The following is a 60,537-nucleotide window of genomic DNA, read 5'->3' as shown; positions in this document are numbered from 1 at the left end:
TAACCTCCTGCCATGTTTAGAAAAAAATAATGTTTGTCTGCGGGTAACCTCAGTAAATTCTTCTGCAGACTTGGGTTGGAATAGGCCTATTAAATGGAAGGTAACAAAAGCTGACATAAATCTCTCTTTTGCACTGCATCATAGAACCCATAACAAGCAAAGGCAGAATAGCCAAGTAAACAAATAATGTGTCTCTTTAGTTCTGAGTTTAGCCCTTTACTCAATATTTTTGGCCAATTCATTTTCTTTTGTGTGTGAGAATGTGTACTTTTGCACTGTTTCAAGGTACAAATTTACAATTAGGAAAGTAACTCCATTTTATGTTCCCTTTTGAAGATGCTTGGCCACTCCAGTCCTGTGGAAATAGATCTCAAATGGCATAATAATCACCAACCTGGCTGCCAAGCGCAACAAACAAATAAAAAAACACAACCTTTTGTCCATATTGTTAATATTTAATGATCGGGTTTCAGAAACATTACAGCAATCAAGAGTATGAAGATTTTTTTCCCAACTGAGAAAAGGCAATATTTCAAGTCCAATAACATTTTGATTCTTCAATTCCAAAGCCTGGGGCCAGCCCTATCACCTTCAGAGAATGTTCCCATCGTACTAGCCGTGCCCTTACAGTACCTACAGAAAGTTCCCCAAAGACCAAATATTCACCAATTGTGTCCTGTAAATATAGTAAAGGACTGGAGGCTATGGATTCTTGTTGAATTTGAGATACTGACGTTTGGAAGACTCAATACATAGATAGATTCTGTATATTTGGGTTGGAGATAGCAAACAGATCCAGATGATGGATGGTTTTCTTGTTTATATACTTCATACCAGATTATACCAGATTTCAGACCATGTCACTGATGCCCATGCCCTCTTGACATAGCAAAGAATGTATTGCAACAGTGAATTTCCTCTCTGTAACTTAAAATGAGTCTCAATATTTTGTCATTTATATGAAACTGATCCTTGTAGCCTTACAGACAACCACTAAAGTATGCCCATGGAGTTCATTACAGCTAGAGTACTGTGACTTGAATGACTGGCGTATAGCTGATGTTTCTGCACACAGACTGAGAGTTGAATTGTTAAGATACAGTTTTAAACACAGATCCATACGCTGTGAAACCCCAACTCGAGCCTGGACCAAATCCTGCAGACTGCTTTTATTTGTATCCATCTGTATGCTACTTGTGGGATAAACATGTACCTCAATCCCTTTATGCTAAAGGGCTCCCTTCTTTGTTCTAACTGAATACTTTAGTTTGCAATCAAAGTCATACAAAAGAATTGCCAATAAATTAAACGAGTTTCAATAGAGGCTAAATATCGATCATCCTGGTACTCATGTGTTCCTCCCGGTGGAGCCAAACCAAGTTCTGTCCACAGCTCTGGCACACAAGGTTGTCATGTTTTGTCATATTTGTCATAATTGGACCACTTTATTTCATTTTAAAACATCAACATTGTCCATGTAGGAGGTAGTCTACAGGTAACAGGATCGTACCATAACCGCATAACCTCTGTCTCGTCTGTCAGGGGGCATATTAGATGTTTATTATGATGCTTTGGATTGTTTATTGAGACAGCTAGTCATTGATTTGGTGTTAACTATAAACTGAAAAAAAAAAAAATCACATGTCCAGTGGAGCGTTAGTACGAAGTCTAAGCTTCAAACTGGCTGCTTCTTCTTCTTTCCTTACAATGTACCTCCACAGTTTTCAAAACAATCAGTTCGGCCTCCTTTCCCCTTTCATCAGTGTTGTTCCTGAGGAAAAAAACAGTGTTGTTGTTCATCACATTCAGTGCGGATGTACACCAGGTCTGGAAAACTGCACAAGAAGAAGAGATTCTGATCCAAGACATTAAGAATTTCCTTAAATTATGAACATGTTCGGAATTTATGATCCACATTGTACCAATCTGTGACTGAGTGACATCAGATTGGTGGTACCTTTTGTATTACCTCTTGTATGAGACATGTGTCTGGTTGATGAATACCATTGGCTGAATTTGCACCACCATGGGCCTATAGGAAATGAACACACAAAAAAGATCATTTAACTTTTACTATATCTCCATATATTGTATAACAATATACAGATACTTAACAGCATACAAAAATATTTAAACAATATATTACATCTATGTTTTGTATTGTATCGTGATATTTCTGTGTAGATGTACCTGGCCCTTGTCTGGCCGTATGCACATGGCCTCCACCAGCTGGTCCACCTCCTGGTTGTGTTCCAGGGCGTTCCTCAGGATCTCCTCTGTGCTCAGTAGCCTCTGGCGCAGCCGGCTCACCTCTGTCTCCGACGCAGACGGGTCCATCATGGAGTACCTGCGGTGGTCTGGGGACGACTTCTCCCGACCCTGAGAACCGGGATAGGCAAGCGTATTCAAGTTCACATACAACGGGACGTGTGTTAGAACTCATACATCCCCCAATAGATTTTTTTCGACATCCCCCAACATGTACATCATACACTGTACATATATACAGTATATACGTATTTGTCAATTCACAGAAATGTTAACATTAACCTATTCACTTTATTCCTACAACTGTTGTGTGGGAACACAGGCAATCCATCTCACCAGCATCAGCAGTTTTTCCCGCAGGGTTTTGATGTCTTCCTGCAGCTTCTGCTCCTTCACCCTCCACTCAGCTTTGTGCACTTCCCTGCTTAGATCACGGTCCAATCCGGGCGAGTGGCGGGGGGACTCCAGCAATAACACTCGAAGTTCATTCAGGCTCCTGATGCAAAAGGGCAAATGTGAGTAGACTAGCAAAAGTCCCACAGGCCCAGTAATTATTATCTATTTTATTTATTATTTATTTATTTATTTATTTATTACAAGGATAGCCCCTTGAGATGAGTCATCTCGTTTTCGAGGGGGTCCTAATGCAGTATAGTACAGTAACAGAAAATACAAAATAAAATAAAAACAGAAATTGAGTACAAACCGTAGACACACACACATACACACTCACTCACTCACTCACTCACTCACTCACTCGCCGACATTGCTCTCCAAACTACCCCACCACCCACCACCCAGCATTTGCAACAAGACAACAAAAAACCCAAAAGAAAAGAAAGAAAAAAACAGACCAAGTCTTGAAAAACTGGAAACAACAAAAACAAACAAACAAAAACAAAACCCAACAACTAAGGCCGTTCAGAAGCAAGAGCAGGATGTTTCAAGTAAGTGATTAATGATGATCTAAAAATATGAAGGGAGGTAATGGACCTAAGTGATGAGGGAAGACTGTTCCAGACTGATGGAGCATTGAATTTAAAAGCACGGAGACCAATTTCTTTACCAATTCTGGGTGTAACTAAAAACAAATAATCAATGTTCCGTAGGCTGTAGTGTGAGCTTAAAGGGGTTAATATCTCGTTCAGGTAAGGAGGGGACTGAAAATGAATACATTTAAAAATAAGAATTGACCAGTGGAACTGTCTTCTGGTCTTGGGTGCCGGCCAGTTCAGAGTTTCATACATTGTACAGTGATGTGTCCTATAAGGACACCTAAGTACAAATCTACAGAGACTGTTGTATAGTACGTTGAGAGGACAAAGATGTGTTTCAGGAATGTTGCCATAGACAACATCTGCATAGTCAAATATTGGAAGAATTAACTGCGTTACAATTCTTTTGCGGACTTCCTGTGAAAAGCAATCCACTGAACGATAAAGAGATTTTAAACAACCAGTTATTTTCTTGGAAATTGCATTAATATGAGGCTTAAAAGGAGAGCTGAGAGTCCAGCCAGACACCTAAGTATTTAAACTCCTCCACTCTCAGGCAATATTACATTTTACTAAAGACTTCAAATTTCTATTTAGGGCCTAGAAGTGGCAGAGTCTGTGATTCTAATCGAAGCCAGCGCGTGTGCGCTCAACAAGACTCTGGTGTTCATACACAGTCCCGGCTCAATAAATGGGAAACAAATAAAGTGGCTCGGACCGAGCCATACACTATTCCAGCCAATCAACACATTGCTTCAGGAACAAGGAAGGGAGGGATCAGGGATGTAATTTGATTGGCTGTAGAGCTCAAATATTGACAACCTTTCCTCGGAATCATGGACTGTACCTTTAATTATGTATACTCACAAATGGGATACCACAACAAATAAAGTAAACCTAAAAAAATCTACTTAATTTCAGTAGTTCATCTCACCCACAAATGGTGTTCTGAATATTCCATACTGCCATAGAGCTATGGTGGAGTTTTACGTTTAACCAGAGGCGGATGGCCAGGCACATTACAAGAAAGAGGCCATCTCAGCTAAGACACTGTACTGGCTTGAGTGGTTAAACAGCTTTCAGAGTCACTTTTAATCAGCCTAATTGCTCTCATTACCTTAATCTGCTTTAAGACAAAGTGGATTGAAACTGATCAAATGAATGGACCAGTGTGAGCATATGTTATTAGGCCAAGCTCTCTATCAATGTTGCTGAGGTTGCATATTGTGAACATGGGCAGTGAACATGTTCCAAAGAGAGAGATGGCGAGGGTGGCCAACAGTTTTTTTTTTTTGTCCTCTACCTCTCTTTCTTCAGGAGTTCCTGGCTAATGATGACAAGCTGTCCTGAAGCATCATGGGATTTCTTGGTCATCGACTCCAGCTCAGCCTCCACACGCATCTTGTCTTTGAGAAGTGCATCGGCCTTCTTATCCCCTAAACGAACTTTGCTTTCCAAGGCTGTTCCAAAATGAAGTCATTCCAGAGGTGAGAAAGCGTTTTGGTTATACTTTGCATAATCACGGACAGTTTAGTCACTTTCACATTTCTTAACCAAACATGAAAAAACAGTTACCAGTAATTTCTGACTGAAGAGCATCCACTTGTGTCGAAAGAGTAGAGACTTCTTTTTCTCTTTTTGAAAGTTTCTCAAAGGTTTCTGTGAGAAGTGGTTAAAAACAAACATAACACTTGATTTGCACTTTTTTTAAACAAAGCCATTAGACATTCCTTCCATCCCCAGTAGATCAGGAGTGATAAGGATATGAACATAAATCTCGGATGTCTCTTTTAATCCTCACACCCATAAATCACTGTCTCTGAATACATGATCTGCAGGTTTAAGAGGACTGCAGTAATGCATGCATTAACTGGCTGTGTTACCTTCCATAGTCTGCTTTAATTGAATCTTCTCTTCCAAGTTATCAGTGTCCTCTATCACCTGGGAAGAGACAAGGGACCAAAATTGAACATCAGTTTTCATAATTACTATTTCCAGTTGAAAGACAAGCAGTGTGAGTATGTGGATGAGGTGTCCATACCACACGCTGAACACTCAGGTGCACAGCAGGGGGTATGTTGTGCTTCAAGGGTATGTTACTCACATTAGCGTCTTGGGTGGTGCGGTCAGCCTCCATAGCCTGCAGCCTGTTCTCACTGACTCTCAGCTTTTCCTCCAGCGTGAGCAGCTCTGCCCGACTCTTGGCCTCTGCTTTCTGCAGGGTCTCGTAGTCCACCATCTTCTTCTCAGCCAGCTCCAGCCTCTCCCTCTGGAGTTGGCCAGTGCGGCCCTGCTCCTCGTGGGCTTTCTCCAGCTCTCCTAGCCTCTGTTCGGCTTTCTGGAGCCTATCGGCAGCCTCCTTGAGCTCCAACGCATGCTGGCCGCTCTTGACCTCTGCCTGGATCCTCCAGTTCCCGTCGCTTTCCTCCAGCTGGTCGCGGAGCTCCTGGAGCCGCGTGCGGTAGTCCTCGCGCTCCTTGGACATCACGGCCACCTCGATCTCATGCTTGGCCTTCTGGTTCTCCAGCTCCAGGTGCTGCTCTATGCGCAGGCTCTCCATTGCTGCCCTCACCTCGGGCGGTGCGGTGGTGTTACCCTCCTCACCCTCGCCCTCCCCATTGCGCCGCTCGCCCGTCAGCGAGGCCTTCAGCTCCTCCAGGGCGCGATGGTGGTCGCCCGACAGGGAGTCCAGCTTAGTCTTCCAGCCGTCCATCATGTCCATGTTCTCGCGCGTGGACTGCTGAAGTCGCTGGCGCAGGTCGGCGATCTCCTGGGCCTGCCGCTCCACGGTGGACTTCAGGTGCTCGGCCTCGCGCTGGCTCCCGCTCAGCGCCGCCTCATACTTCTCCCGCAGCTGGCTGCTTTCCTCGCGGTGCTCACGGCCCGCCGACAGCAGCTGTTCGCGTATGAGCTCGGTGCTCAGACCAATCTCTGCGTCTGAGACGCTGGCGGCGATACCAGCGGACCCAGATGCATCCCCGGGGCCCCCCGTGCTCCTCTGCAGACGTGCCTTCATGTCCTCCACCTCTGCCTCCAGCTGCACCACCCGGGTCTTCTCCTCCACCGTGGTTTGCTGCAAAGGACAGAGATGTCATCCATACTCCCAAAAAACAAATGTCAGTGCCTCGCGTGCACAAAGTGCAGGACCAAATTCCTGGCTGAGGGGGGCTACTTGCTATTATCCTCTTTGGAGAAGTATAACTGTCCTGGTTAATTTATAAGTGATTAACCAGGCAGGATAATAGCACCCCCAGAGCTAGGAAGAGTTTACTCCCAAAATAGAAAAAGAGTCTGGAAGAGATATTCTTAAGATCAGAGAAAACACATTCCTTCAGTCAGCAGACACAAAGCACCTATGAGAGACAGCAGATGAGAAACAAGGAAGCCATTCAACTACAGTCCGTTTCTCTACAAGCAGCCAGGCAATATGAGATGTCACAGCTCTCAGGAAGTCTAGAGGACATGTGACGCACACAACCACTATAAGCATACCGAAGCCATGAGGAGTAATAATTACACACCACTTGAAGAAATGTGATGCCATTCTTGTCAGAGAAGATCGAAGACATACTTGTATACTTGTTAGTTAGAAAGATACCATTGAGCATGTGTGCTCTCTGGATTGTAGGCCGTATTTTACAGTTCTGTAAAGCATACCAAATCAGAAGATACTCAAACAGCATTCAGAGACTATACTACTTTAGATAGAGGGGGTTAAAGGCACTTTGCCAAAAGTGACCCAGTGCCCACCAAGAAAGCATAGAACACACTGAAGATTTGAGAAGATTAGCAAGTGATTCTCATTTCACCTGGATTCGCTTACCCAACCTCAAGGGTGCTGGGAGTCTGCGTCTGTCCTGTTGACAAATGGCACACCTTCAAGAGCTGCTTCTCTACACCTTATGCCTTACACTGCAAAACTCACCTCACAGGCCTTCTACATGGTCCTTTGGATCTTGACATTTAGTTTCTCTTATTGGAACCCATTAGAGCACATACTTATGTCTTTGTGTTGGTGTGCTTTGGTCTGATTTAGCACACGGCTAATCAGCTAATGTGGCGACAAATCTACTCTTTGAAGGCTTCTTTTGTGCCCAAAACGCTGCGGTATGGAGCCAAATTGAGGATAACTCAAGCTGACACAGAGGCTCCGTGGGGGAGGGTCTGCTGGGTGACACTGGACAGAGGGGAAGGAGGGGGTGAGGACACGGTAGCTGCACACGGGCAAACAGCTCAAGTGGTCGACATCGATTGATGGTTGAGGTTCAACTTTAGTGGGGGAAAAAAGGAGCGAAAAAATGGGTCTGAGTGCAACTCAACCCCAGTGGACGGCGGCATTCTAAGTGAGAGCACGGCTGAAAGAGGTCTCCAATACTCCAGTTTGTTTATATATATGACTCAGCAGCATCAGTATCCTTTATAATTTTACCACCATTCATTTCTTTACCATACAGATAGATATTTTATGGTTTGAACATACAGGGTGCACTTCACTTTTTCTTTGCAGTGCTTCTGAAGTGCACTTCAATTCACATACAGAATGCTGACTGAAAAACATCAAATCACAGGATTTGCAAAGAGAACATCAGATTTGACATCTTTGAGGTGCTCTGAATATGTCATTCCTAGTAATGGTTAGGGTGAAAGATTGATGCTGAAGTATGGAGACCTCAAACTCGGTGCCAGTCAGGTGCAAGCATGACTAGTGCATATTTTGGGGGCGGTAATGACGAGGAGAGGCCAGAGTTAAATGAGGGGGAGGTGGAGGGGTGATGACCACAGGCAGGGGGGACTCGCGCGTGGCTTTCCATGTTACCATTTTCTCCTCTAATTCTTTTTTCAGCTTCTCTGCTTTTGACTTTTCGACCAGCAGACTGTGCTCGAGCTGCCTTATGCGGGCATGCTCCAGCTTCGTCTGTGTCTGAGAAACGAGAGAGACAGGGGCAGGGGGAGAGGAGGACAGAAAAGATAGAGAAAGACACACACACACACACACACACACAGACACAGACACAGAAGTGGAAACGTAGAAATGTTGTGAAAACTTCAGAGATTCTCTGTAGTGTCTGAACAGCATTCGGCAGAGAGTTCAAGAGAGGCAGATTTGAAAGAGAGAGATGAAGAGATATTGAAAAGATGTGAAAAACCTCAACCCTGTTGCCTGCCTTTCATGTGGCCAGATCGTTTTCTGAATACCTGTTGAATTAAGTTCCTGGAAAGATGCCTCTTTCATCAAACAGCGTAAAGCACTGAAGGAATTCATATTAAATGAACCGCACTAAATGCACAAGAGGACTTTCACTAACGTAAACTCATGTCAATGTTTCTGTTTTAAATACATTATCCTCTTTATAGGCGTGGCTGCACCATGTCAAGATATCGTTCTCTGTGTATGTATCGGAAAAAATACATTAATTTAAATTAGTATGTCATAAAATACCTCTAGGTCTCCTTTGGTGATGGATTCCTCTTCCACTCTGAACTGAAGATCTTCAACTCTCCTGTAGTAAGATAAACACACCACTAGGTGCCAGGAAAACACCTCCAAATCCAACCACACTGTAACAATAATTGTATGGCTGACTAACACTGTCAGGCATTTTTAGAGTTACAACTTCTGGTAGAACAGTAACTTCTTAGGTACAATTGTATGACAATTTTGTTAATAATTACAGCTCCAAATGACACATGAATACATTGAGGATAGAGACATCTCTTGACATTCAAATCTATTACTTGTTTTTTCCAAAATGCACTGCAATACACATGCCCAACATTACTGTTCCACAAACATGCAATTCAAATGCTAGTGCCAGTGCTATTTTGCAAAGCACACTTCTTGATGGCTTTCCAAGTGCTTTACAAACTGACCACTGAAGTCCAACATAGCCCATAAATATTTTGGCCTGTGTTAACCACCCCCCGAGCTATGCTTCTGAAAAAAAATGTATACTTCCTGTAGTAGCAGAAGCCTATACCAACAAATGCACCTATTATAGACAAAATAAATTATAACCGGATTATTCTTAATGTGAATGTATGCACGAGTATTTAGACATAATATAATGTATAGTTTGAGATGTATTGCAATTCCGGAATTGACCGAACAAAAGCGGTACCTTTTTTCTTCCTCAAGCTGATTGGCCAGTTCCAATTTGTCCTTTTGTGTGGCGACCAGTAATGTTTTTACTTGCTGCAGGTTGCTCTCCGTCTCTGCAGCATACTGTCAATACAAAACACAAAGACTTTATAAAATCTGACTTCTTTGAAAATTCCTTCTACACAAAACCCAGATAAAAACAATAGTGACGATGGTGACACTTGCAATTTGGCTTTTACCCCCCTGTCCCTATTCCTCATGCTCAGCTTGTTATAAAAAAAACTGTGAGAGATGGACTGATGATGTAAACAGCTTGTGACACACCTGCAGGTGCTGGGCCTTGAGCACGCCCAGCTCTTTCTCCACCTCACAGATGTGGCTGGTTGCCTTGGCGACCTCGGCCCGCTCCAGGTCCCTCTCGGCCAGGAGCTGCTCGATGTGCTGCTGCTTCTCCTTCAACGCCTCCTGGAGCGCTGTGGTGCCCGAGATCTTGCGGGCGTACCGCGACGACGTCTCCGTCAGCTGAGGACACACTTTGCATCAGCACTGTGATATTTCCCTCATGGCTCACGGAATAGCGTGCTACAAGTTGCATTCCTCCTGAACGATCTCTGTATAGCATCAACACCCAATCAAGCACTATTATGTACAATTGAGCTTTCCCTCAATTGTATTTGCAGTACATGTTAGTTTCACCACATCTCACTGATGATCCAAAAGTATGCAAACAGACCCTGGCAACAGTGAGAATAAAGTATCCAATGTCATACATTATGGCTCAATCCGACATAAGGGAAAACTGAGTTGACTAAGGTGGAATTCCTGTACTCAGACAGGTCCTTAAAGAGAAGAGCTGGAAAACATTAAGACACAACATCTAATCACCACTTCAAGAACAGCTCCAGCTTTAGTACAGCCGAATGACCCCAGCTCCTGCCCCACCCCCCCTCCCCTCCCCCATGTCTGGGCCGAATGGTCGCCACTGGTCTCGTAAGGGAGCTCAGCGAGCGAGCGCACGTCTCTCTCACCAGGCCGGTGCGACTGGGCCTGCCCACGGAGGAGGCCACCGAGCTGACGGAGCTGATGGACGAGCTGCTGGGGCTGTGTGCCAGCGACGACACGCCCATGGCCATGCGCTTGGTCTTCTTGGCCTTGGCCGGGCTGGTGGAGGGGAAGCCGATGCGGATCACCTTGTGGATGGGAGCAAAGAGCCCAAACTTGGCCTGGCACTGGAAATACCTGAGTCAGATGGGGGAGATGGGGGAGAGAAAATAGTGTGTCACACAAAAAAAAACATCACTGTAGTCATTACGGTCACTGGGAAGGCTGTGGAGCTCTTGCTTCAGGTGATTCAACATGGATGACCCGGAGTACTAAATGATGCTGCTTTTACTCCAACAAAATGTTGGCTCGTCAGTAATTGACTCTTTCACTTTAAGATAATATTAAAGCCTTCAAAAACTAAACTGAATTAAAATCAATTCAAATATGAAATGTGAAAAGAAGTAGCCATCATATTTTTGTCAAATTTGAACAACCTACAACATGATCTTTAAAGTAGTTTCTAAAAAGTATTCAGTGTCTGTTTTGATGATGACACACATGTAGGAGATTCACTGCAGTCATTTGTGCCGTGGCGAGCAGAAAGTAGCTGCCTACCTGGTCCCTGCTACAGCTCCATCGTTCTTCCCCAGTGGCTCATCCAGCTCCACACCGCACCATTCGCCCTTGGCAAAGTCAGTCTCCCCCACATAGCGCACTACTCCGGTTTTAGTGCCTCCAACCTAGAGTGAGGAGAGGGGGACAGAAGGGAGCGTCTGAGTTATCTGTGCAATTACCTCCAAATCAGCCAATCTGACAGCTTCACATCGCTAATCCAAAGACCTATACAGACTGTATGGGATATTGAATCCGCTAATGCCAATGCTAATTTTGTAACAAGATGTGGTTTGCATGACTAGCACACAAATGCACACGGCGAGCTGAAAACTGCTGATTATTGCTAAGACGACGAGTGAAAGAGTGATGAGAGAGGAGATGCCCAGGATGAGCCTGAGGGTAACCACCCTCTGCTCACCACTGTGGGACTGAAACCCACCCAGTTGTCACCCTGGACTGGCTGCGATCTAATTGTGCGTGACTGCAACGGCAGACATGTCTGCCCTACATTCCTAGAGAATAGAGGGCATTGCCAGTTACACTGGTGAGATCAGACAGATTGGAAGCAGGTTTGAGGGCACAAGTACACAAAGACCACCTTGAAGCAGTTAGGGTCAGGGTTTTTATTTTTTTAGCGCAAAAGCACGTGGTTCCAAGGAGATCACATGAATGACTGCACTACTAAATAATGCATCGCAATCAAACCAGAGAATGCTAACTCGATCCAAACATAGGCCGTATGGAATGAAACTCCATAGTCCACTCTGATCTCTGAGGGGAAGAATAACCTCTGTGGTCCCGATCAAGCTAATCTTTTGCTGGCTGAAACAGCTCTACTGTATATGCCATGCTATGTGGTTTGTAGAAGTTGCAAAATAATAAGTCATGCAACACTACTGTGACGTGAGAGACAGAAGCAGAAATGGCAGTATTGGTGGAATTCAAAACATTTGTGTATTAAAAGTGTGAGCTCCATATTACAATAACTACATTTCCACAGGCAAAGGGAGCAACTGAATGTGACACTTCAAACAAAATACAAATACACCAGGGGAAATAACGTGCCTTTGATATGCCTTTAAGCAACATCATAAAGGGCCAAGTACAATATCAACAGTGACACTCTAATATGATTACAAATGCAGATGTGTACTCATCTAACCATCAGATGGGACTTTGATGTCCACATACAGTTATGTGTGCAAGTGTGAAAACAATGTTTTTCACAGGTCATATGGCACAAAACTACAAAAGACAGGAGAACAATGAAAAAAAAAAAAGCCTTGTCCCCTGGGCATATTCTGAACCTGACCGTATTCATCAGAAGCCGTCATCATTCATCCAAGAGCTGAATAGGGATCACTGGGAAACCCATTACCTAGAGAATCTATCCTTGTCACTTCGTTTTTTATCCGCGAAACAAATGCCATTCTGTCCACTTCTCTCATTACATGAGGCTCACGGTTGCCGTCACACAGTGCCCGGTGTCATATCCTCTGGACGGGGCCCCTAGACAGAGGTGCTTTTGTGTGGGGGCCCGGGACCTTACCCATTAGCCCCTACAGCGACTGCACTGGGCACATCTGAGACGGCTCTGTGTGTGTCGAGGAATCCACACAGATGCGCTTTTCATGGGTGATCCGCAGGCCAAGCGCGGGAGAACTGTGCCCTTCAACGTCTTGCTCATTCGCTCCATCGGCCTTCGGCGGAAAAAAAGCCCACTTCCCTTCCTTCCACAACCGAGGCAGTTTGCTGTTGTGGAAAGGCTGTTAAAGTCTGCGCAACGAAGGCGTGTTCCGATCCGCGCCATGCCACTCTCTGGCCTGGAGTCGACAGACACGCGTGTGCTTCTGCTACGTCTGCCTGTCTGCGACTGAGAGCGTGGGATGCATCCGATGTGGCAGACGCTTCTCCTGCGCAAGCCAACTCGCGAGAGCGGAAAACGAAAACAGACGTGAGGAGGAAGCTTGGTCTTCATGCCTCACAGTGCCGACCTCACTTTGCCTGTCGCCACTTAACACTACACAGACAGACAGTCTTTTCGCAAACAGAAAGAAAAGAAAAGCCAGGACGTCAAGGAAGTGAAGAAAGTGAATCTTGCAGTTCCAACCTGATAGCTCTGCTGACTGACTGACATTTATCTTCATCCAACCATGTCTTCACAAACACCCCCCCTCAACACACACACACACACACAGACAGACAGACACACACACACACACACACACACACACACACACACACACACACACCGCCTCACCTCCCAGTGGGAGTATAGCCTCTGAGCGAGCAGGCCAGCTCCTGTGGGCGAGACGGGCTGAGTCAGGCGCCTCATCTCACATGCCTGCCACACAGGGATTTGCAGACCAGAGGCTCTGTGCAGGCCCTCATTTGGCTCCTACTCAATCTGGCTGACTGGATCCAGTCTACATGACTGAAGGGTGGCTGAGGGAAATCCAGAGGCCTCAGCAGGCCAAGGCAGGGCTCAATACCATTTACAGACTTCAGTGCCCGGTGGCGATACATAAATAACCCAGGTTGAAAATGTGGAGCATCAGCTGGCTGTCTTACTGGGGTAGCCTACACTGTAACCTGTTTAAGAGCTTCATCGTGCAGATGTGCAATGGCGACGGGCTAGGAGTATACGGATTCATCCACTGATTGAAACTTTGTTTAGTAAACTCGGCTGAGACGTTTAGTCTGTAAAGGAGGTTAACACAGCCCGTGTGAGAAAGCATCTTTAAAATGCCAGTGAAATTGATGAGTCGCTCGGTCGGCACGACTGCAGTGCTTCACAGAGGTATTCTTTTGCTGGGGCTGCAATAGCTCGCTCTCCAGGCGAGATTATGTTGTTTGGTGAGCAGATGGAAAAAGCAATACTCTGGATTTTGACTGCATGGAGCTTAGTGACATTGAGGAGTCCTTCATATCCAACAGCATACTCATGGTAATACGATACTGGTATAAGGGAGAAGCAATGGGGAATTAGCCAAGGGAAAAAAAATCCCCCTAATGGGGGTGAACAGCATGTTGTCCTCCATCCCTCTCACTTCCAGTACTGCATCTATATTTCACATGTCAGTCCCAATGGCAGCACAAAACACAGAGAGTAAAACACGAAAGAAACACTATGCATCAATTTGCCACTTTCTGAGGTATGTTCTCATAGGCAACTGGTTTTGGTATCAACTTCAAATACATGTTGATTGTATGAAGCCATGTGAAGGATAGAACCAAGCTGTCTCTCCCACTCATCATCTAGGATATGCAACATTTAGTTCTGTGTTCTGTTAAAAGCCAACACGTGGCTGGATCACAAAACTACAAAGTGAATAGCCTGAGCTAGTGGAAACAACAGGTTTGTTTGTATCTTCTTTTACATGCCATATACCATTCAAATTCATTTGTTAGTTTTCCAGCAAAAACATACCTCAAAAACCTATAAAAAAACCCTACCTAGTGTGCCTTTTTAAACTAAACCTATATTTTGGACTACTGTAAAATTCATCAGCCTTCAAACACAAAACAGTTGGACGATAGAAAACCAACACTACAGCCTTGAGAGCTAACTGTATGCTGATGCATTCTGATGATCACTAAAGGGCACTGCAAGTACTTGGACAGGAGGATGAGCCTTGGACACTGCTCTTCCATGGACTGACATTGGTTGGAGGTCCCTGACGGTAATCCACTTTGATTTACAATATTGACTGCTTGGAAAGCTTTTAGTCAGTGCTGTGCTAAATGGAAAGCAATTTGACCCAGGGCCAATCAGGGTATATGGTCGAGCAGACAGCTACATACTTAATGAAATTCTTTTGCCAGAGCGAGAAACCCAGGACCTAGTCAGAGCGACAGTGTCTTCACTAACATTAATCATGTCAGCGGCACTGTAAATATTGACTATATAACAGAGACGATCTCTGTAAATCAGTTTTAGTAATTAATCCTTTAATACTCACGGTGCACAAAGGCTAGGACTTACCAGCACACGATCTCCCACTCTGAGATCCTTGTCACCCCCTTTCTTCACCGAGCCGCTGTCAGACATGTTGGAGCCAGACTCGTTGCCTGTCTTCACGGCGCTGTTGAGCATACCCTCTCTTAGGGGCATGACCGCCCGGTGGGTGCCATTTCCCGCACCCCCATGGAGACTCTGAAGGTTCTGGACCGTGAGGGCATCCCCGGTGTGGCCGTCGCCTCCGTCGCCCACCGGCTGCCGGTTCAGCTTGGAGGGACGGGTGAAGATGCCCTGATGGGGCTGGCACTCGAAGTAGCGCACGCCCCCAACCGAGCCGTCATTCTTGCCAACCAGATCGTTCAGGACCACCCCGGCCCACTGACCCGGTGCAAACTGTGTCTCGCCGAGGTAAGCGACGCAGCCAGGCTTGACGCCATTGACCCACACCCGTTCACCAACCACAAAGTCCCCCACGACGTCATCTCCGACCTCGGAGGTTTTAGAGCTGGACTTGTCTGAGGCGTTGCTGGGAGTCGGTGTGGTGGGCTTGTGAGGGGAGTCTGCGGAGAGAGGGCCAGGTGTCAGAGAAACGGGCACAGACAGATGATGTGGAACAGCAAAGAATTTTTAAAACTTGTAATGGTTACATTTTAGCCCTATAATGAGGTTCACCTAGTTTCCCATTCTACATTAAAAATGGAACACCACCCATGCTTATCTACAGATGGAGGATATTATGCCCACAGCATAATGTAACAAATTTGCCAGGAAAAAAAATCTAAGATCTAAAAATGATTTTCCGATTTACCCTTACAATAAAAATGTGTGTTAACAATGTAAACAATTCAAATCCTCCATCAAAACTGAAATTTTGCAAAAATACTGACATCTATGAAAAAAAGCCCAATGATATTGTTGGGTTCATATCCTAATCTTTCTGATTGTAGATCAGATAAATTTGCATGTGAAACATCGATTACACAGCTTAACGCTTTGCGTGTGACACACTATTTAACGGTGACTGCTTTTTAAGACATCCCCGCAAACTGAGAGAAACACTGCTGAATTAGCATGTGGTCTGCTGCCCCTTACAGCTCAGTGTGTGCGATGATGTAGTTGGTGCCAGGACTGGCCTGGACTGGGGGAGGGGCACTAATGGCAGCTTTTGTGCCCCAATTGCTCCCATATGTTCTGCGACCGATAGACAGCATTGTAGATGCAAACAAAAACACGGACAAAAGAGTCCAGGTTTTGCCCTGCTTGATGACTGCAACTCAGAACACATGAAGCTTGTTAACGTTCCGAGAGGGGTGCTCACGAGGGTCAAAAACCTTTCAGGTAGAATCTGTCTGATGTAGGTCATAATTGCGAGTGTACAAATGGATGATAAACAGTAGTTTAGGCACATACATGATAGAAACACGACATCCACAAGATCACTTAAAGGCTCTGTGTCATGTTTCATCAATTTAAACAAGGACTCATTTAAATGTTCCAACAAGCTGTACGCTGATAGACATCCTATACATATATATATGTACATATGCTAACTTTAGAGGACATAAAATACTGTTTCCCTTTTATAATCTGCCACACCCCCCAAAAAAGGGCAACCAGATTGCCAGTCATATAAGTATGTTTACAACTACAGTGGTGCTTTGCATTCCTATGGCACATGTGCGAGCTGGGGTCATTCTGGTCCAGATCCACGTCAGTGAGCTACTACAAGACAAGCCCCATTCGAGAGGTCCCGACCCAGTGACGAGCGTGAACTGAAGGCCCGCCGTGTTGCTTGCCCAAGTGGCCATGTTGCCAGGGCAACAGCAGATCTGGGTAAAGCGAGTGAGGCAGGAGGAAAGAGAAGAACACAGGCCTCATTTCACAATTGTGCCTCATCGCCACCTCCCACCAATCTGAATTCCACTATTCACCAGCACAATGACACCACCACAGCTCTTCATGCCCCCCCCCCCCCCCCCCCCTTCTCCAAACGGACACTCACACAAACACACATACACTTCCTTTCCACCCTCTCTCTCTTCCTTGCAGTGTTACTCAATGACCCCCGAGTCTTTTTTTCTCTCATCTGCTCTTACAATGTGTTAAAATGCAACTTCAGTAACATAGTTAAACTAGTTGCTTTCAGCAGTAGTTCACCATCTTCCAAATAAACTGAATTAGATAGTAGCCTAATTATTCCTTAACAATCGTATCAGTAGAACAGTCATCTTTTGACATAGTGACTGCTTCCATAGCATTACAATGCATATGGCTCTATTTTGGTTCTAAAGGACAATTCATTAAGCCAAACATTAAGATTCTTGTGAAAATGCCTTTTCCTGCACTGCAATATCTAGAAAAATACATATACTAACCACATGCCTGTATCAAGTACTAAGCTTCTCACTAACTACATACATTCTGTAGATTGTTATCATGTTAATTATATCAACAACAAGGGTTCTGCTCATTTGCCTGGCTATGTACAGCTCTGAGCATTCTTGCACTTCTTGATTTTCACTTACCATGACTTCATTTCCTGTGTTCCTTCCCCCCCCCCCCCCCTTCCCAGTGCATTCCAAAGACAGCTTGAACCATAACACCCCTCTGGTTGACACATAAACTAATGCAAATAACAAACTACAGTCTGACTCCGACTGGCGCCGGCTGTGAGAGGAGCACTGCAGGCCCAGCGGAGATTACCCTGTCGTCGTTTATGTAACACGTGTCTGTGTCCTGAGGTCAGAAATGTCATATGATCTAAGACTAGTTCATTGAGCGAACTCCTGTGCACATAGGTTCCAATTCTGCCTGTTTAGGACTGGGGAACATTTAATTATTTAAAGGCTTTCAAAGGGTAGATTAACCTAACTAACGAACTAACCATTAGCCTGAAAGATCAAAGTTCACCCAAAAAACTGGCTACTGGCTTTTCCTAAGGGGCACTCAGAAATGACAGTAATGTGATAATCCTCAAAGGTCCTCTCATCTACAGTGAAACATTGTTTTTTTTGTGGAATTAAGAGTCCTAATCTCTTGATGCATCCAACGACAAACAAGAAGAAACGCAGACACGAAGCCAGCTGTCTGCTTCTACTTGAATATTTGACGTGTGTATTGTTCTTGAACGCCGGTTTTAAACACCATGCAATGGAAAAATGCAGTGGCACTGCTGGATTAGCTGATTCACGGTGACTAATGACGAAAAAGAATCCTTCATAGGCGCCTGTGGGAGGAAAAACAGACTTACTGTCTTTTTGTGCAGCAGGACCGGAAGAGGACCCAGCAGTGGTTCGTCCTACAGGGCTGGAGTTCTTTGGACCCCTGCCAGGAATCTTCAGTCCACTTGACTTCAACATGTTCATGGCGTTCGGCTGATAGGCAGCAAATTCCCAATAACCAAAGGCTTTTGCTGAGGCACTAGATGTGGGAGTAGCGATGGAGGGTGCCCATTGTACCTGCAGGACTGAGAGTGCGATTTCTTTTTTAGAACATTCAGGAAGTTTAGTTTACAGTTTTTCTCAATTGCTTTAGAACATTTTCCAATCATCCTTCATATTTTCAAAACAGTAAATGAATGTCTCAATTCGTACAAACAGACACACTGAATCACGGGTAAATGCCCCTTACTTAAAATCCTTAGTTTATGTCTCAAAAGTAAATATTTATGTCAGTGCCATCAGAATGAAGAGTCCTTGTGTCACTGTTTACAAACAAGACAGTCAAAATGCTTAGTCATGTTGTCAGTGTGACAGCAAACCCTGGAAGTGTTCCCAATGTTCATTTGATTGTTTATCTCTTGACTGACCATTATAACTTCTGTCGCACTAACTGAATACTATTGTGTTTAAGTTGAACGTTGTCAACTGCTTGTACACCAAACAAATTTAGAAAAACACCTGAAAGAAACTGTACAGGAGCCTCATTTACAACCTGCAAAGACACAATAGAAAAATCCTCTTGCATGTCACAAACCCCTACTTTGTGAACCAAGTAACTTTAGAGAATACAATCACAAGACTGATGATCATAGTGGTTTCACCTTCATTCAACAAAAAGTACCTCTGTATTGTCTAATGCAATGACAAAAAGAGTAGATTACAGTGACAGTAATTAACGTTTTTGAAACCGTAAAACTATTCCCTGATGGTGTCTGTGTGGCAAAAGTTTTCATTGACCCAAATAACTACATACAGTAATTTTGCACGCTGTTCCTTACATTACCTCTCACACTCTGAGGGATGAGATCACTAGAAGACTCCCAGGAGGGTTAGTATTGTATGGTGTGAAACCCAATGGTGAAAATATGACTGGTGGCACACACTGTTATTGTATATTCATGCTCAAACAATGGTTTAATGTTTAACCATTTTGCATATCATGTCTTACACAATGAATAGAAGCTTAGATATTTTAGGGGATATGACTATTCAACAGAGAAGCTGTATAATAGATTTTGATCAACATGAAACATGTAATTGACTATACAGCTAATTGCAGACAAGAGTACAAACTCAATTGGATGACTCAACCAAAACATTTCCCTTTTTTTTTTTTAATAATGAGAAATTGCAGTCGTCATGTGCACAAGGGACTAGATGATGTGGAAGGGTTAAACTAGTAGTTTTGAGGATTTAAATTCTGATCTGAGAAATGTACCAAAGTGACTGAGAAAAACTGTGAGATGGTGGTTGGGAATTATGTTAAACTAAGGCATTTAGGCAACATAACCAATATCCTCTAATATGCCACTATATTTGGGTATGGCAGACCACTGATTATGGACTTGAATAAGTAAATCATCAACATTAATACTCGTTTTCTAACACTCCTAAATTCTTTTATAGTCCTGGGTTTGAGCAAAATGCATATCAAGACAAGGGAAGGCCTCTTTGGACCTCCAAAAGCTCACTGCACAACACAGGGGCACTAAAACCCCCACTAGAGGATAACACCAGCAGTAATTGTGGTGAAGCATCAGGAGACAAAACAAACTAGAGGAGCCACAGACGTGAATAAATGACTCACACTCATCAGATCATACGGTATAGATAAATAAAAGCGTTAAAGCCTTTTCATCTAATATTGGAAAATGATTTTTCACATAGGCTTTCATTTAAGACAATCTCTAGCTAGACTCCCGGATACCCTGTCTCTTTAGGCCATGGCCGTCTGTCATCTTTATAGCCAACATCAAAACACTAGCCTAAACTAATGTTTGAATCATTGTTAGAGGGGTTAATGGGAATGCTTTAGATGTATCTTATGTCGTGAAACTTGTTCAGTGTGCATTAAGGTTGGAGACGTTCCTGTTGTGTCGCGCTGTTTGGCTAATGTTACTTGCTTTCAGACCTCAAAACGACCCTTTCAAGAATCCGAGACTCAAATTCGATAAAATATTACTAGATTAGTTTAACAAAAATCATCAAGTCTCTCCAGGATACAGTTACGAACAGAAGTAAACCTTCACACATCGCAAATCTTGTTCTATTGTTTTAGCTATGTACTGCAGCGTGGTCTGCGTTTTTACTTGGTTCTGACAGATGTCTCAAATAGCTTGCGATGGAGATACAACAAAAGCATTCTTACCTTACAAAGTCCACATTAAGGTTTTGTGCAGGGTAGTCGCCAACTAACTTTATTTAAGCTTAAATAAAATAGCTCCCTATGTCCCCGGGCTGGAGATATATCGGTGGTCTGCCACTCCCTACACTCACACACAGGGATGCAAAAAATATGGATGCTGAGCTAGAATTGAGAGGAGGAGTGTGGCAGGATGCGAGCCGCAGTAGAAAGGCGACTGAGATGCCGGGTCATTTTAGGAACGCGGTCTAGATAAATGTCGTCAAGGGGTCTGGTCTAGATACGATTGTACTAAACTGATGTCTCCATCCCTATGGCCACGTCCTCTGTTTTCTTGGGCGTGCTGGTTCCGTTACAGCATTTCAGCAGCATAGGACCGTGTTACCTTGGATCTACGGCGCTTTCACTACCGCTAGCATGTGGTTTATTGAATAGAGGGGGAGGAGGTACCCTATTTTAGCCGAAAGCGCAACGATACTCGGCCTCTTTCCCAGGGCTCAGCATATCCAGACAATAGACAGTGCAACGAGGACTGCGGGGGAGCGGCAGAGGAAATCATTGGCAACTTTCCGATGCTTTGGGGGAAGACTTCCTGTATCGCTCCCTTCAAAATATGTAGGCTATCGCTGCATACTGACGCCTATGCCAGAGTTTTAAGTTTAATTTCTGATGCTTAAATAGTGTTAAGTGGCTAAATGACAACGACATGTTTGCTCTATTGTCAAATTTGAGACTAGCCCTATCCGTTTACGGATTTTGATTAAATGCTTTCAGAATTCAGTGGTTAGGATCCCTAATATGAATGGTGCTAGCCAAATAGGATTATAATGGCATGACCAGAATCCACTTAATTAATTACTCTGGGAATACGTGGTATGCACACTGTGTCCACAACTGTATCAGTACTCTACATTGGTTTTACATATACAGGGTGGAGAGCTTCTTATAGGGAAAGTCTGAGGCGTTCTGTACTGTTTTATACTCCACACTTGATCTCCTCAAGCAGGCATGTTCAGAAGATTTGAAAGGGTGTGTGTGTGTGTGTGTGTGTGTGTGTGTCAAAGTAATGTCATAATACCTTCAGGGTGCAAATTATAACAGGAGACTTGTGGTTGTGTTCATTTATCTCCGAGGAGGTCAGATTCCTAGTCCCTTGATAATTGTTTGCTGGTTAACCCAGTTTAAAACAGCAATATGGAGTTCTGTTCCAAAACTAGTAAGCTAACTACCTAAAAGGCATGCAAAAACCTTGCAATCACCAACAACACCCCAGCTGTCACCAATATAAGCTTGCCAACACACTAACTGGTGTCTTTTGGTAGTATGACCATATGCTATCAAAATGAATTCGAGGATGGTACCAAAACTAGTTGCCTGTAAAACCATATCTCAAAAAGTGTAAAATTGTTGAATAGTGTTACTTTAAAGAGGTGAGTGTGGATAAGGGTTGCCAAGCTGTGGGTATCAGCAAAGCACCCTGAAAAAGGTGATACTGATAAAAACTGACTATTATAATCACAGCCAGTCACTGGAGATGAGTGCCTCATTAATCCTTAACACAACTACTAGTTACTATTTTGTATTGTCATACCTGAAAAGAAGATGTTAAAAATCAGTGTTCAGTTAATTGTGTGTTTGTGCACATTTACATGTGAGTTCAAAGATTATGTATTGTTTTTACTCCGAGTTTGTCATAGCCACTTGTATAGAGGATACCACTACTATGCTGTTCTGGGAAGGGGGGGGGGGAAATTTGGTTTGTCATGAGACAGAAGATTTATTTTACCTCTAGAATGTGGACAAACAGAACTGGACGGAAACTTGGAAAGGCTTTTGGGAATGTGTGGGCTTCTCATATTTCAGAGAGGGTTTAAAACAAAACAGGAAGCACATCTGCCCGGATGCCAAAAAGGCAGCAAGACATTTGGACCACAAATTCAACAAATCTTCATTACAATTTTGTGTTTAAAAACATTTATCAGATTTTTGGCTATACGCTTCCATAATACCAATGGTATGGAGTTAATTTCCTAAAGATGACATGCTGTCAAGGAAAATTGTTCTTGGTCATTATTCCATCTGTAGCTTAAATCAAATTACACTTTAAAAATGCTGTCATATCTGACTTAGAACTTTCCAGTCCTTTACTATTTCAGCCATTGTATAGTGCAGTGTGAACCCAACACTGATCCACCAATTTACACTGTTAAAAATACAGACTAAATCCAAAGCATAGAAGGGATTCAGAGACAAGACTAAATGAGGGCAGTGAGCATAACCATGTGTGATCAACTGTGGGTGGTCTCTGTTTACTTGGTGTGGAACCAAAATCCTAGTAATCCATTTAATCATTCCAAACTTCCTCGCTCCTGTTACAGATTTCCCCCAACAAAAACATGCTGCAGAGACCCCTAGTGGTGCAAGGATGATGTGCTCTCTCAATAAATGCACCAAACTACTTTTTTTTAATTGTTTTCTGCATTATACAGCCATATTTTCAAATGATAGAAAATGTTCACACTGTTCACAAGTAAGAAGTTCACCATAACATTTTGCTACACATAGTATTTGGACATAAAAAATAACAGAAAACAGAGTTGACACTGAGAACAACAAAAATAATGGGCTGAGTACATTTATAAAATGTTAAATGTCTCTGGTCAGTCCGAAAAAATCTTGAAGATGTTTTCAGTATCATCAATACTATAGTATGATAATACTTAAGATGCATACATAATCTACCGAGAAAAACACAACAAAACAACGGTGATCCATTGCTTTCACAATTTGTAAACATCAGTGTTTAATGGCAAACATGTTGTGTATCAAAGAATCAAATGCTTACTTGGTCAAGTTGTTAGCATTATAAATATAAAAATATCAAATGATAAAATTGAACTGAAGCACAAAACCTAAACACAATGACTTGTGACGTCAACAAAAAACTACCTGTGAATACACATTTATACACAAGTAAAAATGATAACATCTACATCTTCCATAGAAAGAATTAGCTTTGTATGATAATGGAATAAAAATCAAAATAAGAGCTGCCCTCAGTTTATGTAACTATAAAAATAAACGTTTCTCTAGTTGGCAATTTAAACTGGTGATTGCACTGGATACTATTAATGTGCTGTACACCTTAGTCTTCATACTTCAGACATCAGACTTTACTGCTTTATGCATCAGATACCGACACTGCCACTTCCATTAAAGGGATCCTGCATATAGTATTACAAATACTCTTTTGGTGATCATATGGAGACAATGAAGCATAACAGATGAAAACTGGCCAGAACAAGAGCCCACTTCCTGCAAACAAACCACAACAGTGATGACAATCATGTCGTAATGGCCTTTTAAAAATGGAGCAACATGCCTCCGTTAGAAGCCATGCCAAGATGAAGGGAGATCTGCCCTCTGTTGTAAATGCATCCCTGTAGTACAGGGTCCTTCTTATGTCTGTAACTCTAAAAGGAAATTATTCTTATTCTTCGAGCGCTCCTCTTCCTCCACTGCCAAATGTGAATCATGGAGGTCCTGGAGAACGCTGAAGAATCGCATGACTCCATCTATTTTCTTCTGGCCTGAAACAGAAAACACGATAATCGTATCTATTGCAACCACTCATTAAATGACTTACATTAACAAATGTGTAGAGATCACTATACACATGGAAGGGCCATGGTATGCAAAGTGGTAGACTTTTATGGTGTTTACCTTTTTCAGGTTCTCCTTCTTCATTTTCATGTAGCTTTTTAAGCTCTAAATATTTTTCTCTAAAAGACATAAACAAAGGCAAAAACATTTAACAGTCGTTAATTGTGTAATGGATATGACTTTAAAATGACTATTTGTATTTTCATGAGGAAAAAAAACTCATGCTGTACTTCATGACTTGTTGAACCCCAAGCAGATGTCTGTATATGAGCTGAGACTCCAAATCAGGATCCAGAGGATCATACCACTCCTGCAGCGTGACTCCGTCTTTTGTTTTGTCACATCCTGGGTCTGTAAAGATATTTATTAAAAGAAAAAAATCAACTCTCTGATAACTGTCATTTTATTTACACTCATGGACCTGTTAGCCATTTTTCTCTTATGCACATTGAACACACAACAGTGCAGCAAAGAGAATGGAGAATTGAAAGACAATACTGAGAAAGTCATAATAGCAGTGTATTATCCCACTTGTAATACCAGCTTTATCCTTTTGGTGGCAGCAGCTCCATCTGTCTGCCTTATAGACCCCCGGGTGGTAAGAGCTCATAGTGTCTGTGTTGTGACTGCAGGCTTTCCTCAAGGCAGAGAGCCAGTGATTCAGTTCATTCACACTCTAGAAGGAGAGAGGGAGACGCACAGTACACCTTTACAGCAGGCTGCATAATTAAGCAATATAGCACGAGTGGGAGTGGGGTAGGTAAGGGATAATCCCACGGGTGGTGTTCGGCCGTAGCCATCGAGGCCGAAGGCCGAGTGGCGTAGGCAACAATTCTACTGTCAACAAATTAACATTTCAACACAAAGTTATTGATTAAAAATGGTTTATTTCGCCATTGTTTCTCCGCAACAAAAAATAGTTCCATTGTCAACGTCTTGGTTTGGAATTTTAATAACTTTGAATTAACGGTTATCATCAATGCGAATGTTTCATCGCGGAGTGATTTATTTTTAGCTGTGAAAAGTCCCGTAACTGTAGATATGTTGACGAATAACCTATAGCATGGAACGTCTCTCGTCCAATCAGAAACAGCTAAATTACGCGCTAGAACCCAATTGTTTTATAACAGTATTTATTTTTTAAGTTTCCTGATTGGTGGAGGTGCGTCTGACCTTGCAGTCCAAGTAGAGAGTCTCCAGCTGGCCCCCGGCGTCACAGGAGATGATCTGCATGACGTTGGCGCTGCCAAAGCTTTTCTCCTCCACTTTCTCCACAGCCTTTATCTTGGGCACAGAGATGAAGGAGCTCTTCTGCAGGACCCCAAGAGTGTAGAGGGAATGGGTCTTTACTGACAAACTATGCTTTGAAGTTTGGGTGATGAGATATTATGGTTGCAGCATTGTAATAATAAAAAAAACTTACACATGTCCAGTACTTACCCACAAACACATGTGCACAACATTTTGAGAATTTCACACTCTTTTAGGCGAAGATATGTATAATAACATAAACATGAATGGAGATGCCTGATATTTTGTATGTAAGATCAACTTGTAAATTCATGCGTGAAACCGTAAAAACTGAAAATGACAAAGCTCAGTTCCCAAACCAAAGTCCCTTACCTTAATGTGTGAGCTAGGCGTGTTAGTCAGTATTTTCAAAGTTATGTGGACGAAAGACAAAGGGGACACCAGCCCACCTTCAGGGTCATTGGACGAACAGTCCAAACACTCAGTCCAAGAACTCAAGCCTCCCAGCAAAACAGACCCGATCCAGGGAAAGGGAATTCACACAATGGTCCAAACAAGGAGAGTGCACAAGCACGATGCACCATAAGCCAACTGACCTAAGGCCACACTGGCCTTATATACCTCGCCCAACAGGTTACCTAAAAGCAAGCTGGTGACCCCTTGGGGAAGTGGTGTTGTTCGTGAAAGTGGGTCGTTTAACTACAGTGCAAGTTTCTCTAAGGCAACACGCCCCCTAACACTACGAAGTCATCGTCAGTGAGTTTGTGGATGTACCTTGGACTGCTGGGTTCTCGCGTAAGACAAAGTGTCCCTGCTGAGCGTGACAAAGTATTTTTTAAATGGCGACGTCATGGGCATGCACTTGTCTTTCGTCCTGTGCAGCAGCAGGTAGCCCTCCTTCTCCATTGTGCCGCACTGGAGGCTCATTCGAGCCTGGAGACCAAGGTCTGAAACACAAGGCAAACAACCAAAACATCAGCAGGTGTGAGCAAGTCCCCCTCCCCCCGTCCCTCGCTGTGTCTTCACTATAAGGTCACGGAGCTAAAGTTAATATTTACTGAGCAGAGGAGGTGTGTCAGACATTTAGGCATGATGCAGATCCTAAGATGGTGAGGTTGACAGCGCCCACACCACATCAGCCAATCAGAGAACCTGACTGATTTTATAAAGCAGAGCATGGAGCCTGTGACTCACCCTCTGCCTCGTCACAGCTGACCAGCCTTGTGATGAAGTCTTTCAGCTGGGCAATGCCCTGCTGGATCGTGGGCTGCAGGGGGTTCATCCACGGCTCTTTGGAACAGCAGGCCAGAGTGTCCAGGTTCGCAATCATCTGAATGGCCTGTACGGCAGGGAAATGAAAAGAAGAGAAGTAGGGTTTTTTTTATGGGACCAGTTCTGAGTGCTTGTCTGTTCTGAGGGGGAAGAGAAAGTAACGGAGTGTTCATGTGTTTCAGCTAGTAGAGCAGGGAACTAACAACAGCAAGGTCCCTGATAATATATATAAGTATATAATACAGTGACTTATTCTGCTAAATGACTAACTGTAATATGAACATAAATGTGGGAGGAGTGCCTACTTTGGCCAGAAGGAGGAGGGTGCGGCTGGTGCGTGCATCGGCGTGTTTCTCCCGGAGATGGAAGAGCTTCGGGGACATGATGGCCGGCGAGATGAAGCGCAGACACAGGAAGCTGGTCACGGCTATGAACTTCACCTTCTGCAAACGTAGCAACAACCAGAGCTCAGGACAGGAAATTCATAAAAAAGGAATGTCAGAGGATGTTAGTGTTAACATGCCCCCTCGTTCTGGTGGCAGGGACAAAAAATACCCAGTGGGTTTACACAAAACCTTCACTTGAAACGTATTATAATTAGACACAATACAGAGCATGTGGTCTTCCATTTCAGTTCAAAATGAAATATCTAATGCGTCATGTGAAGAGCCCCTCACCCTGTACTCAGGGTCGGAGAAGCGAGCCTGCACGCGCTGGTAAAGTTGCTGGAAAACCTGGCAGAGGACCAGGGGGCAGTAGGTGGCTGACTGTAGGATGGCGTTTAGAAGCTCCGAGAGGTAGAGCTGCAGATGAACGGTGCTCTGCTGGATAACTTCAGCCTCAGTCTGCGTTCTGTGAAGTCCTGTACACCTATAATAATCATACATATAGATGGAAGACACAGACAGGCACACACACACATGACAAACAGACACCCACACACACACACACATACACACACACATTAGTCAAATTACATTTCAGAGGTATACCTAAGGACTAAGGATCTCTAAGAACTTTGATTTTAGCCCCATTTAATCACACCGCATTAAATCACAAGGTCAGTGCTTTCAATCGATACAGTAACCCCATCATCTATATTCATTTATGGTTCAATGGAGCGGAGAACTTCAATGATGAGAAACTTAACACACATCAACTGATTCTTAATGAAACTAAATGATGTTCAATGACAACCATTTAACAACCCCCCCCCCCCCCCTTATCCTGGTCCCAAAAAACTCCCCATTCAAAATAAGCACTGCAAACAGAGCAGCTGAGTAGTTCAACAGAGGGATACGTTTCTCAGTAATAAAGCTTCCAGCGCAGCTGTGCTACAACCCCCAAAGATAAGAAATACCACATTCCTCCCTCATGTTCAACATCAGAATTTCACAAACTGATAAAAACCTCAAGAACTACAACAACATGCAATCTTCAATCATGATGCATGCATTCCTGATTATCCCACTCCTACCCGGCTTCCCTTAGTTCCACTTTGTTGGGGTCAAGCTCCACATATTTCTTCTCCTCAAAAATCCTGTTTATAGTGGGACCCAGGAGTCTGTGCAAATACTGCATGCCTGCTACCTATGAGAAGCAAGCAGGGAGAATTATGGGCAATGAGTTCAGCCTAGTAAAATCAACTGAAAAAACATACTTGATCATGATGATGACATACTGAACTTGATCATACCTTACCTTTAAAAAGGACTCCATGGACTTGGAGGCCAAGGAGTTGCTACGAAATAATGTGTTTGGCTCAGCTGGTTGAGAAGTGGAAAATAGAATGAGTCTCATTTTGCATTGAGCTTTTCATTGAGAAAAACATTACATCATCATGTTCATCAGGGAGAATAATGAGTTGCAAAAATATATGGAGAGTTGATGTTCCTGGATTGAAATTCAAAATATGTGATAATTACAGGCAGCCAGGACTGTGAACATGAGAAATGTCCTTCTGATGATTAAGTGCAGCGTGCCATCAGTGGTCACAAAGAGTATGATGATCAGCATATGCATAGCTTGCATGTCATGCATATCCAATCATTCTCAACCATTCGTCAACAAATGAATAGAGAGGAATCTGGCAAGCCTTCGCCCCACAGATGCCTCTTACATCGTGACTCAGATCATTCAAGCAGTTTGTGAAAAAATGGACAGGAGGGTGGGTGTCCTCTGGTTACTTACTGGTCTTGTCTAGCTCGAGCTTAAAGAGAACATCCAAGAACTTTTTCACCAGCCCCTGACCCAGGAAGAGCTTCACCAAGTTGTTGGCCACTTCCTGTCGACTCTCTGCTGTTGTGGTCTCATCAATCAGCATGATCAAATCCGGCCAGTTTCCCTGGAATCCCACAAAAATACCAGTCTTATCTTAACACACCACAACATGTCATTCTGACCTAAATCACTTAGAGCTAATTACAATGCAAACTAATGGGTGGTGACCTCATTTTTGTTGACACTCACATTAACATGTGAGCCCACGGACTGGCAAAGTAGCTCTGTGAGCGGCTGGTAGTGGCTGGAGGGCAGGACTGTATCATCCCTGAGTCGGAGCTGCAACCGCAAAGACCCGAGCGTCCCCCTAGGATAAAGAGCACGACACCAGACACCATCATCACTATTACACCACCAATGCGCAAGATGTGAGTCATGACCGATCACGAGGGGCCATTGCAGGGTGGAAAAAACAAACCACACAGAAGTTACTCGGATCTGACTCAAAATCATACAACAGGGAATCACACTGTATGATGTTTATCAACATCTTCCTCTTTCTTAAAACAACAGAATGCATTAAAAAAGGTTTATAAGCTATTCCTTACAGCAAATGTAGGAAAAGTAATTGATTGTGGGCCACAATCAGGTATCTAAACAAAAAAGGTACCGATGGATAATATATTATTATATACACAACTTCCTTTAGAACAGTGGTTCTTAACCTGGGTTTGATCGAACCCCAGGGGTTCGTTGAGCCACTCTCAGGGGTTCGGCAGGGGTTAAGACACACGCAGTATAGCCCGGTTCACACTAGCAATGTCGGGCTGTTTTTATACATACCTACGTTTTGAAGAAATCATATTTTATTTTTCAAATTACGAAGGGTTCGGCGAATGCACTGATGAAGCTTGCAGGGTTCAGTACCTCCAAAAAGGTTAAGAACCACTGCTTTTGAATTAAAAAATTTCACTCAAAATATTGTGAAGTACAAAGCTAAACGCTAGAGAGCAGTAAACTGAAAACCTTATTATAGCTGTCTGGAACCCTAGTTAACCCTAGTTTTTTGTTTGTTTTGTTTTCAGTTTTTTTGACCACATAACTCCAGCCAAGATCAGCCGAAGCATCCTGTCCAGTCAGCAAACCATGCCTGACCAACAGCTCTACTTATATGGCTCCACTCTGCTACCACTAACCTGTGGAAATGTGCCATAAAATCCAAATGGCACGGATGGCTTCATTAGGCTGTGTGGGTCGGTCAGTTTTATTGGGCTGATATAATGGAACAAACTAAATGACAGCCGGAGCAATCAAGCGGAGGCACACAGTCCCAGACAACACACCCCCTTAATGTTGTCTCTCGTCTCCTGGAGGAAAGTCCCTTCGCCTGCAGATTTATTTCATTCAAATATGTGCACAGGCAAAAGACCAATAAACTCAAATCTCAGACATTACTCTGCAGGACATAGACAGACCAGTGCCTTCCTGTAATTGTAAAACAATATTCTGTAACAATATAAACCAAAATTATATTACTGAGCCCTGCACTGCATTATTGTATTACCATGTCCGTGTAATTCAAGAGGGGAGGGGGCAATTGTAAAAATATCTAACTAATCTAATAATTGCAAAATGATCTCTTTGGCTGCCAAGAGAAACTTCTGCCCTCTGTCAGACTAGCCCTCACATGCTATGGTGCATGCAATTCTCTGACTCCTTTTTAGAGAGAGGAGCACTTGGTCTTCAGGTCCAGAGTGGCGACTGACAGCCAGCTACAGAATCTCAGGCGCCAGATGGTGGCCCGTCAACTATCCAATCAGAAAGAAGACAGTAACGGGAGGGGAAAAAACTACACCGGGTGAAAATAAACAAAAACAACGGCAGCTTGATTCATTCACACAGAAGGGAAGGGATCGCCCATGCAGAGCAGGATTACAGGGGCTTAATCCGACAAAGAATTTCCAAGATCTACCGAATGAGCTACCGGAAAAGTGGGCGTCCGCCCCCCCCCCCCAAAGAAATGACTTCCGTTACTCACAGATCCCTTCAACACACCCGTAATTTCACATACCCCTTGTTGCCGTTCATTCTACTTGTTTCAGTGTTTGATCCTGAAAAAAGAGGTGTGATCCTTTTACCCACGCTGAAGTTAATTAATCCTCTGTTTTGGACTGGCTATTTCATTGAAATGTTCAAACTTCTTGATTATTTTTCAACACAGAACCAAACAAATAGCAAATAACCAACACAAATTGTATTACTTCAACAGGAAATTAATCTTCCATTTGCGTTGCATGTATGCTTGTTCACATATAAACAGTCAGGAAATCACTGAATGAATGACGCAGAAACAACAGAGATTTCAATGAGGCGGTTTGCAGTTAGGGGGGAGTGGTGGGGTCTGTAAGAGGAAAGTGATGAGGTGGTTTGTCAAAGTAAAAGGACAGGTCTCTTTAATCTCCCGGTCACATGGATTTGTGTGTCAATGTATGCAGTAAATGTAATCCTATGACCTTTGCTAAACAACATGATTATGGAGAAACACAGCTTTTCTTTGCCGGGGGCAAAACCATGCGAATGCATAAAATACAATATAAAACAATGAATATGTTCATCATCTGTAATATTTCTTAGAATTGAATGGACTTACATGATCTGTTATCAAAATAAGTTGTCAGTCAGTAAGTGGGCATGCCTCACACAAGGTTTACTTTTACATGGGAGAGAGAGAGAGAGAGAGAGAGAGAGAGAGAGAGAGAGAGAGAGAGAGAGAGAGAGAGAGAGAGAGAGAGAACTGTCTTCCTTCAGGACTACGTTGAAGAAAGAAAACCCACAAATGATCTTTTGGTTTAGTGTTTCACATTCTAGTCAAGGCCAACCCAAACTGACCCTCAGCTCTCATTAATCCAGTTCAATTGGCGAGCCACCTTTGTCATATCCTGTGGTAGCCGTGGCTGCATCCCCTGGTAGAACCTTGGGAGTATTTACATAAGCCTTCTATCCCACTCCTGACTCTTTCCTCACTAATCCCCGCAGCCAATCCACATGGCCAAATGATCTTTTATGAGAGAGGAGGGGGAAAAAAATCCAGGGATTTAGATGGGGGAAGGATTAGCACTTCCTGTCAGCACATGGACCAGAACAGATGCACACAAGTCCACAAAAACCAGGGGTAAGGTAGTGATCCCGGCCCAGCCGTTTGCCACAGCCGACTGCAGAGATGGAGGAAGCCCAGGCATCCCACCCCTCATTATAATGCAGGTAAAGCCCACAAAAAGATATGTATCTTTCTTCAGATAAACTACACACTCACTTCTGCAAGACTTTTTTCACTGTTGCCTTATCGGTCGATTTCGTTTTTCGAACGGAGCGTCGAGTAACTTCTCTCTCCCCAATGTGTGTCTTGCTCCATTGTGTACGCTAACTGATCCTCCAATGGGATTTAAATTTAAATCTCCTCACTGTGACATCAGAAGATAATACAGAATAATACAAACAGTCCTGGTAGAACAGAGGAAAACTAAGCCTTGCATTTCAGCCATTCTCCCTTTAGGTAAGCGCTGCCCGTGGGATTGACAAATTCCATACTTTGCAAAACTTTTCTCTGTTGAAACGGGGAAAAGTTGGATCTAAAGAATAAAAAAAAATGGCCAATGCCATCTCATAACATCTCCTTATGAAGGGTAATGGGTGCTTTAGTGGTGCGGCTTTCCAAGCCCACTCCCAGACACTCACTCATGCTCGCTGTGTTTGGGCTTGTCTGGCCCCAGCCGAAACCATCCTTCCTCCTGCTGGGCAGACTGGAGTCCGTTGATGTTGAACAGAACCTTTGAGCGAGAAGTTATACACAACATTAAATTGTTGCAATAAAATGTCAAAACAATGTTATTAAAGATAAATGATGAGGACAAGGGTAATGTTGCCAGACATCCTACGCTGCAGGGTACAGCTAAAGAGAGAAAAGTTCTTGTTGAGAAGGAAACAAATAAAGAAACCCTGCTGCTTATGATTAAGCTGAATACATGTCTGCATAAAGAACCCCCTGATAGATAACATGATAGTTAACAACACAGCCTCTACCTACAATGAAGAGTGACCAAAACATTAATGTTAGGGCGGACAACTTGGGAAACTATGGATTAAAATTTGGAGTAGAAGCCTTCGTAGTAGCTATACACTTATAAACAACTTCTGCGTTGAATTTCCATGTCTGGCCACATTTGATATAGCGAAAGCAAGAACATTTCAAACAAACTGAAGAATCAAGACCCCCTGAGTAACAGTTTACCAGTACCATTCAGAGAGGGGTCAGACAGCCAGCCTGGGTTCTGAGTGGAGATGTTTTTGATGACTCACCTTCCCCAAGAAGTCATTTCTGCTGACGAGGTCCCAGTCCCAGACCTCCACGCTGAGAGGAGAGTCGGCTGCGGCGTCCTCCAGCTCATACTCAAAGCTCTCGTTCCACCGGGGATAGCGCGTCTTCTTCACCACCTTCAGAAAGATTTCACAACATATGTTTCAGCCCCCCTGGCATATGTGCGTGTGTGTCTCTCTGAGCATTGATATATGGATGTATTGGTGAGTGTGTGTGTGTCTGTCTGTCTGTCTGTCTGTCTGTCTGTGAGCATTGACATATGGATGTATTGGTGTGTGTGTGTGTGTGTGTGTGTGTGTGTGTGTGTGTGTGTGTGTGTGTGTGTGTGTGTGTGTGTGTGTGTGTGTGTGTGTTTGTGTGTGTGTGTGTGTGTGTCTGGTTTGTAATCACTCTCTTACCGCACTTTCAAAGGTTTTTCCGTTGTATCTGACTCTTACAAAAGGATCTGAGGCCCCGTTGCGGTCTTTCTTGGCAAGATCTCTGCATGGAACAAGCATTCCAGGTCACAGACACAGTTATTAGGGAAACGATTAATTTCCTCATTACAGTCGGTTGTTGTTATGTTACGCTATAAAACAATGTAATGAATGTGCAGTGGGTTTAAATATTTTTACACCATGCACAGAACTGAGGAAAAGGTCCTGCTTCAACTTTGCACTAGAAACCAGAATTTGCCAATATTATTTAATGTTATTCATGACTGATCATTTCTCTTTCATGTTACTTTATGATATCGGCCCCAAGCTCTGAATAATCTAAAATTAACAACCCTTCATGAGAAACCCCATAAAGTCACTCACATTAAATTTAAATAAAACATCCTGAATTCTCCGATTCTATTACAGTTAATTGCACCCACCTGGCCTCCATGACCTGACAGCGGAGTCTTGTTGGGACGTCTCCATCTCCAAGCACAGATATGTGTAGATGAATCTCACCCTGCACTTCCTCATCAGGGTCGATTTCCGTCAGGTTCAACCAGCCATCCATACCTGCAGCAGAGCCACACAGACAGGTGTGTACATAAGCTTCACTGCTTATGTTGTCAGAGCACCAAACATGTAGACTGCCATGTGCATGCAACCTGCACTGCAAAAAAAAAAGATAAATGCACTCACACACCAATGAAAATGCAATCTCAATCTGCAAATGCAAAACACACACAAACACACACATAAACACATCTACCAGTGTGTGTGTGAGAGAATATCGATGAGCCAAATCTGCCGTATCATAGCTCATCACTCTCAGTGTGGCTTTGTGTGGCTTAGTTTAATAGAATTAATTGCTCTGATGCATTTTCAACAGCTTAACTTGAGATTCAATCCGAAAAAATCTAGTGAACACACATGTCCATATCCATACGGACAACTGCACTCATATGTTTAGCAGAGCAGATGAACAAACAGCCACATAGTCCAGCCCAGAGTACTTTTCCCTTTGATTAGTATTCAAGGGTACATCTTGTTGAGGAACATTGTGTTTTATTGTCCTGTTGTGGTGGCCAAGAATAGACTATGTCCTGCCAAGCCAGTGTTCCCACAAAGTAATATGGAAAAGGAAAGTCTAGCTGACTTAGAACGTTTTTTAGAAACCACAGTGGGATTTTTCAGTTGCTTCCTGCCAACCAGTCATGTGGAATTGTGCATGGCAACACCAAGGGCCTGTTCCATTTCAACCAGACAACTGAGATTCTGACATTCTACACAACTATGGTCTGGCTGACCCATTTAATCTTATATATTCTATCTGGTCATCTACACTAAAGTAGATTTTTTTTTTTAAAACGATTTCTCAGAAAAAATGGATTTTACATGTTCTCTTACCACTACTAAAAACACAATTAAATCTGGACAATGTAATGTACTTAACATGACTTATTGTATAGATAATTGTTGTATAGACTATGACACGCAAAACATGACAGGAGTTTAGCTGAAATTGACTTTTGACCAACCTCAGTCTGCTATTACAGGAACTTAAGTAGCAAGCTTAAACAAATCACTGCATTGTAGCCTTGTGTAAAACATGCATGGAAAGTGTACACTCAGGAGATCTATGATTCTAACTAACTGACATCTATGACTTGACTATGCCATCTCAAATTGAGTCTGATATTGAATAACACGTGCCCTGAGGATCAAACCAGCAGCTTGTACTGCCCATTGAACCTGAACTGCTTTTGGCCAGCCACAAGACCTCAACATACCTAGACAACCAAACACCAAAATACACTGAGCCAGCTTCCTTTATACACCTTACCCAACAAGTTAGATCACCTACATACCATAGTATTTTGTTTCTCCCTGCAAATTCTTAGCATACCATTTGCATTCATTGACATACATAGCACAAAATGGTGAGTGCACATCATTACATCATTTCACCAGGCTAACTACCCGGACTTTTTTACCAAAAACAGAGCTCTCAAGGGCACCTGTCCCCAATTGGCGGACACGATCCACGTGTGCCCATCACACTAAAAGCATTGGAGTAGTCCCCTGATTTCACTCTAGCATGGCAGGCAACACTGGTTGATCTGACTTCACCCACCTTAAATAAATAAATAAATAAACGCCATGGGTATTCGTCATCTCTGCGTGAGGTCATCTGTGAGTAAGATCATATCCTGCGCTCGTTTGTGTCACGATAATGGACGTTCCCATGGTGCCGGCTGACTCAAAGGCCACCCAAACCTCTGTATTAGCTCCCACTCAGTGTGTGTGTGTCTGAGTGTGTGAATGACTCAGAATCTATCAACACCCAAGGTGCCTCTGCAAAGGGAACTTTAAGTGTAACTGCTGCACGTACAGTGATGTTTGTCGCCCTGTGATCAGAGCAGGTGCGTGTGACATAAAAAGCGTGCACTGACAAACCTCCCAAAAATGGTGTTAACAGTCTGAGCAGATCTTCATTTTGAGGAAGAGGTAAAAATTCTAAATGGAGAACCATCATCTGAGCACGCCTAGGAAATCCCCTATCTGATAAAAATTAGCCTAGTCACTGCTGCTATGACCTGGCATGACCTCTCAATCAATACTGAGAAAAGCTCAGCAGCAGGAGTCTCCTCCTACCTTGTGGTTTGGCAGTGAGGGCCTCCTTGCTAATTGACACCTTACCGATGACGTCATCACGGCTGTGGAGATACAACATTTCCTGGGTTAACCCACAAAAATGTACGCTGTCAAATGTCAGGCCACAACCACGGCCCAACTGTATTCAATTATACCCTGTCCTCTAGCATATCATTGCGGTCATCAATATTCACTTTAGACAATATACAGTGCAGTATACAGTATCATTTGGCATAGATATTCACCTGAGAGAATCTTCATCAAGCACATAGAATGACATAGTGTGGAATGAGGGGGGAAGGTGAACGTTGTACTCCTCTCCCCAGAAAGGAGACAGAGTCTTCCATATTGTTGCTGTTCTGTGTGAAAGAGATTACAGGGAGGAAATACCCAATAGTGAATATTGGCCACTCTCAGTGTGTAATAAGAAGAAAATGAGACAATCCATTTCACTTTAACAGAATGTCACAAGTCGTCCCTGACGAGATGAGGGCAGACAAAACAGGATGGTCATACCACCGCCACGGCTGCTTCCTCTTACTTACGACACCAGGACTACTTCTGGTGGAGAGGTTGGAATGCTATATATGGCAGTACAAAACTGTAAAAAAAAATGACTTCATGACTTCTGTTATCTGACACTGCAGACATCCCTGACACAGCAAAAGGTGAAAGGGTTGAGGGGAAACAAATTCGCTGTTTCAGAGATTGGTCTAACAAACTAGTCAGATCAGTGCATATTTTCTTACACTTTCAGATTAATTTTTAACCTGAGGCCTACATGACTCGAAACTAAGTGTCAGAGGGATAACTGCCTCATGTTTACTCCAAAGCATAATGTCAAGCTCACAAAAAAATATTATAGTCCATTATGCGCTTGATTGCCAGATAGCAAAAAGCTGGTAGTCATTTTCTTTTTCATTGGACTACAGGTGAAGGGGTTTATTTAACCTGCCAGCTTTTAGGGCAATCCAGAATCATAGACAGACCAGTTAAGCAGGAAAATATTAACTACATGAGGAGGCATTCTCTCAAGCATTGCATACAAAAAAAGACTTTCAAAAACAAAAATGGTCATAACAGTTCTTACTCCCATTGTTTACATGCAATCCAACAGGGAGCATGAATTTGATCGGTGATTAGAACATTATGATGATGAGGATAATAATTTGATTCTTATAGACATCCAGGGTTTTCTGTGTCATTCCCTGGTGTTCGATGCATATCAACATGTCTTATTATACAATTGATTTCACTGACTCTGTCCACTACAGTTCTTCTGGTGATACTGATAATCTTTGCATTATTTAAACTTCTCAATATCCCAGTTTTCTTAAACATACCCACCATTTCCTGTTTATGTTAGTTTCCAGTTGACTAAACACAAAGTGAATCCCAGCACATGGCTTGCAAAGGCAGAGCACATGCGAAGCGAAGATAATACCCAACCAATTTATGATAATCAACTCATTAAAATCAAGGGAATTATCACAATATAACCTTGAGGCAGTGTAGAACGTTCTCTTGGAGAGGACTCTGCATACCTACCTGATAATGGCCTCATTGTCAATTCTGACAATGCAGTATGGATCACTGCTTCCAGTTCTACAAAGAAAAAAACAAAACACAAAGCCATTATAGATACAAAATAAAGACTGTAATAGACACTACCATCTTGAAGCATGAAACATGACAGCATGATTATTCTTCACCTAATTTACCATTCGGAATTCTAGGTGTCCCTATCAAATCACCCATAGTGATAGAATTCAATTAAAAACTCCATGGTTACAACATGGACCACTGGACAGCTGAAATTAATTAACATTGCTGCTAGCTGCCACGTTCAGGCACATGAAACATGAAAAAAGGGGAGATTCCTTTTTTTCTTCTCCTGGTGGCGAAAAACATGGCGTCCCTTTCATCCCATAGGCCATGGCATCGGCATGCCTCCTCTGGGGTGTCAAAGCCCGCGCCAAAGGGCAGATTGTGGATAAAGGCATCTCTCATGCAGCCTTTGCAACTCCATAGTTCAAAAGGACCACGGCCCAGACACAAGGCAGACCATAACAGCAGCCTAGAGAGCCAATCACCCACGGTTATTTCAAGCGCAACCATAGATACCAGAGATATTCATCACCTCAGCATCATCAGCTGTTGATGTGTATTCTCTTTATTCCACCCACACCCATGGCCTTCTGTGACTTTGTTGAAAAGGTTCAATTGCAAAAAAAGAGGTTCATGCAAGCAGCCTATTCGCTTTTGGCAAATCTATCATTTCAGATGTGCACAAATAATTATTACTACTAGCACCTCACAAAAAAAGTATTCAGTGGATGGCCTTGGAGATGGAAGCCCAGCGCGGAAAAAGAAAAAAAGAAGCCGATTCCCTTTGTTGTTCTCTGGGCTGAAGCTTTTGTTCATTGAGCCCATGATGAACCTAGCAATGACTTGCGCATTCCAAAAGGATGTGTATAATTGAAATTCTTGAAAAATGTTGTATTGCAATTTGCTAGAAGATGGAAAATCAGGTTAAAACACAAAGGATATTGTAGGACAACATTTTCAGAGGCTTGACAGGCCATTCCATGACAATTAACTTTTTAAACCAAACAAACTTGTCTCTTACAAAGTAGATAAAGATCAGTCCAACATGCACTCACCTATTTTTATAACTAATATATGGGTGCTGTCATCAAATAGCACAGTAAATGTTCAGACTTATTCACAATCCATCACATCAGACAGGAAAATACACCCTTTTGCATTAGTCACCAGCAAAATAACGGCAAATTACAAACAGGAGGGGGGATTTTTTTTCCAATCAAATCCTCATATAGACTCAGGAGAAGTGACACATAGTGCCAACATTTACGAGTCACGTCTGTGCAAAAAAGAGTAGGACTCGGGGTGATTCATCTCTGCCTGTTGTTATCAGTGTAATAGGGAAACCTGGGGCTGTCAGAATCAGGTGCTACATCAAATAGCATAGTGGCTTGGCAGTTGAACCACGTACTCGTCTGCACACAGCACCTGCAGAATGGTGATAGCACTGACGACAAAGACAAAAAAGTAAGAGGCGGAGAGTGCCATTATCAGAGCTGCTTACAAACACAGTCTCAGCATCATCTGAGTCCTTCTCAGGTCTTTATCGCAAGCCTTTTGCCTGAACAACACACCAATATCTCCCAAACGCAGAGCCATCAACCGGAATGCTGGGCCATAAATGGACCTAAATTCCAGGGTAAGCATGGTGAAAGCGTGGCAGCATGTTGTGTTTGCACAGCTTGGCATAGTTATTGGGCCGTTAGGGCAAACAATCTGCTGCTCAGGCTGAGAAGCACTATCTTCTGGTGAGTGAGTCGTGCTTTCACTAGGCAACATGGTTTGATGGCGTTTGCATGGCTGCTTACCCCTAATCAAATGTAATTTTCCAGAAATGGATGATTATGCAAATTAAGGGAGACCCCTTTCATTTGCATGGATGCCAAGGTGTCTGCACCCCTATTTCAGATTAAATATGCGGAAGTATGTCATGAATTTTTAAAGAGACCATCAGTAGGTACCAATGAAAAAATAAGACATTTTCATTTATTAATAAGAGGGAAGATATTTCCAATATCTATTATTTGGTCAATTTCAGACTAGTTTCACACAGCTGCCTCACTCGGAGGAGTTTAATTTAGGGTGAATGCTCACAGCGGCCATAAAAATAATTGAGGAAGGCATTACATTCATGAGCAGGTGGGTGTCCCCATCACAATTTGCACATCACCATAATAAATCTCACAGTAGTAGCACCACAACTAAAATACAGGCTTCAAAATTGGGTGGCAGCAATTGAACAGGCAATCTTGCAGCCGAATTCCACTGTAACGAATTGAGAGCAAAACTAGCCTACATAATTTTTTTCCACAACCAAAGTGGAGGGAGAATGTAGAAACATGCCTGCATCTTTACCACGACAACAGAAAGATGACAGAGACACAAAACATATAGTATGTGTGCTGATGCTATAAATCAGGGGTCTTCAACGTTTTTCAGGCCAGGGACCCCCAAACTGATGGCGAGATGAGCAGGGACCCCCTACTATATAAATTGCATAAAATTTTGTTTATAATATACTGGGCCTAGTGCCAAATAAACATAGCTACCCTGTTATTGTGTCGATGGCACACATCCTCCCACATTAAGGAGATGTATCTTCTTTTCAATTACTCCTGACTGACACGATCCAACGGATGACGGAGGAGGAGTCTGGCGCATGGAGTTGTGTTGACAACGTAGATGTTATAGTGAGATTGACAGGTCAACAAACCAATCACACCGCTAGCAAGTTGTTAAGATTGTAGGTAGTAGCTTGCTAACATTAGCTAGGAGGCTCACACACCTCGCAAATCCTCACTTATTTTTCAGTTACAATTAACGTTTTTTGACCTTGTACAGTGTCTATTTCTCTTTATTTATTTATTTTTTTTAAATCTAAGCAAATGTCAAACTAACAATTTATAGGTACAAACAAGACCAGCTATGGAGTTTGGTTCGTCATCTTTTATTTTTGACCTTCGCGCTCTTTAGACTTGAGCAGAAACGCGATCTGATTGGCTAGTGCCTGTACATGAAAGGTGCTGTGAGTGAACCGGTGCCCAGCTTGAGAGAGCTCCTGTGGGTAGCTGAATGTGTCGATTGGACTGAAAGATAACGTCTTCTCGATCAATTTATATGTTCGCTACAATATGTCGGATTTATGTTAATGTAAATTTAAAGGGAATAAATACAATTCTGATTTGGAAGACATTTAAATTTGTGGAAAAAAAAATTGGTTGAATTTTTTTTTTTTTTTTGGTAATATTTTTTTTTTTTTTTTTTTTGAAATATTAAAAAAAAATATCTTATCAACCAAAGATTTCGCGACCCCCCTGCAGTACCTCCGCGGACCCCCTGGGGGTCGCGGACCCCCTGTTGAAGACCCCTGCTATAAATCCATAAGATTAACCATCTGTGTGACGTGTAAGAAATATAGGCTACAGAAATACAGAGCACAGATATTTTAGGAAAACAAACCCATAAATGAAATCCCTTTACTTTACTCCATTGCTTAAATCCACACATAACCCATCGTTAACACAATGTAAGAAGTGGTCTTCATTCATTTCAACACACAAAACATTATTAATAAATCACCTAAAGATTGGTTGACTGCTGTAGCCAACTGTTTTTATTCCACTCAAAAGAACCAGCCTTCTATACGATTAAACTCTTTCCATTCAGTGAATCACAGCTGCCTGCATCGTACGAGTCATTTTATTTCACTATAACCATCTTAATGATAACTTCATGATAACAAGAATTTACAACTGACTCTGTTTTCGAATTTCAGGAAAAATTGTCACTCAGGCAATCAGTATTTTAAATATTTTCCTATAATTTACTGACATTTAGCCTACACGATGTTACCTGAATAGTACACTTATTATTCAAGAAGGAAATAATGACAGTTCTGTCACTTAAAGAATAACCATTTCTATTCTAAGAAATTAAGTAGGCTACAACAATACTCACATGTCTTTAATTGGCAAGTTTTTGCCCTCCACAATTCTTATAAATAAGGTACTTCGCTTAGCCATTGTCTAAATCCAGACGCTTGGAAATTGATTGATTGAAGGTTGAATTTAATTGCCATGCGATATCAACATGCGTTGACAGCTATATGAATCGTAGTAGCCAGTGTGATACAACGTCTTGACGTTTGCATTGCTGATTGTTTCAGGCGCGTTTCGACCAACTTCCCTGACAACCCGTGCTCACGACATCTATGTGCCAATACCAACTGTTCCGCCTCTGAAATGCTATCGCTCCACGCACTACACTCTCTATTCGTGGCTAAAGGGCTTCGCGGATATGTTTATAACTAGATTGACTGACTGCCTCACACAGTTCGGAACTGTATTGGCCAGATTGAAAGATGACGCATCTGGTCCCGTGGGTTCACGGGAAATGAAGTCTCACCATCTAAAGGAAGGACTTCTGACTTTGTTGGTGCTTATATAATTTCAAGAGTTCAGTTTAATATTCGGTCACGAGAAAAAAGCAAAGCCTAAGCAATAATAGCATGGCACAATGCCGTATCAGTGAGGCATTTATATAATATTGCTAAATATGAGATGCAAATGCAAATAACTTATAAAATAATAAGGTTCCGATGCAAAGAAAAGTTATACGGTTGAATAACCTCCAAAAAAACAACAGTCAAACAAGATTGTTGTCATGCACTGAGTAAGAGAGACAACGTAGGCCCTACTTGGTCCATTATTACATGTTCCTTTATTACTTTTCAGGAATAATTGCTCTATTTTTGGCATTTTAAGTCAAATTTGATTTGTTTTGAGCATATAAGGGACATTATTCTAATGTGCAAGATTAAGGATTCTTTCAGTAAAAAATCATCCTCTTGCTCCTCACCAGTGATACATCCTGTGAAAAGATCTCTAAAAGCAGATACATGTAAGGAAGTATAGGCAACACCTCATGATTCATTATTCAAATTACTGAAGATTCATGGGTCTAGGTGAGGTGAAAATTGGGTGGTTTTTTGGATCATGTTCAAAAGATGGGTTGATATATGGAGCTGGGTCCTTAAAGTTGTGAGTGTCATATTCTGGAATGCGCAAGGATCCTAGAGCTCGGATTGGCTCCTTGTCACCCCAGCACCTGAAAAGAGGGCAAAGGTTGATTAAATCACAGGCCCTAATGATCAATTGCATTTTTGGTGTCTGCAGTGTGGAATGAGATTCAATGAGCAGAATTACTCACAAAGCCAATATGAGCATACTCAGCAGTAGCAGGATGAGGAGAAACACTGCAACACACAGGATTGCTGTGATGACCACCATTGCAGCGGATCTCCCAGGAAGGCTGTCGTCGATGGCATCAGGATTCTGCACTGGAAATGAACACAAACCTCATTTATAGTCTTAATTTCTCTGGACCGCAGCATATGAATGCTGAGTGACAATTATAGGCTCTTACAGGCGTACAGAGAGATATCATCAGACCACTTTGTCTCCGATAAAATCGTCTTGTTAGTAGGATCAAGAAGGAGATACTTAAAACTGAAATGAAAGAGCAGAATTGTTTAATATACAGTGGGGTCACCTAGAGGTTGACAACCCTTACTCTAAAGATGATTTAAAAAATGTGTCACTGACATCACAAAACAAAATGAAACAGCGTTCCATACTTGACAGTTGAGCCATCGGGTAGCACTCCATTGCAGTTAGAAGTGGGACAGTTTCCCTCGGATCCAACTCTGAAATAAGTCATCCCAGAGACAGATGAACGCAGGAAGTCTTTCAGGAGTCCCACTTTAGTGAGGAAATAGTTCTTTGAGGTGCTGGCAGTGAATGCAGTGGGATAAGGAGACAGGCTCAAAAGATCAGGATTCGTCTTGTCTGCATCAAAAGTGCCGGTCGCTGGACAAATAAGAAGAATTAATATAAGACAGATATTTCTAAAATACTTTAACTTAGTGGTTATCTGGGTTCGCTTGAAAACTTACAGGAGTTCAGTGCAGGCACCAACCAGATCTCACAGTCACTCTGGTTGCAAGATGATATTGTTGAGTTACTAAAGTAACACCATGGTGTTGTCAGTATGACTGTGTTGGTGGTGGTCTTCCCTGCATAGTTTAGGGGTGTAATGCTGGGGGTGTGTTCAACTGTCTCACCTGTGTGAAAACATGATTTAAAAAAAACAGTTACACCAAAAAAACATTGGTGAATAGCATTGCTGTATTGGTCCATATACTCAAACAAATCGCAAAAAAAGCCCTAGACTTTGAAGTGCTAATCAAACTACTGCAAACAAAACTCTGAACAAGTCTAGCTTCCTTATTTTCATATTATTTACTATACAGGGAGTTTCAGTTCAGCATATTTTGTTTGGAAAATAACAAATGTGCAGTTACAGAGTAACCTCATTGTTTTTGGTCTGATTTCCCACCACCTCCTTTTAGAAGTGGGGTGTCATTATGAATAGGGTGTCATGAAGAAAATAAGTGTATTGCTCTTCTTTTTGTGAAATGCTCATCTTTGTTAAATCATTTACATACATGTCTATGTAAAAACACATTTTGATTCCACTCCTACACCACTGCTTAATGTGCATCACAGGCCAACCCTATGTGGGTGGGGTCAGGTGCAGTTTTCATGCCTGGTCTTGTTCCCAACTGCTTTACTCTCATGAAGTCATCATTTAAAAATCAGTGTTTCATAGACACATTTTAAAATATTCACTAAAGAGTATACAATGCAATAATTCTAAAGTGTGTTATTACTTAAGAATAATAAAGTCAATTAACACCGCTACACCTTGTATTGGGAGGTGCATCATTTTCGAGTAAAAATGATCCTAGCTTACATGCTAGGAATCCAGACAATAAAAAACATTAAAAAAACTTACTTTGACCCAGTCCGAGGGATGTTATAAGGAAGGTCACCATTGTGTAACAAGTCTTCATGTTGTTTGCAAAGTACAGCCAAACTTTCAATACCGGACTGTTTCAATGTTTTAGCTCTAGCAAAAGTGATCAAACCAGTCTATTGCACAGTGCTTAAAAGATCTCAGCCCATCCCTGGGAAAAAGACAGATACATTAATGAGGTAGGAAGTGAGATCTATAAAAGGTGTGTATCTGCAGATATATCCAACGTGGGATAGTCTTCAGGTGTATTGTTAAGTCCAGAAATCCTTGTGGCTGAGAGCCAGTAGCCCTCCCAAAAGGAGAAAAAAAGTGAACTGTTTTCACGGTTCTCTAGAATATCAGGTTTGACAGATTTTGCTTCATCCCAATGGCATTACCAACAGAAAATCAAATAACATCAAATAGAGTTGAATTGAAAAGCAAGACTATGTCCAACAAATAGGGCATTGTAAAGCAGCTTTTAATGTATGATGGCTAAAGGGAAAAGCCCTCAGTCTTTTAAGCAGATCAAGAACAATATACCATCCCCTTTTATTTATTTAGCAGACAACGCCTTTAGAACATGCCGGCACCATTTCAGTCTCTCCACTGGACGCAACATACATACATAGTTAAATTACCAATTCAACAGGTGTAACTTGGGCAATGCCTTTTGCATTTAAGACAGAAATGTTTTCCTTTGATGTGAGCAAGGGACAAATCAAGACATGCAGGATAAAATATGAGTAACTGGCTCCTTGTTTTCAGTAAAGAAATGTGAGACAATGCCAAGGGCTTTAGTATATACCTCCCGAATACAAAAAAGAAATGTTATTAGTTAGAGTCTATGTCTCAGAAGACAGACATGATTGTGAAGGTCCACTTAGGGAAAGATTCATTATCTTGTGAAACACCGTCATGCGAGACCTCACTGCTGTTCACTGGCCCATCCCTATGAGTGTAGCCGTCTAAGACAAAACTGTACTTCATTCGATCGGTGCATTAAACAAGCATAAGACTAACATGCTGTTTGGCGTGACGGATTTAGGAATCCTCAGAATTAGAACTCTGACAGTGAGATTAACTGTGTCAGATTGCGTTCCCTCTCAAATTTTCATTCCACAATCTGGCTGGCTCATATAATGGAAAGGGGAAAAGGTTCATTTGGAGGATTAAATCCTGTGAAAAGTAAACAGATCCGGAAGAAAGTTGTTTTAAATTTTACATTTGGTGGAACCTTTACGAGCATTACATCATCCGGTAAGCCTCCAAACGACGGGAGGCTTAATACCCTACTGCTCCGTAACAACAAAATAGGATTGCAACACAATGCCTAATACAGCATATAATTCAGGACATCCAACAGAGCTGCACATGTAAGTAGTGCAAATAATAGTGCAGCATCCTGCCTTTATAAGCAGTCTCGTTCAAAAAGGATTCTGTATGAAAATTTTACTATCCACACTGGGTATAAAAACATGCTCCTATTGCAACGATGACAATGAATGTAATCTAACCTCATGAAAATACCTCATAAAAACCGTTTGTCTGTACATTTTTTATTAAAACAAATATATACACACAATTACTATAAAAATACAAATCAAAAAGGGAGTAACACCTAAGGATTTAATTCATTCATTCAACCTCAGCATCAATGTATCTGTAATCCAGGCCAAATAAAGAAATGTGTAGTTGCAAAAATGCACCAGGCCGGCATTCCACACAACAGCTCCACCAAAAGTCCAGCAGGTCTTCAATACAAGCTTCCCCCACCAGAGGTACAAAAATGGGAACTGATGGTCCTGGGTGACTCTGGTTGGGGATGTCTCTTTAGGATATGGAAAGGGCTTTGCTCAGGTTGGCGGTCTGGGAGAATCACTTCTTCCCCATGACAAAGCTGGGCACTTCTGCATCATCATCGGCCTCCTCCACTTCCGCTTCCTTGTCACTAGAAGAGGAGGAGTCCTCTGAACCTATGCATCAAAATACACCAGAGTGATGTTTAAAGCACAAAATAGCTAAACAACTGTGGTACAATGGAATAAATCAGGCAAAGATGCACCTACAATGAGTGGTGTAGTCATTACATGTAAATGAGGACATCTCAAAGATAACAAATATATTTCTCACGCCAGTCAATATGCAACTCCTGTTTTTCAACAAACTGCATCTGGGGCCGTATTCACAAAGCATCTTAAGGCTAAAAGTAGCTCCTAACTTGATGATTTAGGAGAAATTCCTAAAAACAATGAGCGCGTCAGTGCTAACTTTGGCACAAAGCCCCTACGCTAAAAGTAGTCAAGAGAACTCCTAACTCACTAAGACCCAACTCCCAAACATACGGAAAATGGCAGTTTGATCTTGTTTTACATTCCAATCCATGGACTGCAGAAACAGTATTCCTGTGAAAGATGCCATCTCCGTCACAAGGTAGCTATTATGGAGCTGGTAACAGATGCAATAATGTCACCAACCGTCTAGCTCTAGCGCATGTTTCTTCACTTGCACAGTTCTTGTCACTCATCAACCAAAAACCAGGGTCATTAAAGGCAAGCTTGTGCATGAGACTTGATGGAAACCATAGCAACAGAGTCTCTCTCTTAGATCAGTTGTCGCTTTTCCTAAGTAAAAGTTGGTCTCAGCTGCTTTGCGAATAGGATTCAAGAGAAAACTTTTAGTTTAATTTTTATTGCAACCACTTGTTAGTTTAAATATTGTATACCTGGTCTTTTTAATACATATTTAGATCTCCAGCAAAAGTCTCTAACTTTCCTATAACCAATCAAAAACCAACTAAGTAATTGAGGAAAGCCTATCTGCTCTCACTAATCACCTTTTGAAAACATGTTGTGTGTTATACTTGTCTTGTTTCCATTTCCTTACACATATGCACTCTTAAGGTTATCCTTCAACTTTGTAGTCTCTTACCTTCAGTTTTATCTTGTTTAGCTTTCTTTGCCATCTGTTTTTTCTGTTTAAGCTTCTCCCTAAAATTAAAAAAACATTCATATTTTCTCACATCAATGCACAGTTTAGTCAGTTTTATTCGGCCATTATGTTCTGTATGCTTGATTGTATTAAAGGCACCCAGTGCAACTTTATGTAAACATTCAATGAAAAATAAACATTCAATTTCTACAATTTTTTAGACGTAGTAAGTTTCAATAACGCCATACCATTACATATCGACATTCAAGGAGCAAAGATGAGACGTCGTTGTGTGGTGAGAACTGATAGAAAATCGTAAACAACAACAGTCGCCGGTGGGGAGAAGCCATTTTTCCATTGACTGGAAGCCTGCTTTATTTATTGCAGGTTAAAAAAAATAAAGAAAATGGCGGCGATTGTTGTTGTTATCGATTTTCTATCAGTTCTCACCACACAACGACGTCTCATCTTTGCTGCTTGAATGTCGGTATGTAATGGTATGGAGTTATTGAAACTTACTACGTGTAAAAAAGACTAGAAATTGAATGTTTATTTGTAAGCCTCGAAAGTTGCACTGGGTGCCTTTAAATAAACCGCACACAAAAATAATTTCACAACAAACTCAAAAAAAGTTGTTGAAATGCTCATAATGTATCTTCCATATATTAGATCATTGATCATGTATAAAGTTCACATGCGATAAGCTTCAGTCATCATCATTTTTAAACATACACCCTTTACTCTACATTCAAGTCATGGGTCAGTTTAACATTGTTAACTAAAGAGCACCCTCTAGTGGCTGAAACACATCTAAACACAGACATATGTTGCGTTTGATACCAATACGTTTAAGGATTGCAATGGTAATCAAGTGATGCTTGGATGAAGAGCTTCCTTTCGTACCTTTTCTTCCGGCGCTTAGACGTTCTGTCCAGTGCAGCTTGTTGGTTTTCCTTTACTTTATCCAGATAATCATCATCCAGTTTTTGCTGTAAGGCCAAACATATATGTTAGGGAGGTAAAACAAATGTTCTTTCAATTGCCTTTTGTAATATTACTTTAAGAACGTTGTTCATTAGCAGACAGAACATACATTACCACACGATTAATGTTGAACCAGCCAAAAGCTGAAGTTGGTTTGGAATCATCAAATTATCTTTAAATAATCATTATCTGTCATGTGGCATCAAAGGTCTTACCCTGTCGGACATTCGGTCCAGGTGATCTTGTCTCTGGTATTCTCTTCGGCGCAAATGTCTGTATACATGAAACTCTCCACTCCCAGCACCTGCGCTGGAGCCTAGAAGAAAGGATGGGACGTTCTTTATAAATGTAGCTAGAAGCAGGGACTCTCTTTATACAAGACTGGATATGGTTTAACATTTCATATTAGTCATCGTTATAGTGACCAATGTCATTATTGGGGGGGAAAAACAGACTCTTTTTATTGCCCTCTATCTTGCATGTCACAAAAATCACTCACAAAACAGGTTAATTTTCTTGTTTATGCAGATCTAAAAAAGCATCACCTAATGCCTGAGCTGTTTTTGTTGTGATCGATCTAAATGACACGGCTAAGATAGATTACGGTCACAACCCAACAAGGTTGCAATAGAAGTATTGGTCTGCTTGCATCTACCACAAACGTAGCATTGCTCACGCAACATCATATCACACCAGAAAACCAGGACTATCGCGGATAAACCAGTGGTGGAAAAAACATTGAGGTCCTTTACTAGTATACAGTATAGGTCCCATTACAGCAATGCAATAATACTCAATTACAAGTATGAAAAATCATACTTAAGTAGACATACATAAATATTTGCAGCAAAACACAGGTAATAGTAAAAGTCCCGGTCCCCTTACTGATATCATTAATCATCATTAGATCATTAATACTGAAGCACCAATGTGTAAGCAGTATTTCATTGTTTTGAACATTTATAGAAAATAAACCATGTGAGGTTTATTTGTGGAGGGGTCACCAACTCATAAACATCTGAAAGACCCTGTCTACACACTGCACAGAAGCCCAAAGATTGGACACCACTGGTTTGATCTTTATCAATGTGATGTATTGTATAAACTTGCTATATGATCTATTGTGCAAAATCCTCAGCTTAAATTCATCTAGTAACTAAAGCTGTCAAATAAATGTAGTGGAGTAAGTGCAATGTTTAATATTTCCCTCTAAAATGAAGCGGAGTGGAAAAGAGCATACAATGGTACCACAGCAATGTACTTAAGCACATTACTTGAGAAAATATGCTTACATAGTGTACGAAGTGTAATAACTTTCCACCACTGGGAATTACCAAGATATCAAGGAATCAAATACGGTAAATGTTAACGATATATCCGAGAACTTCCGTATGCAGGTTCTGATGATCCTTTGGGTTATTGATACAGTCGCATCGCATTAGCAGCTTAACATCTTAGCTTAGTTTACCCATCACATCCCGAACAAATTCTGGAGGAGCGCGAGGATTCCAGTCTTTTGGCCTCTCTGGGATAGGTGCAGGTTTGTCCTAAAACAAACAAACCATCAGAAAGCATGGGTCACTGATAGCCACTGGCTGGTTAGGAAGCTGCTAACGCTAACCATGCTAAGGAGTACACAATGGGGGGGAAAGAATGCTCTAGGTCACACAAAAACATAAAACCTTACAGGATTGCGCATCAGTCTTTCCAATTTCAGACGTTGTTCTTCTGCAGGAGTTTTAGCTATTATCAGAGGTTGGGATTCCTTTCCAGGTTTCCCCGGCTTCCCAGTTTTAGCGTTTGCCGCCATGTTTCCTCAGTTTTTGCTTCTCCGATTCTGATAAAATCTCCTACCTTCTCCATCAGCTTCACCAACGTTTAAAGGTACAGCGCCCTCTGTCGTATGGATGATAACCTACGAAGGATGGCTTTATTTCAAGCAGTACAGGGTTGCACTATACACTCACATAATGTATAGTAAATAAAAATTGAAAGCCTGTGACATCATGACGTGAACAAGGCTGCACTTATTATACTGGTGAAGAAGAGATTTGGTGGTTTGCTAAAGCTTCTCGAGCTGATTCATATGTATTTAGTTCAAATAATACAATTTTGTTTGTCTGCTTGCTGTCACAACTCTGATGTCATGTAATTTTGTCATTATTACCCATTCAATCTCAGTTTATTTCTAATTATTACACTATTTTAATGTAAACGTGTATACATCAAGTATGTATCCCTGAAATTTGATGTGGGGGTCAAATCTGACCATGGAGCAAAAGAAAAAGGCCACTGGATAGAGCCCAGTGATGAGTGGTGTCCTTTGATGTCATTGTCTTTACCTTGTATACATTATTACCCAAAAACATTATAAATACCATTTAAAATAAGACAATAATTGTAATGGGATTGGTCATGTATACATTTAATGAGATGATAGTAAATGCAATACTGATAATGTGTACATTTTGATGGTTGTAAATGTAATGTAATGATGATAATGTGGTATGATTGTTGTTGAAACTGAGACTCCGTGGCCTCTTGTTTATTCCTGTTGTGGTTCTCAAAGCCTCTGATGCAGTCTGTCAAAAATAACCATGAAACACAGTGAGATTAATATACAGCTCTTACAGGATTGCAGAGTAATGGAAAGTAAATGCCAATGTTTCAATCCAAAAAATGTCTGTACCTCAAACATCTATATTCTTCCTCCGGCTGTGCGTTTAGAGCACTGAGACTTTCTTAGAAAGCCAACCCAACAGCTTCTTCCCCTTACTTTTATCCTTGTTATCCTTTGAGTCATTCCCCTTAGCCTCCTTTGTCTTCTCTGCAGTCACTGTGCAATCCGTCTCATCTTCAAGGGACAGCAGAATTTTCTTTTTCTCCGTTGCTGTGATGCTCTCCAAGAGTTTCTGTTTATCCAATTCCCTCTGTCTCTCTTCCTCCTTCTGCCTCTCCAGTTCTGCCTGTCTCTCCATCTCCATTTGTCTCTCCATCTCTGCCTGCCTTTCCAGTTCTGCCTGTTTCTCCATCTCCATCTGTCTCTGTCTCTCCATCTCCATCTGTCTCTGTCTCTCCATCTCTCCTTGTCTCTCCAGGTCCTGCTGCCTCTCCCTCTCTCGCCTCTGCTTTAGCTCCATCATCTGCCTCCGCGCCTCCTCATCTTGGGCCATCTCCTTGCGCCTCCTCTCCTCGGCCTCCTTTGCCTGCTTCGCCCACTTCAGCTCCAGCTGTCGCATTTTCTCGTCCTCCTGCTTGATCTCCATCTCTCTCTGGTGCTTGCGCCAGCCCTCGGGGTCCCCCACCCACCTCCTCACTTCCTCATCCTTCTGGCGCTGAATCTCCTGCTCTTTCTGTCGCTCCTTGCGTTTGTCCTCGCGCTCCTGCTTAAGTCTCCTCGTTTCTTCCAGAGCCCTCTGTCTGTAGGCGTTAATCCTCTCATCCTCTGTTCTCCGCTTACTTATTTTGTTTTCTCGTTTCACTGCCTCTGTGTCAACTACTTTATCCACATCCAGCTTCGGCTGCAGCTGGTAAGCAACTTCCTGTTTGCCTGCCTCACCCTGTGTTTTCCTTATGACCACGGGCTGTTTCACGAGCTGCTCTTGGTCTACTGCCTGGCCCCCTACATCCTTTCCAGTATTACCAGTTTCACTCACCATCTCTCCTTTCCTCTGCTCCACAATTTCTATCTTTTTCTCATGCACCATCCCTTTCTCCATCTCTGCTTCCCTCTTTTCCTTCTCAACCTGTTGTCCATCCTCACCCTTCTTCTCAGGTACCCCTGTTTGTTTCAGTTTGTACCCTGGATCTCCTTCTGCTTTCTCACACTCTATCAGTTCATCCACCATCGCTCCTCCCCTGGACTCCACCTCTCTCATCTCCCTTTCTTGTTTGGTTGCCAGATCTCCTTTCTTTGCAAGACCTTTCTCCATCTCTTGAACTTTGTGTTTCCATTCGTCCTCATGTTGCTTTGCAGCTTTCTTCACCTTTTCCTCAACTTGACGTAGCTCCATCTCTTTGTCCTTCTCAATTCTTGCCTGCATCTCTTGCAGTTTCTTCTCCATTTCTTTCTCTTTGTCGAACCTCGCTTTCATAATCTTTTGCTGCTCTTCTTCATGCTGCAGTCTTTCTAGCTCTTTCTGTTGTTCTTCAGCCATCATCTCTAACTCCTTTTTCCTTTCATTTTGTTCTCTCTCAATCTTTCTTCTCATTTTCTCTTCCAGTGCTCTCTCCAGCTCCATCTCTTTCTGTTGCAGCATCTCTCTTTGCTGTGCTTCAGCTATGTCTCGCTGTTTATTGAACTCTCTCTCCATCTGCTGGAGTTCCTTTTGATATTCCACCATCTTCAACTCTTTCTGCTTTTCACATGCTGCCCTATCAAACTCTCTCCTCCTGTTCTCTTCATTTTCAAGTTCCATCTCTCTCTTCTTCAGCATCTCTATTTTCTGTGCATGAGATATCAACTGCTGTTCTTCAAGTTCTCTCTCCATTTGCAGGATTTTCTGTTGATATTTTTCACACTGTTTCTCTCTCTCTCCCAGTTGTTCTTCAAGCATCTTTTGCTCCTTTCTTTTCTTTTCCTCAAAGTTTCTCTGCCTGACTCTTTCTTCTACCGTCTTCTCAGTATCTCTTTCTATTTCTGCAATTCTCCTTCTCAACTGTCTGTTCTCTCTTTCGCTCTCTATTTCCTTCACTTGAATATCTCTCTCTCTGCTCAGCTCCTCCTTCATTTTGGCCTCCTTTATTTCCAGCTCTTCAATCCTTGCCATCACTCTCTCCATTTCGTTCCTGTGATCCATTTCTCTTCTTTGCTCTTCCTGCTCCATCCTCCTCTCCTGCTGTCTCTTCTCTCTTTCGCTCTCTATTTTCTTCACTTGGACATCTCTCTCTCTGCTCAGCTCGTCTACTTCTCTTTCCTTCATTTTGGCCTCCTTTATTTCCAGCTCTTCAATCCTTGCCATCACTCTCTCCATTTCGTTCATGTGATCCATTTCTCTTCTTTGCTCTTCCTGCTCCCTCCTTTTCTCCTGCTGGGCCCTCTGCTCCTGCTGGGCCCTCCTCCTCTCCTGCTCCCTCATCCTCTCCTGCTTCTGCAGCCTCGCCTGCTTCCGCTGCCTCTGGATCTTCACCTGCTCCAACCTCTCAAACTCCCTCAGCTCCTCTCCACCTCTTTCCTCTATCTCGTCCGTCCTCAAGTATGGCAGCTCTGGGGACTGCATTGGTAATGGTGCACAGTCATTCAGGTCTGCCCTCAGTTGAGCCATGATCATTTGCATTTCCTTAAACTCTTGGTCCCTCCTCTCTTGCTCCCTCATCCTCTCCTGCCTCTGCAGCCTCGCCTGCTTCCGCTGTCTCCCCTGCTTCCGCTGCCTCTGGATCTTCCTCTGCTCCAACCTCTCAAACTCCCTCAGCTGTTCCTCAGCCCTCTTCCTTACCTCCCTAAGCCTAAATTCCTCTCTCCATCTCTGCTCTAGTGCCCTGTCACTCCTTTCCCTCCGTCCAATGCAGAAGGCATTCTCGAGCACTCCCCAGCAGCGGCTGAGCTTATTTTTTCTCGCTGGTGGAAGGTCCAGTGTTATCTCAGAAGGCTGGCAGATCCTCACCAGGTCCTGTTCATGCCACTCGTCCTGCGGCTCCCTCATCCTCTCCTGCCTCTGCAGCCTCGCCTGCTTCCGCTGTCTCTGGATCTTCCTCTGCTCCAACCTCTCAGACTCCCTCAGCTGTTCCTCAGCCCTATTCCTTACCTCCCTAAGCCTAAATTCCTCTCTCCATCTCTGCTCTAGTGCCCTGTCGCTCCTTTCCCTCCGTCCAATGCACAAGGCATTCTCGAGCGCTCCCCAGCAGCCGCTGAGCATATTTTTTCTCGCTGGTGGACGGTCCAGTGATATCTCAGAGAGCTGGCCGATCCTCACCTGGTCCTCCTCATACCACTCGTCCTGCTGCTCCCAGACCGTGTATCGCCTCGGATCCGTCATCTCCCTCTCCAACCTGGCAGCAAACAAGCACTCATTATGACAGCTAACACAACTAACTGAAACCTATACAGCATAAAATTCGTAATGCATTTCACTCTTAACAATAAGGTGGAATCAGAGCACTGCCTACTCATAGGTCCATGTTCTGTACACGGCCTTGGATGATTTGGTATGTCTGCTGGCAATGCTAATGACTGACACTGATAGCTAACCTATCTTATCATTTTAACATAACTTTACTTATCAGCAACCGTGGTCTGTGGTAACTACTTGAACAACAGTTTAATTGTATGTGTTGGTTTATACTGTCAAACAGTGGCGGTCCGTCAGGGCCTTCAAGGCCTTCTCTGCTGGCCTAAACATCATCAGAAAATAAATGTAATAAAATACATTTAATTTTAATATTTTCTTTTCATAAATATGTATTAAATGATTCCCCATAGTCCAGTATCTTCATTTCATGCTTCCAGCGTTGTTCATTTATGTTAGAGCTTTCATCCAATCATATTTCCGCTATCATGTGTTGCCACGCTCCTTGAAAACTTCCCAGAGAACAGAAATCTTCCCTGAGGCCTTCAGAATTCACATTGAAGGCCCGTGTACATCTGATTGGCTATCACAACTTGCTGTTTCAGTTCATTTAAGTTGAATGAACTGAAACAGACAGTTGTGACAACCAATCAGATTTCGAGTTGGCGACACTGGGCCTTCTAGAAGGCCCGGAAGATTTCTTTCCTCGAGTTGAACGTGACACGTAAACGTCCTTTGATTGGATACTGAGGCAGACCGGTGCAGTGCTTCAGTGCTCAGTTTAGCTGGCTTAAACGACGTACATCGGTTTCAATGCTTATTCTTCTAGTTGTTTCAATTGGTAAGACTAAATATAATTACTTTAACCAACTCAAATAAATTAGTTTACACAAACTTGATAATTCCAGTTTTTGATACAATTACAACGCCATTTTCAAGACGGAACTTTCAAGAAAAACTGGATATCGTGAGGATGGGAAGTTTAATGAAACTGCTTTGCAGGTGGGACAATGCGATGTTACTTGTTAAACTTGTTAAACCTCACATTGAGTCACATAGGCTACTTTTGGTGGACTTAATAAAACTTTGTAGACTAATCCCTGAAAATCGCCTTTTATTTTTAAGTTGTGACAGTAATATCCAAGCGATCATATAACTTAGAGTTTACTACTCTTAATGTATTGTTAATACGGGTGTATTGATTTGAAATGCTCCGGAAATATTAATAAAGTCTGTTGTACTCGACTATGTTAAGGTGATGCAATGCTCACTTATACTGCCTTTCTGTATAAAATATACTGGTTCGAGAGCCATGGCGTCATAATGATGGTATTAGGAGGTGGATTCACTCAGTTTAACATCGTGTAGGACATCGCTGAAGGCCTAGTCGTGAAATGCACGGACCGCCACTGCTGTCAAATCATGCCCTTTCAATGTGGATGTAGACCCAAATGAATATATTCCTAGTCTGCCCTTGTACTAATGCTGCATTATTTTTTCTTATAGATCAATATCGTTTTGTAGGTAACATAAGCTATGTCTGTCCATCTTGTATTCATTAAAGACAGTTAGCTGTTATTATTATGTTCACTTCACTTATGTACACTCTTTTTTTACAAGCCAAAATTGGATATGCTACCTTATTCAATCAATTTGACAAGTAATGATACAAAATATAGCCTATTTAATTTTACCTGAGAGGAGATTCCGAGAGAGATATTTCAAGAAAGTATTAACTTAGTAGTAGCTGATTTTCAAGCGCTGGTTATCGTGTTAGAAAAACAATGGAATGTGCGAAAATCTGTCTTTACACTTTTTCAGAACCTTAATAAGCTCTGACGTAGCTTGTCCCTGACTATGACTTAACAATCGTAGCGTCATTCACCGAAAACAGAGTGGAATTACATAGAAACTGGAAATTATGTTACGTTAAAACATGTATCATGATAATAATGGATCATTTAATAATAATAATTCATTTTATTTTAACGCACTTTTCATTCCAAAGAATCGCAGAGTGCCTCCATATTAGAAATTAACTATAATAATAATACAATAACATAAAATAAAAAATAAATTGTTAACATAAGCATAACAAGATTTAAAAAAAAATAAAAAGATTTAACACAAGGCCAGAAATGCCTTCCTGAATAAAAAAGTTTTAAGTCCAGCTTTAAGAGGAGTCCAGCGTCTGCTTTGCCCTTAGGTGGTCAGGGAGGCTGTTCCATAAGTGTGGCGCTGCCGAGCAAAAGGCCCGGTCGCCCATGGTGCGGAGCTTGGTTATGGGGACACGGATGAGCGAGCTGTTTGAAGACCTGAGGGTGCAGGTGGAGGTTTGGGGAGTAAATAATTCTTGCAGGTAGGGAGGTGCATGTCCATTTATGCATGTATGGGTGATTATAAGGACTTTGTAGTCAATCCGGAAAGAGACAAGGAGCCAGTGTGTAATATTGGTGTTATGTGCTCATATTTCCGGACCTTCATCAGAATCCTGGCAGCGCTGTTTTGGATGTATTGCAGCTTCCGGATGTTCTTGCCAGTGATCCCATAGAAAAGTGAATTACAATAGTCCAGTCTTGAGGACATAAAGGCGTGAACACCCGTTTCTCACGATTCAGCAAGTTCAGAACGTCGCCCATTGATTGTCACTGACTGGCCGTCTTTTAATAAATAATTTGGTTTAATGGGGAAGATGCTGCATTATTCTTTGCTCTTTGGGTAAAACTAGGCCTTCCTTAGGCCTCACGATGTAAATAATGGATCGTATTTGGATGATTTAATAGGAGAATGTACTGTATTTAACAGTACAAATATTAGTTTGGCTATGATGACGAGTTGCTCATAGCGGTTTTAGTAAGATGCAGAATTTACTGCAACCCTCTAAGGCAAATACTACATGCTCCAATGGGAAATACCAATGTATGTTTGTATGTAGGGCTGCATGGATGCATTACATGCATGAATACAGCAGACTCAGATTACAAATATAATATGGCGTGAATGCTCTGGGTACCCTAGTTTTTTTGTACATAGACATTAGCGTTAAACATGCCTGGATAAAGTCAGTGACATAACAAGACTGTTATCATTAGTGTGTGCTGAAACCAAAGGAAGGCTGATATTCTTATACATATCAATTGTTATATTTCCTTCTGAGTCTTGACAAAGATTCACAGACTGTCAGAAAATAACTGATTGCGTAGCAGAGGGGTACGTATTCACAAATGGTTTATTTAAGATGTAAGAAGCCTGTGAGGTTGTGGATGTCTTGCCTCTGGCGACTGTTGTTGTTTTTTTGCACATCTTGTGGGTTTAGGGGAGATGTGCCTTTTGGGTAAGTCCTTAAGCTGACACAGGAATTTCTGACAATAGGTGTATTTGTGTGTGTGTGTGTGTGTGTGTGTGTGGATGTTCACACTTATATCATTAGCATGCACTGGAAGCGTACTTGAACGACAAAAGGGAATGGTTTCCGTGGATGAAACCTGTCTGACCCTGCTTGCTGTGCTTGCAGGCTGTTCATTAACGCTGGAGTAATCTGCAGTGGCAGCATTCACAACAGCTTTTCTTCTGCTCCGGCTCACTCCACGCTGACTATGTTCTCAAACAAACGTTGCCTCACGCAGCGTCTCCTCGTAAGCCGCTGGGCTCCCTTGCCCGCTGCACATGAAGGGGACACCTGGGAGGCCCTGTGCGTGATCGTGTCAACACGATCTGCCCCTCACCTTGAAAGGCAAACACACAAAAGTCCACAAACAAACACAGGGAGGGGTGTGATCTTATATAACACATCATCACACACATGAGTAGCACACACATATGTGACTGGGGTTTCAGTGAAATGAATTGGAGCATATCAGAGACAAGCCGGCAAAGAACATGAGACCCCTGACTGTGACTGAGGAGATGTGCAACAAAGGGCCCTATCACTGGGGTGCAAGAGATTATGGAAATTTGATTGGCCTGGTGGTTTGAGACAGAAATATAGATGAGAAGCGAGAGAGAGAGGGAGAGAGAGAGAGAGACCATGGTATCCTTACAGTGGCGGTCCGTGCATTTCACGACTAGGCCTTCAGCGATGTCCTACACGATGTTAAACTGAGTGAATCCACCTCCTAATACCATCATTATGACGCCATGGCTCTCGAACCAGTATATTTTATACAGAAAGGCAGTATAAGTGAGCATTGCATCACCTTAACATAGTCGAGTACAACAGACTTTATTAATATTTCCGGAGCATTTCAAATCAATACACCCGTATTAACAATACATTAAGAGTAGTAAACTCTAAGTTATATGATCGCTTGGATATTACTGTCACAACTTAAAAATAAAAGGCGATTTTCAGGGATTAGTCTACAAAGTTTTATTAAGTCCACCAAAAGTAGCCTATGTGACTCAATGTGAGGTTTAACAAGTTTAACAAGTAACATCGCATTGTCCCACCTGCAAAGCAGTTTCATTAAACTTCCCATCCTCACGATATCCAGTTTTTCTTGAAAGTTCCGTCTTGAAAATGGCGTTGTAATTGTATCAAAAACTGGAATTATCAAGTTTGTGTAAACTAATTTATTTGAGTTGGTTAATGTAATTATATTTAGTCTTACCAATTGAAACAACTAGAAGAATAAGCATTGAAACCGATGTACGTCGTTTTAGCCAGCTAAACTGAGCACTGAAGCACTGCACCGGTCTGCCTCAGTATCCAATCAAAGGACGTTTACGTGTCACGTTCAACGCGAGGAAAGAACTCTTCCGGGCCTTCTAGAAGGCCCAGTGTCGCCAACTCGAAATCTGATTGGTTGTCACAACTGTCTGTTTCAGTTCATTCAACTTAAATGAACTGAAACAGCAAGTTGTGATAGCCAATCAGATGTACACGGGCCTTCAATGTGAATTCTGAAGGCCTCAGGGAAGATTTCTGTTCTCTGGGAAGATTTCAAGGAGCGTGGCAACACATGATAGCGGAAATATGATTGGATGAAAGCTCTAACATAAATGAACAACGCTGGAAGCATGAAATGAAGATAATGGACTATGGGGAATCATTTAATACATATTTATGAAAAGAAAATATTAAAATTACATTTATTTTATTACATTTATTTTCTGATGATGTTTAGGCCAGCAGAGAAGGCCTTGAAGGCCCTGACGGACCGCCACTGTATCCTTACAAACCAATTTTTCTGAAGATCAAAGGCTTAATAAGGCTAGACAGACTATCATCTCTGTCCACACAGTTGACCTTATTTTCAGATGAACCCCCTAAAAATCTGCCTGCCAAACTCAGTGATGAGCGCTACACAAATGTTTACTTCACATGCACAGAGATCGTTGGGGAGATTGAGATGAGCCTGGTTCGAACACCTTTCTGACAGAGATTTGTCTTGCTGCCGGGTGCTTTAATCTCTACCCAAAGAGAAATCAAATGATCCACAATAGATCAAATATCTTTGAGCAATGAAATGAGTCTCATGCTTCAGGGTTCAAAAGACTGGGATTAGCTGGAATTAAGCATCTGCTTCAAGAGGGTTTAAGGTCAGCTCTCACAGTCAGCAGAAACTGTGTTCCAGCATTGACTTCTTGTGTCTCGAGAATGGTAATCATTTGACATTTGACCAGGGTTTGTACATATATGACCCTGTGGAGTGAAAAAGCCTGAGCAGAATTTGAAATGTATATGAGAGCAAAAACTGAATGAATGTATCTTTTCCCACATGGTTCTATTTTTCA

The 60,537-nt window shown here is 42.3% G+C and overlaps 4 protein-coding genes across 4 annotated transcripts; all 4 read right to left on the bottom strand.

Annotated features, from left to right (window-relative positions):
* Nucleotides 1–529: 529 nt before the first annotated feature.
* clip2 (CAP-GLY domain containing linker protein 2) lies at nt 530–20,950 on the bottom strand. The gene is made up of 17 exons (XM_080833316.1): nt 20,573–20,950; nt 18,234–18,449; nt 15,008–15,543; nt 11,023–11,147; nt 10,392–10,602; nt 9,688–9,885; nt 9,383–9,486; nt 8,704–8,764; nt 7,073–7,120; nt 5,368–6,336; nt 5,147–5,204; nt 4,839–4,922; nt 4,567–4,723; nt 2,605–2,764; nt 2,191–2,379; nt 1,970–2,032; nt 530–1,771 (listed from the first exon to the last, which is right to left on the bottom strand). Exons 2-17 carry the CDS (start codon nt 18,346–18,348, stop codon nt 1,760–1,762), a joined length of 3,090 nt encoding a protein of 1,029 aa, XP_080689442.1. The 5' UTR covers nt 18,349–18,449; nt 20,573–20,950; the 3' UTR covers nt 530–1,759.
* A 2,429-nt stretch (nt 20,951–23,379) lies between these two features.
* Nucleotides 23,380–42,120, bottom strand: rasa4 (RAS p21 protein activator 4). The gene is made up of 21 exons (XM_080832267.1): nt 41,984–42,120; nt 37,970–38,026; nt 36,667–36,780; nt 36,422–36,483; nt 34,207–34,339; nt 33,746–33,827; nt 33,329–33,463; nt 32,708–32,799; nt 29,222–29,339; nt 28,943–29,096; nt 28,454–28,518; nt 28,230–28,342; nt 27,430–27,622; nt 27,058–27,195; nt 26,675–26,819; nt 26,255–26,427; nt 25,403–25,540; nt 24,770–24,905; nt 24,460–24,580; nt 24,290–24,348; nt 23,380–24,156 (listed from the first exon to the last, which is right to left on the bottom strand). Exons 1-21 carry the CDS (start codon nt 42,046–42,048, stop codon nt 24,026–24,028), a joined length of 2,424 nt encoding a protein of 807 aa, XP_080688393.1. The 5' UTR covers nt 42,049–42,120; the 3' UTR covers nt 23,380–24,025.
* Nucleotides 42,121–42,966: 846 nt separating this feature from the next.
* Nucleotides 42,967–44,921, bottom strand: upk3b (uroplakin 3b; the record flags this gene model as incomplete). The annotated part of the gene is made up of 6 exons (XM_080846024.1): nt 42,967–43,132; nt 43,235–43,364; nt 43,451–43,533; nt 43,662–43,893; nt 43,980–44,147; nt 44,882–44,921. The coding sequence occupies 6 exons, from the start codon at nt 44,919–44,921 to the stop codon at nt 42,967–42,969; spliced, it is 819 nt and encodes a 272-aa protein (XP_080702150.1).
* A 1,548-nt stretch (nt 44,922–46,469) lies between these two features.
* On the bottom strand, nt 46,470–50,623 carry prkrip1 (PRKR interacting protein 1). The gene is made up of 6 exons (XM_080855638.1): nt 50,484–50,623; nt 50,265–50,343; nt 49,012–49,112; nt 48,716–48,801; nt 47,813–47,871; nt 46,470–46,857 (listed from the first exon to the last, which is right to left on the bottom strand). The coding sequence occupies exons 1-6, from the start codon at nt 50,604–50,606 to the stop codon at nt 46,760–46,762; spliced, it is 546 nt and encodes a 181-aa protein (XP_080711764.1). The 5' UTR covers nt 50,607–50,623; the 3' UTR covers nt 46,470–46,759.
* Between the last annotated feature and the right edge of the window lie 9,914 nt (nt 50,624–60,537).

The sequence above is a fragment of the Sprattus sprattus genome (assembly GCF_963457725.1).
Source record: "Sprattus sprattus genome assembly, chromosome: 1".
Classification (NCBI taxonomy): Eukaryota; Metazoa; Chordata; class Actinopteri; order Clupeiformes; family Clupeidae; genus Sprattus; species Sprattus sprattus.
Note: the sequence above shows the minus strand (reverse complement) of the source record. Positions and strands in the feature narration are given on the sequence as shown.

Coding starts and splice junctions, on each gene's coding strand:
- prkrip1 (XM_080855638.1), bottom strand. CDS start 50,606: ATGGCGGCAAACGCTAAAACTGGGAAGCCGGGGAAACCTGGAAAGGAA. Junction 48,802..49,011: donor TGGACCGAATGTCCGACAGG/GTAAGACCTTTG, acceptor TTGGCCTTACAG/CAAAAACTGGATGATGATTA. Junction 46,858..47,812: donor TAAACAAGATAAAACTGAAG/GTAAGAGACTAC, acceptor TTTGATGCATAG/GTTCAGAGGACTCCTCCTCT.
- clip2 (XM_080833316.1), bottom strand. CDS start 18,348: ATGAACATGTTGAAGTCAAGTGGACTGAAGATTCCTGGCAGGGGTCCA. Junction 9,487..9,687: donor TCAAGGCCCAGCACCTGCAG/GTGTGTCACAAG, acceptor TTGTATTGACAG/TATGCTGCAGAGACGGAGAG. Junction 8,765..9,382: donor CAGCTTGAGGAAGAAAAAAG/GTACCGCTTTTG, acceptor ATCTTACTACAG/GAGAGTTGAAGATCTTCAGT.
- rasa4 (XM_080832267.1), bottom strand. CDS start 42,048: ATGGCTAAGCGAAGTACCTTATTTATAAGAATTGTGGAGGGCAAAAAC. Junction 27,623..28,229: donor GTGGAACTAAGGGAAGCCGG/GTAGGAGTGGGA, acceptor TGATTATTATAG/GTGTACAGGACTTCACAGAA. Junction 24,581..24,769: donor CCACCAAAAGGATAAAGCTG/GTATTACAAGTG, acceptor ATATCTTTACAG/ACCCAGGATGTGACAAAACA.